This window comes from Ptychodera flava, unplaced genomic scaffold (assembly GCF_041260155.1).
Source record: "Ptychodera flava strain L36383 unplaced genomic scaffold, AS_Pfla_20210202 Scaffold_90__1_contigs__length_430918_pilon, whole genome shotgun sequence".
Classification (NCBI taxonomy): Eukaryota; Metazoa; Hemichordata; class Enteropneusta; family Ptychoderidae; genus Ptychodera; species Ptychodera flava.
This window is the reverse complement of record NW_027248412.1, coordinates 100,714-172,802: the sequence shown is the minus strand read 5'-3', so window position 1 is coordinate 172,802 and position 72,089 is coordinate 100,714. Positions and strand designations below refer to the sequence as shown.

The 72,089-nt window shown below is 38.4% G+C and overlaps 1 protein-coding gene across 1 annotated transcript; it reads right to left on the bottom strand.

Moving 5' to 3' along the window:
• Nucleotides 1-48,149: 48,149 nt before the first annotated feature.
• Nucleotides 48,150-51,520, bottom strand: LOC139129089 (uncharacterized). Its single transcript, XM_070694755.1, has 2 exons — nucleotides 51,419-51,520; nucleotides 48,150-49,140 (listed from the first exon to the last, which is right to left on the bottom strand). Exon 2 carries the CDS (start codon nucleotides 49,108-49,110, stop codon nucleotides 48,199-48,201), a length of 912 nt encoding a protein of 303 aa, XP_070550856.1. The 5' UTR covers nucleotides 49,111-49,140; nucleotides 51,419-51,520; the 3' UTR covers nucleotides 48,150-48,198.
• Between the last annotated feature and the right edge of the window lie 20,569 nt (nucleotides 51,521-72,089).

Below are 72,089 nucleotides of genomic sequence, written 5' to 3'. Positions count from 1 at the left end.
TTTATTCATATGTAAATAAGTAATCACCACACTTTATGAAAGAAAATCATTGTCATATCAATAAAAGTGTAGTGATTACTTATTTAAATATGAAAAAAGAGTATGACTGATTACTAATTTGCATGAGAACATAGGTCAAGTCGAGATGTCTAAAGCATTCACACACATTCAAACACAAAATGAAGACAATTTGTTCAACTGATATGTTATAGCATCACATTTTATAATTCAATTTTAACTTTCTTTAGACCATACTCAATGTAAGCAACATGATTTGTTGATGAAGACTGTCCATCTTTAGATTCGGCGTCTTCTTGGGTTGGACCAATCTTGTCTGTTTTGTTACATTGTTTTGTCGTAACTTGAGAAACTGGTTTACTTACAGATTCCTCTGATTTAACACTAGTTGGAGGTGGTAGTAATATATTCGACATATGCTTTTGTTGTGCAGTAGACATACATTTAAGGCGCGTAAACCGTCATCTGATCTGTGACCTGTTTGTTCTTTGATAAGCTGCTCATCAAATCCCTGATGGTACAGACATGTTGCCGCATTCACCTGAAATTATCAAACACAAGACATGTGACATATATCATGGAAATAAGTACAGCCTTTTTGTAACGTTTGTGGAATAGTCGAAAGAAATTCAGTGATACTGCCGCACACACAACAAATTGTTTTGGTCAATGAATTAAATTTTATAACTTTACATAATTCGTTTGTGTATAAATATTTTAGTAAAAGAATAAATTACCTTGCCCGAATATCCAGTGTGCTGGCAGTCTGGCCAAGCCATCTTGCACATTTGCTTTGTGTAAAGACGTATATTTTCTGGCAGGAGAACTTGATTGTCCCTTGGCAAGGGTCATCGATAGTACAATCCCGTCCGGTGTAATCATCGCCAAGTCCTATTTTATAAGTTGAAGTACACATCGTGCATTGTAAAAATAGCGGACGCCAGACGCGTCTTTACGCGTTCAAAATGTAAATGTCGGTGTTCAATTTTGAACGGCTAGTGTTCATATTGTTAACACTAGTGTTCATATTATTAACAATGATGTTCTAAACCTGAACACGTAGTGTTAACAACCATCTCCTTCAAGTGTTCAAAAACTCAGCATTACAGAAATTTTGCAATACTGTAAAACAATTAACAATCTTTAGTGTTTTTTACTTTACTATGGCTATATTAAATTTACTACTGCATCGCTGTTAGGCAAACGTACACGGATTTTGATGTAACGAATTTCCCACTAAGTAAAAAATATCTCCGGTCTAAAATTACTGAAAGCATGTTTTTTCTAAAAAAGAAAGTATACAAAATAATTTTACATGTTTGTTACGGGTTGAAATTTGGAAATTTGGAAAAGAAAATCAGATAACCACCATGAACGTTTTAATTTTAACATCGGCGTGCAAAAGGCGTTCTACTCCTTAACACTTGGTGTTCAAGTTTGGTGCCTCTTCTTATCCCGTCATGCATCAAAACGGAAGTTGCGACATTTTTCTTGTAAACGCACGCTGAAGTCGTGATCGTGCGGAAGCAAGACAATAAAGGGTAAGTTTTCTCTCCAAAATAGTAAAAGGTGTTGAATTTTGAAGCATCTGTATTATTATCCTTTGAAATTATTTGTGTAGTACTCTAGAATACCTAAAATACGTGAAGAAACCTTTTTTCTTTCAGTGGCTTGTATACCATACACTAGCTGTCAATACGCAGTAGTGTTTTGGGCCATGGCGTATCGATCGCACACGGGTCAAGGGTCATCACCGCAAAACTGTGACGATGACCCTTGACCCGAGCGCGATCGATATGCCACACACCGCTGCGTAATCACAGCTAACACATGTCTTTTATTAATCACAATCGCATATAAAACATTAGTTAAACATCGCAGAGTGTACACTCTATTGTTTCAGCATATGAGAGTTGGCCTTTCTTTTACTTTTCATCAGTTGATGACAAGAGGAAGCAAATATTTTGTAACAGTATCGAAAAGAGGCACTGTATACCAAAGTCACTCCTTTTCCTTAACCTAACAAGGCCACCTTGTCTTTCATTAAAAGTCTCATGTCGCCATATTACCTATCATTGCATTGTCTTCAGAATGTGAAAAGTTGGATCTACCTGGTAATCGAAGAGTTATTACAGAAGCTGAAGATACAGAAATATTGAAGAAGATGAGTGTAGAGTTTGCTGTCTGGAAACAAGCTTGAAAACCTCAGTTCATCTCTAATGTAGATTTAAACTTCCGAGGGTCAGTAACTGAATTTTGATAAGTTTCTGTATTTTTGTTCTGAATTTATCTAAGCTTTAATAGAACGCTATGATCAACTAAATATTACTGGAAAATAAGTTTTCAAATACGTGTAGTCTCCCTTATCAGATGCAATGGTGGAATGGAGAATTAAAGCAAAAAGCGACAGAAAATTCAGAGTGAAAAATGTACACTCTGAATTTCTGAATTTTCTGAATTTTTCACTCTGAATTTTCTGTCGCTTTCTGCTTCAATTCTTCATTGCACCCTTACATCTGATGAAGGAGACGTCACGTCTTTGAAGGCTTATGCTCCAGTAACATTTAGTTGATCATAGCCTGCTACTAAATCTTAGATTATTTTGTATTGTAGATCAACACGTCTTTTGTTCTCGATTTGTTACTGTTTTTCAGCTTTGCTTTTAGCGACGCAGAGCTTATCTAATAGGTGAATGTGAGGCATCGTCCTCGAATTTTTACATCCACAGCTTTTTTCTTCAAAACGGCCAGTACGATTCCTTTAATATTTGGAGTACAGGTTCCCAGAGATTACCCTAATCATATATGTTCAAGTTATGGTGAAATACGCAAATTTGTATTTTTGAGGCGAATTTGCTATTTTTTGGCAAATATCTTCTTCTCTCTTACTGGTGGTTCGACGTCTTCAATATTTGGTAAACATGTCTCTAAGAATGACCTTCGTAAAAATTGTGCTAGTTGTGATGAAATATTCAATTTTTTATTTTTCATGGCAATATTTTTCGATTTTGGTCAAAAAATCTTTAAAAATCTTCTTCAAAACTACTTGATGGACAGCTTTGATATTTTTAGTCCCCACGGACGAAGTCCGGGGGACTTATAGATTGGGTCATGTCCGTCCGTCCGTCCGTCCGTCCGTTCATGCAGATATCTCAGACATGCGCCGGTCAATTTCTTTCAAACTTTGAACAAGGATAGTACCCTACCCCATACAGAGCACGTCGATTTGTTTCACAATGCGATCAAATTTGGCCGTGTTAGAGGACTTTTAGTTTCCACCTCAATAGACTCTCATGTATAAGGCAGCTGTCCATAGACTCCCATGTATAATTCAGTCCATAGACTCCCATGTATAAGGCAGTCCATAGACTCCCATGTATAAGGCAGTCCATAGACTCCCATGTAAAGTAAGTCCATAGACTCCCATGTATAAGGCAGTCCATAGACTCCCATGTAAAAGTCAGTCCATAGACTCCCATGTATAAGGCAGTCCATAGACTCCCATGTATAAGGCAGTCCATAGACTCCCATGTATAAGGCAGTCCATAGACTCCCATGTATAAGGCAGTCCATAGACTCCCATGTATAAGGCAGTCCATAGACTCCCATGTATAAGGCAGTCCATAGACTCCTATGTAAAAGTCAGTCCATAGAATCCCATGTATAAGGCCAAGTAAAATAAAAATTTAGTTTATCATCATATTCATGTAGCTAAAAGGATGCGGTGACACAGTTTTTAGCCCCATGGATGAAGTCCAGGGGGCTTATAGATTGGGTCATGTCCGTCCGTCCGTCTGTCCGTCCGTTCACGCAGATATCTCAGACATGCCCCGGTCAATTTCTTTAAAACTTTGCACAAGGATAGTACCCTACCCCATACAGATGCACGTCGATTTGTTTCACAATGCAATCAAATGGCCGTGTTAGAGGACTTTTTAGTTTCCACCTCCATAGACTCTCATGTATAAGGCATCTGTCCATAGACTCCCATGTATAAGGCAGTCCATAGACTCCCATGTATAAGGCAGTCCATAGACTCCCATGTATAAGGCAGTCCATAGACTCCCATGTATAAGGCAGTCATAGACTCCCATGTATAAGGCAGTCCATAGACTCCCATGTAAAAGTCAGTCCATAGACTCCCATGTATAAGGCAGTCCATAGACTCCCATGTAAAAGTCAGTCCATAGACTCCCATGTATAAGGCAGTCCATAGACTCCCATGTATAAGTCAGCTCTGCATAAAATCCCATGTATAAGGCCAAGTAAAATAAAAATTTAGTTTATCATCATATTCATGTAGCAAAAAGGATGCGGTGACACAGTTTTTAGCCCCACGGATGAAGTCCAGGGGCCTATAGATTGGGTCATGTCCCTCCATTCACGATGATATCTCAGATATTTTGACAAGATGTCACGTGACCTCGGTGACCTTTGACCTCAAATATACATATTTGTCCATAACTGAGTAACCACAAGTGCTACACCCTCCACCTTATGACGCCACATATTGTACCTCATTAATTATGCGCATATCTAATTTTGAGCAAGCCAATAGAGCTAGAGGTATGATTTTTGGTATATAGGGATAACTTAGCAATACAATTTTTTTTGACAAATTGTCATGTGACCTCAGTGACCTTTGACCTCAAATATACATATTTGTTCATAACTCAGTAACCACAAGTGCTACACCCTTCATGTATAGTATGATGGGAAACCTTATGACGCTACTATTGTACCTCATTAATTATATGCATATCTAATTTTGAGCAAGCCAGTAGAGCTAGAGGTCTGATTTTTGGTATATAGGATAACTTAGCAATACAATTTTTTTGAAAGATGTCACGTGACCTCAATGACCTTTGACCTGAGATATACATATTAGTCCATAACTCAGTAACCACAAGTGGTACACCCTTCATATTTGGTATGATGGAAGACCTTATGATGCCACATACTGTACCTCATTAATTATGATCTATTTTCCCGATTTAGACCATAACTTAGACATGCCTCATGTGTTTAAATTGGGAAAAACAACATAGACCTATGTGCCCCTAGATCTTAACATATACACTCCAGTGATACTTCTTAAAGACCACATTTACCTGCCCCATCAAGACTAATACTCCCCTATTTCAAGGGACCATGTCATTGTCAATGACTTGTTGACATAAGTCTCTGCGGATAGCTTTTCAGATTGTTCGAATGATGCAGAAAGATGCAATTTGTATTTTTGAGACATAAAAGACATTTCAGACAGGGAATTATCAGAATGTCATAAATTCAAGTTATGATGAAATCTGTAAGTTTTTTTGGGGGGGGTCAATTTTTACCATTTTTTGGTCAAAAAATTTGTATCTTAAAAATTACCCGTCTGATAGCTTTGATATTTGCTACACATGTTTTTTGGGATGATCTCAATTTGATATGTCCAAATCATGGTGAAATCTTCAATTGTGTATTTTTTGCAGCTATTTTCCCATTTTTGGTGAAGCCATCCCGAAGTGAGCTGTCAGAGATCCTTACATAACACTGCGAGGTCTTCCGACGTTTAGGTTGTTGCCATTGGTTTTAGACTGCAGTTTCCTTTTACAAGTGAATTTTAGTAAGGACTGAAATTTCCAGGTTCAACAGCAAATGCTTATTGACACACAGAACAAAACTTATGAAACGAAGTCAAAATTAGTTGATGTGTTTTTAATTTCTGAGAAGTAGAGTTCTGAAATGTCACTGATTTATTTCAGGGTTTATTTAAAGATATTACAAACAAACATACCTTTTCGATAATGAAGGACTTTGTTGGACAAGGAAATGGCTTTCACACCTCCAATGACCCCTTTACCCACTTCCTGCATGTTGTGTCTTACTATGACACTTTGTGACAACTTGACATGTTGTGTTTACTTTAGTGTGGACAACTATGTACCATGTGCATCAGAGAAGCCTTGACTAACCTTTTTCCAAGTTTGCAATTGTCTATACAAGAGGAAATGTCTTAAACTATCTTACAAAAACGAAGTAAACATTTCATACGGATACGTGTTTTCAACACAATAAGTAAGCCAAATTTTGAGCTTTTTCAAAACAGATATTTTTGTACGTTTTTACAAGTATGAACATATAACGTAATCCACAATATTGAACTTAAACCTGTTTTGTCATTACTTTGTTCATATATTTTGAAAACGATCGACAGTGTTTAAACAGATTTTCTTTTGTTTATGTTTTGACAGGACGGTGTATACACCGTTGGTGTTTTCCTCTGACAAACTTTACAAAGTGGCATGTTTATTTTCCTATTTACACTAAATAATTGTATTTTACTCAACTAATTTTTGTGTATTTTTAGAATAAATAATTTTACTGAATACCAGTGTCCGTTATGTTATTTCCAGGCTTGAACACCCCCTGAACGCCAAAAGTTAATGTGTTCAACAAGTGCATATCATGTGTTCAATCATTTAACACCCTTATCGTTGAACGGCGTCCATGCGTTCAAAAAGTGTTACAGCCCTTTAAACGCGTAAATGCGTTCAATTTTTAAACACATTTCATGTGCAACGTGTGTTCAGATATGAAACACCATGTGTTCAATATAATGTCTGATGAACACATAGTGTTCAAAATCTGCACACGTGTGTTCAAAGATAGAACGTTGGTTGAACATGAAGTGTTAAATTCTGAACGTCTAGACGCGTTCAAAAAGTGTTACAAAAAGGCCTTCGGGTCGTGATGTTTACAAGTTCCTGACCATAAGTGTGGTGATTACAACTGTAACAGCACACCTACTCGTGCAATTAACTATACATAAACAACCCATAATACCTTTCCAACATATTTGAAACGGGGATTACTGTAATCTTTCCCGTGATGAACATTTTGTGAACGTCTTGCTATGTGTTCCCTCGATGAGTGTGAACTGATTTTTTGTTAGTAATAATCGTCAGAAATGGTCCAGTGACCGTGATGAAATAGACACACAGATGCAAAATCATTGCGAGGAAGATGGTAAATAATTCACATTGCAATATTTTGCTGTCGTATTTCTCAGCAGGAATAACCCATTTTTACACATTGTGTATAGAAGAGCAAGCAGGCGTTTTCAATGTAAATTTAGAATATCCCGGTTTGTGAGGTAAAGTTGTCCAGACTGAAAGGTTGAGTTGACGCTGAAAGGGTAGACGTCGGGCCCTGACACGGTCAACTGAGATCCGGTCGGTTTGGCTTAAGTCCAAAAACCTGCGAAGTTCTGTATGATTACCGTTCGGCATTTGGGTGTTTGAACTCAATTTTTCTTGGACAAAGTAATTCAGTAACAATGTACGCCAGATTCCTTTTGTTGTTTTTGTCACCGTTATACGTGTATACGGACGGTTTTCGATTAAAAAACGGAAAAAAATTCAGTGCCCGTAAATGTGTGCAAATTTTATTTAGTGACTGTTTACCCAGCAGTCATCAATACGACTAGGATTTGCCACCACGTAACGACCGTAACCACGCACCAATAGTCCATACGAAAATATTGTGCTAAATTGAAGGAGGTAAAAATTAAGGTAGGAAAGGTCAGTCCATTGTCCGTCAAAGTTGTTGATCTGAAAAATCTTCACTGTGCACCAACTACACGAGTGGCCGTTATGGGTCTACACGTCCCGTGTGCTTTCCATTGTTCCTTGTTACGAGCTATGTTCAAAGTGCGTCAAGTTACGAATATTTTCATGTACGGACTTACAGACATTATTGGTGAAGTACTGGGTACTTTTGTGTTCAAACCACTGTTTCTTTGCTCTTCGTGTTCTTGTGTCCCTAACGTCGACTGGCTCTATGTGAGTACTCACATAGCTGTCTGGATGAAGATTTCCTTGATAAATTGATATAACTCATAGTTTATTCCGCCTCTGACGCAAAGATACACACTGTTTTTACACATGCCACTCCCAGGCCATGGGATCGATTACCATAACTTTAAATAATGGAGTGGCAAAATATTATTGTTTGTAAGTACCCTGATATACGGGACGAGACCGTGTTGCACTAGCACTTCATAAGCTTTGATCAAAGTGTGTGGGCCGCCTTTTGATTTGAATGTCGGAACTCGAACTCCACCATAGTTACATATGTAACCTCCCTTAAAGCCTTGTGATATTCTATATTTGGAGTATTTCCACGATGGGTAGGTAGCTATAGGTGGGCAGGAATTTTTTTCCAAAATATTTTTATTTTAAATATGCATTTCTCACAGGTTAGTAGCTCTAAAATGTTCAGGGTCGACATGTAAAAATAGAGTAGGGTTATATCGGGTTATCAGAAAAGCACTATATTATTCTTCGACCAATGGTGTCGACTAGTCACCGGCCGGCGCGCACGAGGTTTATAATAATTGTAAGCTGACTTAACTTGTTCATTTTTCGACCTCAATATGAGAAAGAAAATTCATCGAAAGTTTATTTCATCGACCATTTCTCTAGAATCCATGAGTATAACTGTATATAACTGTGTGTCGCGCTTGATTCGGAACTGCATTCGATAGTACGTTACTCAATAACCAGTCTTCCAGAATTCGTTCATTTTTTAAAAAATATATTACGAACACACTGAATAGGTTTCTAGTATTATGGGTTAATAAATAGTGGTTTCTCCCACATGTAATGAAAATACGATCAAATGGAGTAGAAGTGTTGGTATGATGGTGGGAGGACCATAGATATAACCGGTTCACACAGCCATGGTAGCTATGGAAACACGGGGTTCATTCTCAGAAAGTATGCAATGTACTGCGTACTGCTGATACTCCCTTGGTTAGCGGACTGTTGCCGTCCGTTTCGCCCATACACACCGTCAATTGTCCAACAAGGACGTGCACGAGGAGACACCATCATTGTTGCAGAATTGTTTTGACTAGTTTCAAGGAGAATATGGGCGATCTGCATACGGTCACACACCGAACCGACAAGTGTACGCTTAGATAAAAATAAGGTGTCCGAAAAGTTTAGTTTTATTTGACTAACTGAGTCATCGCCTTTGTTATCGCCTAAACATCCCCCTTTTTTCGCAGAGACAACAACATGAATAAGCTCATCTCCCCAATGCGTGAAGTACGACCGTTCATCCAATATATTTATTCACAGTTATGCAAAACATATCATCACATAAGATTATGTGCTTTTGCGAACGGGCCAAGTTTTTGTACATACGTTTGTCAGAAACTAATGTCAATATTGGTTAGTATATTACATCTCTCAAATTAGGACAGAGTATTGAAGATGGAAATACTTTCATCGATCGACAAAGAAGAGAAAGAATGAGTCAGTGAATATCGAATCATAGACGGGAGAATCGAGACAGTGCACTGTCTATAGTTTCAATAATTGTGAACAAAAGTATTTCGATTAATTGACTAACACAACCAGAAAGGCAATTTATTCAACTTTGAAAACAGTTACCGCCTTTCCTTCATATCGAATTCCCTAGCAATTTAGCAACACACGATGTCGGTTAGGTCCTCAATTTTTTTCTAAAACGGCATGACGATAATGATAATATTTTTATCGACAGCAGGCACCTAAAAAACTTGAGTCTGAACTTTAAATGACCGTTCTGTGAAAGAAACGATCGGGAAAAAGCGGCGTGTCTTGATACAAGTCTACGCAGAACGCGCTATGGCTCAACTGACATGCTACAGGCGGGCAAAGGCGCTCGAGTCGGGTAGATATGCCCGCCACCGCAACCTAAATGAGTATTTAGGTTGTAGTGGGGGAATATCGACCACGATATTGATAGATCGAGCCGAAAATAGATCCATTTAGCAGACTATCCAGCTAAAGACCGCTTGTGCTTGTGGGTCTGCCCTTCCAACATCACTTCTTGGACGTACGAGCGCCGCAGTCACTAGTCTTGCAAACTTAGGAGTTTACCCTGTACTATGCGATGGTCTGTCAACCGTATTTTCTTGAATTTTGCGATCGTCTTCTGATGAACACGATTCGCTGTTAAAATTTATTTCTTCATCTGTTTTAACATTTGATGAAGTCAGCCCACAAACTTTTGGGTAACTCTAGTACACTTAATTAAAATCATCAAAGATACGTCAGGATCACAGGTTTTAAGTTAAATAAGTCTGCATTGTTTTACTGTCAGCATGATTGATGGACAATAGTAATGATGTCAAAAGTCGTCATCCGGTAGACTTCACACACCCTACATGTGTTGTCAATTTATTGTGTATCTGGCTATTGGTGTGCCAGATATAGTAATCATTGGATTGCTCGCCTCACGCTCGCCTTATCTTCTCTGCCGATATCCGTATATACGGGTAGTTTTTTAATTATTTTTACTTCAAAATTAAGTCTTGAAAGGATAATTCAGTGAACTGAATTAAAATTACATTGTCCCTGTCTATCCTATTTTTAACAACCGCTTTCCTTTCAAACATGATATTGTATTTTTCTAAAGTAGTGCCACAGATTTGTACAGTGAGCAGTCCACCCGGCCCAAGAGATATCCCCTACCGCCACACAAGTAATATGCACTCACAGAATGGGCAAAATTCTGAAATGCCCTTGTAATCATTTATGTCAAATCGCTTAGCAGAAGAAGCTAATCTGTTTGTTTGTTTGTTTTTCATATCGTGCATCATTTTACTGAATGTACAATTGGGCTTTATTCTCTAAGCTTGATCAGAGCCACATGAACAATGCATCTAGTTTAGCGTTACGGAGACAAAATAACGTCAGGATTACTCCGCCTAAAACAGTAGATCGTTACCTTAATGCTGGTATCCGGAGCCACATGTACATGTCCCCACGTGACCAAGTCTGACCTTCTATAGCCAACATGTTAAACTAATATGTTACATTGCTAAATGAATGAAAACCATGACCTAGACTCTATTTTATCACCATTTCATTGACTTTTTATGTTATTTCGTGAAAGACTTTATTTAGTTATCTGCACTTTCATCGCTCTATAAGACTCCGATAATTTGTAAAATCGAATTTAATCTGTGCTTTACTGATTTTATCGTATTCTGAAGCCCTTGAACTTAATGTTTTTTTTTCTGAAATTGTTTTCACAAAAATTCATCTAGTTAAAAGCCTTCAAAATTTGCGAACATAAAAGGGGGAGAGTCACATAATTTCTCTCTCAACTCGCTTACTAGCACTGCATTTTCTGAGATAATTTTCATACTGACACATTGCACAATTATTATTACTGAATGTTGTTTGAACATTTAGCAATAATTGCGTAATATGCCGGAGGGGGAACTCTAGTTTCGTAAATATGAGAGATCTGATTTGTTAAATTAGCGTAAACATGTTACTATTACCATGTTGTGTGATATGCTAATTCTCATAAGATATTATCGTTGTTTTTTTTTTAATTTCTGTATTCCAATATCGTTCAATATCGCATGACTGAAACATTTGACAGCATATTGAATCGGTGAGTCTTTATTGCTTACTAGTCTGGCTGTGAATGACACTCTGTTTAACAATGTATTCCAATTCATTCTATACCATAGAAATAACGGGCGACGTACTGACCATTAACGTTTTATTTATGGGCATGGGCGAGAGGAAAGCCAAATTAACGGGCTCGGCAAGCCTCGCCAGTAGTATAGAACGGCACCGTAACCACCCAATTTGGGTCCGTGGCGCGGTGGCGCGGGTGGCGTGGCCCCCTAGCTTACCCCAAAAAGTGTTGAGCGCACAATTTTGGTCCGTGGCGCGGTGGCGCGGGAGGCACATGACCCCCTAGCTGACCCCCAAAAAAGTCTGGTGAGCCAATTTGGGTCCGTGGCGCGGTGGCGCGGGAGGCACCTGACCCCCTAACTTACCCAAAAAGTGTGGCGTGCCCAATATAGGTCCATGGTGTGTGGCAAAGCCCTAGCTTATCTATTTTTTTTTAATGTGGCGCCCCCCCAAAAAAATGGACAATGGGGCGGTGGCACCAGTCCCCCCCCCCCAGCTTACCCAAAACATGTTAAGGTGGTATGCACCTCGAAAGTGAAAGACTTAAACTTTTGCTCTAACTTTTCTTAATGAATCTTTCAATCATTCTCTTTAAAAATCAAGAATAAAAATTTTGGTACTAGGGAAACAAATTACCCAAGATTTACCGATATTAGAAATTCAAAATGGCCGCCATCCCTGTGTTAACTCTATGAAGAAAAATAAAAATTTTCGAATTTCGAAAAACTAAGCCGGTGAAAAGTTTTCTTTCACCAAGAGCTTTAAAATGAACCCCCACATGTTGTATATCAGAAGAGAATTGTAAAAGTTTGAGAGTCCGAATGTCTGTCCCCGAGGTGCTTCTACCTTAAAATGTGTCAACATAAGATCTTTTCACCATGGCAATCCATCCATCGTTCTTCTTATTGGCTGATATGTATTATGACCCTAAAGCTTGCAATTGTGGCGCACCCTCCCCTCCCCCAAATTTTTGACCATGACACGGTTGCGCATGTGATACTGGGCCCCCTGGTTTACCCAAAATGTTTCAAAATGTGGTGTTCCCCTACATTTTGGACTAACATTATCCAATTTTCAGGAATACTTTATAACCAGACGGCGGATCAGATAGGAGACGTTTGAAATGACATCAAACAGCGACTGTTTCGATTGCCCCCGCCAGGCCGACCGCCATAATAAACAATAGACTCTGACACAGCATACAACGCGGACTTCATGCACACTGAGTGACAGTCGATCAAAAATTTGTTGAAAAGTCTCTCTCCCTTGCTAGACATTATCATGACCTAGTGGCGTGCATGTGACCCGTTGCGTCTGTTTAGTTTACAATACAAAGTATGTGCTTCTAATTCTAGCCCTATGCACAGCTTCCAGATTCTTTCTTACATCAGATTAGAAAATTGCTGGACATGTCCTCTACTCAACAGTAAGATAAGAAAAGGGCAGGTTTTTTTTCTTTTGCTTGTTTTAAGTGGTTTCCCCCTTTCTTTTGGCCTAAGATCAGCAAGTTCACTGCTGTGCCACATATTTAGTAGTATAGAACGGCACCGTAACCACCCGATTTGGGTCCGTGGCGCGGTGGCGCGGGTGGCGCGGCCCCCTAGCTTACCCAAAAAAGTGTGGCGCGCACAATTTTGGTCCGTGGCGCGGTGGCGCGGGAGGCACATGACCCCCTAGCTGACCCCCAAAAAAGTCTGGTGAGCCCATTTTGGGTCCGTGGCGCGGTGGCGCGGGAGGCACCTGACCCCCTAACTTACCCAAAAAGTGTGGCGTGCCCAATATAGGTCCATGGTGTGTGGCAAAGCCCTAGCTTATCTATTTTTTTTTAATGTGGCGCCCCCCCCCAAAAAAATGGACAATGGGGCGGTGGCACCAGTCCCCCCCCCAGCTTACCCAAAACATGTTAAGGTGGTATGCACCTCGAAAGTGAAAGACTTAAATTTTTGCTCTAACTTTCTTCAAGGAATCTTTCAATCATTCTCTTTCAAAATCAAGAATAAAAACAGTGGGTTACCGTGCGAATTTTGGTACTAGAGAAACAAATTACCCAAGATTTACCGATATTAGAAATTCAAAATGGCCGCCATCCCTGTGTTAACTCTATGAAGAAAATAAAATTTTCGAATTTCGAAAAACTAAGCCGGTGAAAAGTTTTCTTTCACCAAGAGATTTAAAATGACCTCACATGTGGTATATCAGAGGAGACTTGTAAAAGTTTGAGAGTCCGAATGTCTGTCCCCGAGGTGCTTCTACCTTAAAACGTGCCAACATAAGATCTTTTCACCATGGCAACCCATCCATTGTTCTTCTGATTGGCTGATATATATTATGACCCTAGAGCTTGCAATTGTGACGCACCCTCCCCTCCCCCAAATTTTTGACCATGGCGCGGTTGTGCAGGTGATATTGGGCCCCCTGGTTTACCCAAAATGTTTCAAAATGTGGTGTTCCCCTACATTTTGGACTAACATTATCCAATTTTCAGGAATACTTTATAACCAGACGGCGGATCAGATAGGAGACGTTAAAAATGACATCAAAACAGCGACCTGTTTCGATTGCCCCCGCCCGGCCGACCGCCATAATAAACAATAGACTCTGATACAGCATACAACGCGGACTTCATGCACACTGAGTGACAGTCGATCAAAAATTTGTTGAAAAGTCTCTCTCCCTTGCTAGACATTATCATGACCTAGTGGCGTGCATGTGACCCGTTGCGTCTGTTTAGTTTACAATACAAAGTATGTGCTTCTAATTCTAGCCCTATGCACAGCTTCCAGATATTTTCTTACATCAGATTAGAAAATTGCTGGACATATCCTCTACTCAACAGTAAGATAAGAAAAGGGCAGATTTATTTTTCTTTGGCTTGTTTTAAGCGGTTTCCCCCTTTCTTTTGGCCTAAGATCAGCAAGTTCACTGCCGTGCCGCATATTTATCAAAAGAAAGTGTAAAGTTTCAACATCGCTGCGATAACTTAACATCACGAATCGATTCAGGACCCAATTTTCAAAATAGGTCAGACCTTCTCATATATGCACCATCAAAGGTATAGAAAACAGAACATTGACTTCGACCTAGGCCGCATATCGATTAGCTCCGGACCTGTAGCGTAGCCCATCGGTGCAGCGTGCTATGTAGTACATATCACGGAGTGGTTATACGCCAATGGTTTAACCACCTAAATAAACATTTTAGGTGACACCTGTGCTTCTTCTGTGATATTTCATTATAGTAAATGCAGTTTTATAAGCCTAAGGGAAGTTATGAGGCATTGATGGACAAGTGTAACCACACGGTCCCTCTATATTATATTATAGAGGGACCGTCGTGTAACCCAAGACGGTGTGGTGTTGAATACAAACTATCACTGTTTCACGGGATGAACAGATACTGCAGATTGTGAGTGTGTTCTAACTTTCAATCCGACTGAAATGGTTTTACAATTACAGAATTGCAGAAGTGGAAAGATAGCCCGACGGAGGCCTTCTAGTTAGTTGTAAACAAACTCGGCATAAGTCCCATTGCAGAACGATCGCGATGTCAGCTGGGTTGATTTCGAATGGAACAATTGAAACATTGTAACAATTTCACAGGGCCCCTGGATGATTGACAGGTTACCTTTTGTTCTATGCTGGATTATTTTGGCAGCGGTCGACTGCATTGCATGCACTGCAGATCGACAAATTCCACCATTTTCTTTCCATGAAAATCAGCGGTTAAAACACTATTCCATACGACAATTTTCACTCTAAATCATCGCCGATGAAAGGGATTCACTGCTATTCTTTTTAGAAGGCAAGGAGTGGATAAAAATTATTATCACATGCACAAGCCAAGTTTGTCGTCTCCGAACAAAAAATGCGGGATTTATTCTCTGGTCGTTCTACGTCACGACAACCCGCGTCTATGTCATCAATTTTGGTGCGTCGGACCTTTTTTTGGTCGATCTTCGGTGTGCTCGTAAATATGTAAACAAACAACATGGCGGCCGATGTTTCTCCCACGATCAAAAGTCATGGAATGAAATCGATATTTTCAAAGACTACGACATTGCTAATCCGAACAATGTAAACACAAGAGTGTACCGCCTGTATATTCCGAAGGAATTACGTGAATAATTTGCGTATACAACGAACTCGAAGCTGGTCGCGTATACCGTGGGTTCTGTACGCATTGCAAACAGGGTCAGGCGAGACGTTCACAGTGTTCGCGCCGTCGAGATTCAGTCGATATTTGTTCCCCAAAAATAGCGTATCTTCGTCTGTGATAAATTTCTAGGACTATGCTATCTTTGAAATAGAGTATAACTTTGCGGAAGCTAGCCTACGTGCACTGTAGACCGAGAGCTGTCATTTGCTCCGCACACGAACGAACGTGTGCGCCATTGAAACTCACACAACGGACTACTGGAAATGATTGACAACTTGTGCACGGCGTACTGATATTTATTCCTAAAGTAGTTCAAAAGTTTGAACGCGGAATCGTCATGGAAAACTTATTTTATTTTGCAAAAAAAACGAATTTTTGGCTTGTGCATGTGATAAGTATATTATTCCCTAATATTTTTCTTCGTTCAGCTCGAAAAATACTCGTGACGTAATGACCGTGTCACCACTCGTCTTCGACTTGTGGTGACACGGTCATTACGTCACTCATATTTTCCTTCGCTGAACGAAGAAAAATATTAGGGAATAATATCTAAGTACCGTACTTATGAAATCATCACATTTTTCACTCCATGATTTACGCGAGTACCGGACAATCGACCGCAAGCAGTATCATTATCTTGCACGTCAAGTACACACGGACGGTATCACTCGCACTACTTCTATTGCTTGCAAAACGATGTTATTTTATCGACTACCATAATGGATATATCAGTTCTCTCTTAAAATTGATAGATTTAATCAAATTGATATGAAAAATTATAAAATTTAACATTGTTTTCAACCTCTTCCTTCAAACTCCTATTCGTCGCTAAGTGTAACGTGTTGAGAGACAACATGCACTGCCTGGCCAGTGGCGCACGTAGCGCATTGCTTAACGGGCGGTACAGTACGGCATCTTTCTTTTAGTTCACATTTTAAAGGCAAAATTTCATATTTCTCATAATACCTACTCCTTTGTCGAATATTGTAGAATGATAATATATTAAAACAACTGTTGAAATCGTGAAACTATACATGCGGCCTCCCAGCTTGTTTGATAGACGAAGCCAGGTCGGGCCAATGCTGCATATCAACATAGAAAAAAAATACATATATTTGGTCGAAGAAAATGAAAGTTAATTAAATGTTTAGCAAATAAACTTACCACATTATCCCTTGACTCTTATCGTCCATGCTGACTGCAAAGAATGTCAATTGTTCCCTGTTATTTGCAGCAAAGTCGGGGAGACTCGCTCGTATATCCAATGTGACTGCCGTACCATACGTGTACATCACTCCCCTGCTAAGAATACGCTCCAAAAGCAGCCATAGGATTTATCATCATCAAGTCAGGGGTTCAACTTCTTAAGAAAAGATCTTATGTGCCACATTTCTACATCTCTTGGCAGTGGTATAAAAAAGGGGATGGCAGACACATTCAAGCGCGCGTTGGATGCCAGAGTGCCAGAGTCCAAAATGTAGGGGAACACCACATTTTGAAACATTTTGGGTAAACCAGGGGGCCCAATATCACCTGCACAACCGCGCCATGGTCAAAAATTTGGGGGAGGGGAGGGTGCGTCACAATTGCAAGCTCTAGGGTCATAATACAACTCAGCCAATCAGAAGAACGATGGATGGGTTGCCATGGAGAAAAGATCTTATGTTGACACGTTTTAACATGTTTTGTGTAAGCTAGGGGGTCTTTTGCCACCGCGCCATGGTCCATTTTTTGCTCACGTGTTCACACACGTGAGCATATGGTTTAGCCATGTCTGTCTGTGTGTGTGTGTGTCTGTGTGTGTGTGTCTGTGTGTCCGTGTGTCTGTATCCCCATTATCTCAAAAACGGCTGAACGTATTTCAGTCAAATTTGGTAGACATCTTCAGAATTCAAATGGCTAGAACTGATAAGAGTTATCACAGTTTTAATTTTTGTGATACATGGTAGTCTACGGGAAGCATGATGACCATGGTTTCTGGACATCTCGACCCCTAACCAACTCGACCCTAGACAACTCGACCCGCTACCAACCCAACCCTGGTTAGACCTTATAGCCTTGCTCCTTCATGCCAAATATCAAAGTCACAGGTCTTGCCAATTTGAGAAGAAGATTTTTAAAGTATTTTTTTCTGATTTTTCTATGACCTTTGACCTCCCCTATACCTATGCAGCTAAGCTATGGCAATGGCTTATTCTGGCTTATTATGGCTTATTATGTTAAAGTCCAAGACAGCCAGCGTCTATTGGACAATGGCCAGTAGGGCACCAAATTGCTCTCCACAATTTTGGGGATTCCACTTGACCTTTGACCTTGGCATCTTCCCGCAACTCATTTATCATATGCATTTCTAATTCTGAGCTAGCCAATAGAGCTAGAAGTCTGATTTTGGTATATAGGGATAACTTAGCAATACAAATTTTTTGACAAAATGTCATGTGATCTCGATGACCTTGACCTCAAATGTACATATATGGCCATAACTAAGTAACCACAAGAGCTACACCCTTCATATTTGGTATGATGGGAGACCTTATGACATCACATCCTGTACCTCATTAATTATGCACATATCTAATTCTGAGCCAGCCAATAGAGCTAGAGGTCTGATTTTTGGTATATAGGGATAACTTAGCAATACCATTTTTTTGATTATATGTCATGTGACCCCGATGACCTTTGACCTCAAATATACATATATGGCCATAACTAAGTAACCACAAGTGCTACACCCTTCATATTTGGTATGATGGGAGACCTTATGACATCACATCCTGTACCTTATTAATTATGTGCATATCTAATTCTGAGCCAGCCAATAGAGCTAGAGGTCTGATTTTTGGTATATAGGTATAACTTAGCAATACAATTTTTTTGACAAAATGTCATGTGACCCCAATGACCTTTGACCTCAAATATACATATATGGCCATAACTAAGTAATCCCAAGTGCTACACCCTTCATATTTGGTATGATGGGAGACCTTATGACACCACATCCTGTACCTCATTAATTATGTGCATATCTAATTCTGAGCCAGCCAATAGAGCTAGAGGTCTGATTTTTGGTATATAGGGATAACTTAGCAATACAAATTTTTTTACAAAATGTCATGTGACCTTGATGACCTTTGACCTCAAATATACATATGTGGCCATAACTAAGTAACCACAAGTGCTACACCCTTCATATTTGGTATGATGGGAGACCTTATGACATCACATCCTGTACCTCATTAATTATGTGCATATCTAATTCTGAGCCAGCCAATAGAGCTAGAGGTCTGATTTTTGGTATATAGGGATAACTTAGCAATACAATTTTTTGACAAAATGTCATGTGACCCTGATGACCTTTGACTTCAAATATACATATATGGCCATAACTAAGTAACCACAAGTGCTACACCCTTCATATTTGCTATGATGGGAGACCTTATACATCACATCCTGTACCTCATTAATTATGCACATATCTAATTTGAGCCAGCCAATAGAGCTAGAGGTCTGATTTTTGGTATATAGGGATAACTTAGCAATACAATTTTTTGACAAAATGTCATGTGACCCCAATGACCTTTGACCTCAAATATACATATATGGCCATAACTAAGTAACCCCAAGTGCTACACCCTTCATATTTGGTATGATGGGAGACCTTATGACATCACATCCTGTACCTCATTAATTATGCGCATATCTAATTCTGAGCCAGCCAATAGAGCTACAGGTCTGATTTTTGGTATATAGGGATAACTTAGCAATACAATTTTTTTGACAAAATGTCATGTGACCCCGATGACCTTTGACTTCAAATATACATATATGGCCATAACTAAGTAACCACAAGTGCTACACCCTTCATATTTGGTATGATGGGAGACCTTATGACACCACATCCTGTACCTCATTAATTATGCACATATCGAATTTTGAGCCAGCCAATAGAGCTAGAGGTCTGATTTTTGGTATATAGGGATAACTTAGCAATACAATTTTTTGACAAAATGTCATGTGACCCCGATGACCTTTGACCTCAAATATACTATATGGCCATAACTAAGTAACCCCAAGTGCTACACCCTTCATATTTGGTATGATGGGAGACCTTATGACATCACATCCTGTACCTCATTAATTATGCGCATATCTAATTCTGAGCCAGCCAATAGAGCTACAGGTCTGATTTTTGGTATATAGAGATAACGTAGCAACACAATTTAACTTGATTTTAGTCATTGAAACTTGCTATATACATCAAAGATACTGTGATATAACATTATTGAAAGTCAAAAGACGTTTTTACTTCAGCCAATTCCTAATTTGCATATTAAATAAATTTTCATACTTAGGGATATTCATCTGAATTGACTTGATCAAATTGATGTAACTTGCTATGTACATTAAGACACTGTAATACAACATAATTGAAAGTCATTAAGCATTTTCTCTTCAGCCAATTCCTAATTTGCACGTTTAATGATCTTTCCTAATTAGAGATATATATCTGAATTGACATGACCAAATGTTGACAAAACTTGCTACATATATTGCAGATACCATGATACAACATTATTGACAATCATTAAGCATTTTACTTGAGCCAATTCCTAATTTACATATTTAATGAACTTTGCTTATTAGGGATATAACTTGATCGAAGTTGGCAAAACATGTTATGTACATTGATGATTATACCAGGTACTAAGTTAAAACAATATCGAAAGTAATTTCACATTTTCATGTCAGCTAATGAGCTTTCACAGCTCGGCATATATGGCTTGAAGGACTTGGCCAACGGTAATTACACTTGCTATATAAAATGGTGATACAATGACAGCAGTCAAAGAACTTTAATATTTTTATTTCAGCTAATTACATATTTGTATACTTCATGACCTTTGAGAATTAATCGGCGGTGATTATTGTTCATTATGTTGATCATAATACTTTCAATGAAGTTGCAAACATGTGGCAAAGGTTCAAATTTACACATAACTGTATGAAACACGTGAGCATTTTCAGTTCATATCTGGTTTTTGTGGGGCGCAACATAAAAAAAAATATTTAGATAAGCTAGGGCTCTGCCACACACCATGGACCCAGATTCGGCACGCCATACTTTTTTGGGTGAGCTAGGGGGTCAGTTGCCTCCCGCGCCACCGCACCACGGACCCAAATTATACGCGCCACACTTTTTGGGTGAGCAAGGGGGTCAGGTGCCTCCCGCGCCACCGCGCCACGGACCCAAATTATACGCGCCATATTTTTTTGGGTAAGCTAGGGAGGCCGTGCCACCCGCGCCACCGCACCACGGACCCAATCGGGTGGTTACGGTGCCGTTCTATACAACTCTCGCCCGTAAATTTTTGCTTCCCACTCGCCCTTGCCCATAAATAAACGTTAATGGTCAGCGCGGAGTCTGTTTTTTCCATTAAATTATCAACGAACCCCGAATAACCGTCAAAATTTACGAAAATTCCAGTGCGAACGACAACGGGGCCCCAGAACCTGTTAGTGAGTAGTGCGCGCAGCAAAAATTTTGCAAATCCAGATATTATTTGAAAAAAAGCGTCTAAACTTGGCCCACAAATGCTCCATTTTATTTTGTGGTTTATTATGATCTTTGTACAAATCACAATTTTCACTTTAAGTTAATATGTTTACGATATTATTCATATTCACGGGCATGAAAACAAACCAATACTCTGTATTTGTGTACAGTCACGTGGGTCAGCTCGACCAATAAAAATGCGACGGACAAGGCATGGTAGTATAATTCCAATTCATTTTTTTCCTCCTATTTTGCACAAGAGAGATTTCACAAATTCATTTAGATCTCTAACCTGAAGTTCTGCATCAAAACATTAACCCACCTTTTGACGATAAAAACAGTTTACAATAGAATGATTCACGTAAGCTTACAGTGGTTACAATCATTCGAAACGTTTGACCGATCGTTGACTTTCACAACTGGTATGACATGATAATCACCGCGTCCCCGTGTGATAAAGTTCCGAGCATGTTAGTTATCTTTGACGTCGTTTCATTTCCTCCAAAGCAATCACTGTGCCGGGAAATCATTTTATCATTGGCTTATGTCAACTAGCATTGATTCAAAATTGACATCATTTATTGCAAAGGTAATAAGAATATCCATTAGCACATGGTTCAAACTATTTCGGGTTTGGTCAGTTTTTTTTCAATTCTTAAATAGTTTCAGTACAAATCGATAGAAAGAATATTTGCAGTGATATCGGCCCTATATCTGAGGCTTTGTTTTCAATGAAGATTCAAATTTTACCTAAATTTTATAGGAACATTTTATGGGCTTAAAATTATTTAGTAATTGTTTCTAATGTAACTTCTTATCGTAATTGTAGCCAGATCTGTGTTATGTTATAGTATGATAGATACTGCCATTGACAGTATGTCCACATACGAACAATTATTTTAAAAGTAGTGATGATTGAATGATCACTTATTTTTTGTCATTTGTAAGTTTTAACTGTTTATAATTTTCACAAGTTCGTACTTCGGAGAAGCTTCTTCGAAATTGTAAAAATGCAATCAGTATTTAAGTAAAACGGAAATCTGGGCCACTGTCAACGATGAAAATGCAAATTATCCAATATTGTGACTTCATCATATTCATCGCTTGAATATGATACGATAATATGAATTCGATGATATTTCTGACATTTTGACAGTCGATGTTGGTTTTTAGAAATATATTTTGAATAACTTAAAATAGTTGTTCGTATGTGGACATTTGGAAACTTACAAGATGGCAGAAATTCCACGGTTGGAAAAAATATTTTCAATAGTGATGGCATTTCTTGGTTTAGTTTGACCGATTCTTTGTTACAGCCGTATTTCCTCGCTTATCTCATGTTTGTTGTCGTGTCGAATGTACGTTCTTATTTGTTTCCAGTTATTCCGATGGCTTTGTGAAGCGGCATGTGACTTAAGGGTGATCGAGTCACTTGCTACGTCATCATAGCTGCAAACAATAGAACGCGCACTCAACGACGCGCGCGTCCACTGTATGGGGCTGTGCTCATTGTAAAAATTACACCGTGGTTTTTATGGGAACCTGTCTCCATACAACTTTATGTCAGAGCTTTTAGCATGAAAGCGGACGTTGTTAGTGATGATTGAATGGTCACTACATTATGTTCGAGTTTAAGTTTTAAGTGTTTGAGTTTTGATATATTGACAAAGTATTTAAAAAAACCAACAAAATAATTTAAAAAGGACATATTTCTCATCAAATTATGATTTTCCCCATTTCAAATATAGCGAAGGGGTCACGGTGATGTTAAGCGATGTAGCATTGTAAATAAGCTTGTGACCCTAAATTTTTATTTGATGCATATAATTTGCAGTATGTGAACAACAATTTATGTGAAAATAAACAAAATTGTTGGATTGGAAATCTAAATAATTCTACAAAGTATGGATAAGGCGTGATCATTACATTTAAATTTGCAACAGCTTTAACTGTTGTTTTGGAAGGCCTGAGAAGTGATAAGTTAAATTGTTATGTACATTTTCAGCGTAAAACTAGCTAAAGAATTCCTTTATTATTCAATGCGGTTCACATGTAAATAAAACAAGTCAGCATTTCCAGAAAGGAACTGCAAGTAAATATATCGGGTTGGGCAACGCTTACGGGAGATTCATAATTTCTGTCATTTGAATGGGATAAAGTGGGTGTACTTCAAAGTCTTCTAGCTGCCAAATTAATCTGTTGACATATTGATTTTTTGTCGTAATATCATCCTCACATATAAGTCATCTATAGTCAGATGTCTATTCGCTCGTTGGCCAAATACGAGTTTTGTTACTAATCGCCCCGCCAGAGGGATAATAGTATGTTGAGTTACTTAATCACAGAGTACAAGTTTTGCCCTGCCAGCACACACCCTAAATATGTTGTCGTCACATTTCTTGCAAACGCAGATACCTTGTGGATATGGCACACCAGAGTAACGGCATGACAAATGCCGTGCCCATTAAGTGTACTCCGATGTCGGGCAACAGTTTCCTTGGGGCATGACGTCCCCCGTGAATGTACAGAACCTCTACTAATACGATTAACATACACTCAAAGGTTGGACAGACAGTTATTTCTAAAGGAGTTCCTACGCGAATATTCCCAAACATAACGTATGAATGCACGGAATGTACTACATTCACCATTTTACCTTACATACTGGCTGTTTTACCTCAACTGATTTCAAAGTAACCTACCCCACTCTAACCTTATTCGTAGACAAGCTATTTACGGATGGTGTTCTGCAGATGTGCCTGTTATTGTTGTTGTTGTTGTTGTTGTTGTTGTTGTTGTGTTTTTGGGGGAGGTTGTTTTTTGGTGGGGTTTTTTATGGCTGCGATGTTTTTAGTTGCCTGCCTTGGTAGTTTGTTTTTTATGGCTGCGATGTTTTTAGTTGCCTGCCTTAGTTGTGAAAGAGAAGGTTGTTGTCCTGGCCGTTAAATATTGTAGAAATTGATTTGCATTGGGCCACACCTGTTACCGGGGCAAAAAGAAAGACATGTTTTGCATAACTACCATTACTTTTCATCACTCTGTGCACGTTATTTTCAGCTGAAATTAATACTGCATTGGGTTCTAAAGATTTACTTAAAAACCGTAACAGGCATAAAATGGATAAGTAAGGATTTTGAACACAGCAAAATGGATTGGTAAGCCTGTAAGAAAGTGGTTACTCGTTTGAAATTGAACTATTCAGGAAAAAATAGTACATGCATGTCAGGCGTGTACTGTCAGGGGAGGTGAACTACCCGCATGGTTTATGTAATCAATCAACATCGGGCCTCGCCTTGCATGCTGGAACTCGGAGTCCACAACGATTTGAAGTGGGATTCAATTGAACGTAAACCGTTAAAATGCCGGCAAACGGTATTCTTCCGTCGCTTCATTGATTGACTCTCCTTAGATACATGTCAATGTTGTCATGCATGTCCTGTCTATAAAATATTTAACTTCAGCCAGCCGGAATTACAGTCATAGCCGCCATGCTGCATCATGCAAATTCAGATTTCAGCGGACATTGCAATTTTCGGGAATTCTGACCGCTTGCACAGCAACTGGCATTGAGAAAGTAGTACATTGGCCGTATTTGTGTCCGCTATCAGTATTATAGGAAGCAAACATATCGATCGCTTGCTGTAGTACAGCAGATCAAGTTCCTTTCCGCAGCTAAGCTCTTGATTGTACCGTTGACGGCAATGACCTTGATCAGGGGAGCGAACAGATTACATACAAAAAATATGTATATATATATATATATATATATATATATATATATATATATATATATATATAATATATATATATATATATATATATATATATATATATATATATATATATATATATATATACCAAAACTTGTTTGTATCTTCTCAGAGGGTAAAGTGCTCGATGCAGGGATGCAGAGCAATATTACAATAAATATGAGATCACATCAAGTATGTTTGGTACCTATTACTCGAGTTTCACGCATACACGCGATCGTCAGATAGGTAGATTTTATTGTGTGAAATTTGCTTCAGGTGCTTACATATAAGTGTCAGGTTGGGTCAAACCATTTGGTGTTGTGGGTTGGATTGAAATTTGATAAGTAAAATTTGTTTTCGTGTCGGCACTTTGAGACCAACTCGGAACGCTTGTTTAAAAGGCTAGATTTATCTGCAATAATTATGAATAGCTTCTCTGTAAGGCAAAGGTTGCATTTCTTTGACACATTTGAGTAACTACTTGCTTTTGATAGGATTGACCATGATATATTAAATGGTTTGTCCGAGAGATTTCAAGTGACAGACATATTTTGACAATTCTGTGCTGTTGGCGTATGCCTTACTTCGAAAAGATTGGACATGATTTGCATAGCGTGTTTTAAATGTGTTGTCAGTTAGACCGATGTAATGTTTCGCCTCATTGGCATCGCTTGTAACAGTAGCTTTATAGGATTTAGACTGGCAAGCCCCCTGGAGTGGGCAATTGGTCTTGATGCGGCACTTACATACGTTCCTGTAATTATAATAATTAATTTATTATAACTATGATTGATAAAATCATATTTTACACTTTGTAATCTACGTACGTACACAACCCTCTGGAAACCCGTGTTTACTTAATAATCTATACAAAATGTGCAAGTGACACCATTACGCATGTTCAGTCTACGACGAAAGTTAGTACACACTGTAGATCATTATTATATACTTTGCGCTCAGCAGTCCAAACTGATACGGTGCAGTGTGCTGTTCTCAACATGGCTCGCTTCGTTGATGTAGGTGAAACAGAACTCAGTACGCTTGCAAACTCCTAGATGATGCTGGGTTTAACACAATGCATATTATGTACGTCACAAAAGTGACCATGTTAACGAGACAAGAGTGATAAGCTACTCAATCGAAGACACACAATCATGACGGCCGTAGGCTCTCCGTTGATTTTGTATCTCGGCTACCTGCTTCTGATGCATAGATGAAAACCGGCGACAACTTTCATGATCGTACTGTTTCGACTAGTTCCCGACAAAACCTCTCCAGTATATTTGCCAACTACCTTTCAAGCACCCGTATATGTAGTTTTCCCGGTCGTCAAAATACAACAGCTATTCTCAAGAAGCCATCGGAAATTAAATTAATAGCCGTAATGAAATTTGAACATTTAAATGACATCGATGAACTATGCTGATATTGTTTGTAATTGGATGTTGTACAATTAGCGTCACATACTGGTCGAATCGATCAGCTAATACCATGCATTCGCTGCCACAGGCGTTGATGTTGATGCATGGGCATTTCTTTTTCTTTTTGCTCAGCATATCACATATTTAAGCTTTTTGAATGGCATGATATTGAAAAATAATGATTTGAGTTCGATATGGAAGGCAGGGATTTAATTACTTTGCATTTCCTTCAAAAACACATCCCTTTTTATTTGTAAATAATGAACTTCTCATTTTTTGTATTAGACGTGCGTGTACAGGGCAGTGTGGAATGTTTGTAAATGTATATAGTATACAGATTCAGGGACGATCATGCCGGATGATGTTCGAGGGCTTCAAATTCAGTTAAAATATTGTTTTATATCCCTTTTCTTCATCTACAAATTCATTATCATTGCCAACCTATAAATAATATCAATGATGTATCCCCTCCCGGCCCATGGACCCTAGCAAACTTTGCACTTCATACTGTACTCGCCTTCGCCTCAAACATTATATTGTGCAATATTTGCTTTCGTCCATGAAGGCCCGGGAGGGGATACATCATTGCTTAAGTATATCCTGTTTGGTTTTGTGGACGGGTTTACAGTAACCTACTACAGGGATGAAATACGAATCATCAACAATATATGCAGGAGGATTTACATCGTCTGATGATTGTGCGGAAACAAGCTGACAGAACACTGAGGGAGATGTCATTACACCGTAGAAAGCGTAACCAGAATGTATTAGAGATTCTACTTTTGAAAGAAACTCGCAAAACTGCAAGCACATGCGTTGATCATAGAGCGCCCCCACACAGGGGAATCTCAATCTTTGACATTATTTCTCCCTTATCTCACGTTCGTTGTCGTGTTGAAGGTGCGTTCTCATTTATGTCCATCTAATCCGTTGGCTTTGTGAAGCGGCACTACCGGCCGATATAAGGGAGCCTCAGTAATTACAGGAGGTGGGCCGGGGGAATTTGGGGAGGGTCACTTTTTAGAAAATTTTAAACGGGGAGGGTCACTTTTTATAAACCTACCTTGGAAGAGGGTCACTTTTGACAGAAGCTGATTTTATGGCCAAAGCTTTGATTGTCCTTGTGATATTTCCTGAATAGGAAATCACCAACGAAATACGCCGATTCGTTTAAATACGTACACATTAACCACAAGTTTCACAAGCAAAGAAGACGCAGTGGTATGCTACATTAAACACCTTGAACAGTTAAAACTGATGAAAGACAAGAGACCAAAAAACATATGCAACAGGTGGAAAAGTGTATATCAATTACCAAATGTACATAAATTCAAAGATATTGTTCTGGAATTTCGAAGCTGAAAAGACACCCCGATCAGACTCATCAGACAAAGAAATAACCAGGTTCGTCCGCTTTGTCGATTGCAACCGGTTTCAAGCCAAGTCGACCCAGCCTACCATCACTCACGGCCACCTTGCGCGGGATCCCCGGGCGGGATCTCCGTCGATAGAACTCAATCGTCCGAGCGAATTTCACCAGGGATCACAAGAACTGCAAGCCACGGCCACGCCGCTTCCAGCCGTTCTTATACGCCAAGACACCGACAAGAACTCCCGTTGGGGCATGCGCACTGCATCTGTCGTCATAGAAACGTCGCCTCGTTCTACGACAATATTGTTAGTTTCATGTTGGGAAAAATTGGGCATATTTCTCTCATAGACTACCATGTAGGTCTACAGTGAATCAAAGTAAAATTCCAAATCAAACCTTGGCAAAAGGGGGACTTACAACCACTCTAGTCTTATCAAGACCATTAATATCCATAATCAAGCATACCAAATGCAAAGATTTAGCTATTTTTGTATCGAAAAAAAATTATTCATAGTTTCATCATAGTCTGCCATGTATAAGAAATCTGTGTTTCAGTGAAATTCAAAATCAAATTTATTGCACAACCATGGAATTGTAACCATTCAAGTGTAATCAAGAACATTAATAAATATAAAAAATCAAGCATACAAAAATTCAAAGATTTAGGCCTACCTAGTTTTGTATTGAAAAATAGTTACATCATAGACCACCCAGTATAGTTAATCAACATTTCGATGAAATTCCAAAATTAAATTTCTTGAACAACCATGGTTTGTAACCACTCTTGTTTTTTTTCAAAAACATTAATATCAATAATCAAGTGTACGAAAATGCACAGATTTACCTATATTGTATTGGGAAAAAATATTGATTGTTTCATCACAGACTGCGATGATTGATATTTTTGGATGAAGCACTATATTAGCCACATCTTACCTTGTTATTGTTGCACAAACTATGGTGACCCTTCCTCAAATGTATGAAATACCATGTCACTTCAAACATTCTTGCGTGATAAACTGCGGCTGTCCCTCCAAAAACAACAGCCTTTCCCTCTCTAATTTGTGCCTAGCTTACATAACAATTGAACCAATTGTTATTTAAATTAGCTGATTATATTTCAGTATGCCTGGGGAGAATACTGCAGTGGTTTTGAGTGGGGTCACGTTTTACAATGTCGAACAAGGGGGAGGGTCACATTTTAGACAGGATGATAGGGGGTCACATTTTACTGTACAGGTATGCGCGGAATTCCCCCGACCCACCCCCTATAATTACTGAAGACTCCCTAAAATAGTTGTTGAACGTACGCGTGTACACATGATGTCCGTAAATAATGGTTAGGTTTTCTACTCGGCCTTCAAAGCTGTATTTTACATCGATTTGGCGAGTTGACTTTTTGGCGATCATACAACAAAACAGCGTTGGACTTCGCACGATGGATGTAGCACTTGTCGGAAATGGTAATTATATGTCACACGCTGACCGTGGTCGGTGTTTTGTAGTGTTGCGATGTAAATCAAGCTGTTTTCTGGAAGGATCCTATCAGTGGCATACATACTTACGAAAACACTCTGGTGTCAAGTCCAGTACCATCGCTGGTTTTAGTCAGTCGCTCGTGGAATTCCAGTCCTTTTGCGACTGAACAATAGAGCCGTTTACAAGTGCTCCGTGTCCCCCTGTGAACTGGGCACTCCATTGCGCTAAATGTTATAGATGCCGCTGTGATTGTAGAATAATCGCAATCATACCAATCCATAATCTAATGACAGTAGGTCGGAATTCGCAAGACAATAGTTGTAAACATAGACACAAAACAGCACAGAACAGACAGTAAATAGACGGTACACAAACAAAAAATATTCATGAAAGAAAGATATATGGACCTCTGGCCAGAAGACCAAGAAGTGATGTCAGGTGTTTCGAAAATAGTAAGCGCATCCTGCCCCAATGTGGCACCCGCAATATATCAATCTATAAGTCAGATAGGTAGTGGTCACTAACTAAGGCCCAATGTCACCGATGCCATCAGTGATCATTTGTCGAAGAGAGATATTGTATTTATCTACCAGCTTGCGATACCTAAGATCCACCCATTAAAAGAAGTTAGATGTTAACACATATACCAACCTCTTCAGGATAGACTATTGGGGCATGTCCTGTACTTCGCCCTCATATTATCAGGGCAGAGGACGGAAAATGTAATTGCCCTATGCCGCCCAGCCCCGTTTTAAAAAGGGTTTAGAGGGAAGAAAGCATTTTTGCACCAAGAGAGTCAACAAACAAAATACAACAACAAAATACAAACTGATTTAATTTATTTGGCTATGACATGTTTCTCACTACTAAGGTGTATATTTTTTACCCCGCAACACTGCCGAAATCAATAAAATTAAGTTATGTGTTTGTTCTGAACAATTTGAAATAGAAACAACCATTCTGAAAAAGTGTTTATGACGTCTTTCTACTTCATTTTGATGTTTGTGAAGAAAATCCCGGCGATTAAAAAGTCCATTTGACAGAACCCCGTTTCTGACAGTCATAATATTGTTTATTCTGTAATATATAGGCTTAGGGCCTTGCCAATGAATACAATACATGTGTTTAACAATACTTGAGCTGAACACGACATCCAACCCCTCGCATTTAGTCGTAGTTCAAGCTTGGAGCTGACGCAGCACCCGCACATGGTGAGTCTTTGTCAAAGTTTTATGTTATTGCCAGCGGTGTCTCTACCGGTCACAATATTTGAAAAAAAATCGAATTGTGATTTTCACCTCGTTCGCGTTGACTCAAATGTTTACCGGACAGGTAAAACGTTGTGAAATTTAACACGGCATCGCCCCCTTTACCATACATCTCCTCTAACCTCTTTCACAAAAGCAAATGCGTCAGATTTATTTTCCTGTTGTCCACTACATTGTCTTTTAGATCGACATGGTTTGCACGAGATCCGCAAGACCGTAACATACGGAGACGAAAAAGGCAAAAAGTTATTGAAAAGACGGACCACTGAGGAGCTGCCACCTTTCACAATTAGAAATTGTTATTTGTCAAACATTTTTCTTTTCGAATGCTAAAAGAAAGATTCAATGAGATTAGTTTGAGAAATTGAAGTACATAACGTTAGAGATAATTTTACATGGCAGAAATGCGAGTGTTAAAATCCTGTAGCCATTTCAAATAAGATTATTAGAACTGATCTTTTGACCTCATTCAAACCCCGCGGCCTCACAAAAAATTACCAGTTTAGAATTACCGCCCGTCAACTAATTATCTTCAGCTTGTTCCAGATTTTTCCCCTCAAATGTTGGTTAGTCAAGTGTACTCAACCCCTTTCTCGGGAGCTTGTACCTGGTTGGTCTAAAGGGCTCTTCCAAAATTGTGTATGGCCGCATGTGCCGGTGAGGTGTAAAACTTCATTTTGCCAGTAATAAAGTCCAAGCTACATAAAACTGACATGTATTACAACTGCATAGCATCGTTTGAGACGTCATGGAAGGTTCGTTGTTGCTTGTAAAGTATAGGCTCTTGGCGATGGCAACTGGTGGGTCAAAGGCATTGTCAAAGAAGTCATTGAAAACGAAGGTTCATACATGTTTCTATTTGGTTTGATGGTTGGTCAGCAAAATGGGACCGTGCTGTTAATTGAAAAGAAACATAAAAATCAGGGATAGTGGCAACACACCTCAACTACTTGATTGTGTTTAGTTTTTCGTGTGTTTTGTTCGTTGCTGAGTGTTTGTCATTTTTTATGTTGTTTGTTTGCGTGTTTGTGTTCTATTGCATATAGTGTTTTTGCAATTAATGTAAGAATTGTGCCATGGCGAGACGAAGCCGGATCGGTTATGTCTGAGACAACGTGCTCCTTTGAGGCTTTCGTTTCGGAACCTGAAATGTTCCTTTATCATGCAGTCGCTTGAGTAATAGAGCTAATCATGCTTGAGTTTATGTTTTTATGGTTAATGTAATTGCTATACATTTCTAACCGTATTGTTAGAATGTCTTTGTTTCAAATTGCTGTTGCTTGTGTCGAGGACGATGTGATTGCGTCCTTGGTGTTCGCTTGTTTGTTTGACAAGTCTTGCCTTCACTAATGTATCTTTTATGTTGTTGTTTAACATTGATAGACATAATAATGTGTGTTTTTTGATCAAGATATGTTTCCCTTCAGCCGCGTGACTTTATGTGGTCCTAGGCTCATGTCATACTGCAGTGCTCTTCTAACGTTATTGTAAGAATGTTTAAATTACTTGAAAAACGCTGTCACTGGGTCATTGATGTCGTCTGTCGTTCAACCGTGTGTGGATGACTTAAAACTTCAATTGTGTTCGATTGTTTGCCAAGTCTTGCCTTCACCAATGTGTTTTGTTTCTTTGTTTCTTGGCGCTCTTGGTAAATTCTAGTCGGGTGGATACCGTTTAATTGGAACAGCCGATCGTTTTCTAAGACGTCCAAAAAGTGCAAAGCCCATCTTCCATTAAAGTAGTAAAGTAAACTATCCATAACTAATAGACGGGGTAGAGAACGTCGTTTCAGGCCAGATCGACGGTTTGCAACCCGTCAAGTTCTGTGTGGGCGCAGGGCTGTCATGTATCTCTTCCAACTATATATGTATCGTTTTGCTGCGAAATGTCACGGATTCTATTGATTCTGTAATCAATAGAATACGTGTTTTCGAGGCGTGCACGTCACATCACAGTATCAATGCAATTAGAGTCTCAACCATTCATCATGCCAGGCAAATCACAAGGATATAGTCTTAATCATCAAATATATTTGATTAAGCTACCTATTATTGCCTTTACTGCAGAATGGTGTTACACTATTGCACGAGGCATCAAGGAATTGCTGTGAGAAGACAATTATATATTTTCAGATTGAAATTGCAATATTATGTAAAAGCTTTCATAATAATCTTCATTTGCATACAGTGAAACACTTTGTTAAAGCTTGTAAATGAACTGTGTATAATGAATGTTTGTAAATGAAATATCATATCCTGAATGCTTTAAAGACTCAAAATGAATGTTTGGGGTCACAAATGCACATAATACTTGTTTTATTGAGTTAGGTTCATAAAATATGTTCAATTAGACGAAACTTGCGGAAAGTCAGACACAAAAGCGCTTGCTTACTGGTGACAGTAAGTCACAGTCTGCTATGATGACACAGGCATTCGAGAAAATCGTGAGAATGCGTCGTTTGATTGAACTGTACGTGACAACGATGATTATAGTTGGATGGCATTTGTACTGCCTTTCTAAAAACACTCCCTTTCTTATTGCTTATTTAACTTGAAAGTTATTTTAGCTGTTTGAATAGACATACTTGCCATCCAGCTGTGCACTTTTTAGCTCATGTGTGAAAACACGTGGGCTAATGTCATAGCGATGTCTGTCTGTCTATCCTTGTGTGTGGTGTGTGTGTGTGTGTGTGTGTGTGTGTGTGTGTGTGTGTGTGTGTGTGTGTGTGTCTGTCTGTCTGTCTGTTTACACGATAACTCAAAAACGCCTAAACGGATTCAAGTCAGATTTGGTACACAGGTACCATATGCTACTTGCAAGAACTGATTAGATTTTAGTTAGTGTGGCTTGCATATTAATGAAGTTATGCAATATCGTTTTTTTTTCGTACAATGGTTTCCTATGGAGACGGTAATGACAGTGTAGACATATATCAAGAAATACTGCACAAAATTTCATGAAACTTTTCACAGATGACAATCTCAGAACATTATGATGATACTGTGAGTGTCATGTCAATTATCTTCTCATTTGCATATTTAATGAACTTTTGTTATTAGTGAGATAACTCTGAAATTCCTGCACCAAACTTGATGATACTTGCAACAAATATTGATCTGATATATATCTCATTATACTTAGAAGCATTAGGCAGTGTCAAGGTAATAAATAGCTCATTTGCATATTTTATGAAGTTTTGTAATTAGTCATATAACTCCGATATAACTTCTCCAAATGTAAAGAAACCAGATACTGATCCGACTGTATATCTAACTGGGGTGTAAAGCATTTAGAAGTGTGAAGTTAATTAAGGGTTCATTTGCATATTTAATGAACTTTGTAATTAGGTATATAACTCTGAAATTACGGCACCCAAGTCAGTGAAATTGGGTACAGATATTGTTTTGATAAATATCTAATTGTACTGAGAAGCATTTGGCAGTGTCGAGTTAACAAATAGGTCATTTACATATTTTAAGTTTTGTAATTAGCAATATAACTCCAAAATAACTGCACCAAATGTGATGAAATCTGCTGCAGATACTGATCCGACAGATATCTAATTGTGGTGTAGAGCATGTAGTTGTGTGAAGTTAATTAAGGGTTCATTTGCATATTTAATGAACTTTGTAATTAGTGATATTACTCCAAAATTACAGCGTTAAATTTGATGAAACCGTGAGGTGCTAACTCTTTTTCTTTTATCACAGTAGGAAAAATTAATCATACCAGAAATCAATCATTCCGCATCTGTAAATAAACATTATGGACATTTTTTTTTCGCAATGCAACAGTTGCAAGAACTTTAAGAGGGTTTTTGATTTTATTGAGAAACGATATTTTCCTCGAGCATGGTGATCATATTTATCGATCGAATACCTGTACACATCAAGAAAATGTTTTATTTAGTAGACGCCTAACAGTGACAATATATAGTGTTGAGGCTGATGTACATAAACTGTCTTCCTTTGTGTCATGTCACATTCGACTTTCAAACGTTCTTCTAATATCCTTGAATCGCAAAATTACCCCATGCATTTTACACAGTGAATAATAATACGAAAACAACGTTGTCTTAATGCAATGTCGCTGAACAATTAATGGGTGTTGCCGAGCATAAATTTAACATTGGTCTGTCTGTTGCACAATATCCTTCCATTTACGATCTTTCGAAAATCAATTTCAAAATATTTTATTTCAGTACGGACGTACGCCTTTGGATTATGCGATGGATTATTACAGAGACGCTGTTAAGGATGGGGTGAGTTAGGCATATCTGTCGTCTTATTGCCTTGGCCATAGCAATGACATTTGAAGTAACTTCGAAATCTTGTAGCATTTTAGTTTGTCAACTCTTACTTAAATCACCGCTCATATCCATATTAATTACGACTGCGAATTAGACGAATGCTTAATTTTCAGTATCGTTGCCTTAGGACTTTGCATATAATAACACTCTATGTTAGTAGTTGTCAGTCAGTCGAATTAACAAAGGAGTAAGTTCCTCTTGGTCTCTATGCAAACTAAGGTAAATATTATCACTGCTCTTTCAGAAACAGACCGACTATATGCATACCATAACACAGCTGCTTACTCGTACACGTGCTGACATCTCGATAAAGGTAACCATCCTTTCAATTGTTATCTTCGAATTAATATGTTCTATAATTATTGTCATTAAATCCGTATGATGTAGCTGATTGAGTAATCAAGGTTTAAACCTTGGAATTTTTTAAACATACGCACTATATTGTGAAACTTGCCACTTGATTTTTTAATCTCTCTGCACGAAAATAAACCAAAACATGTCAGCCCACGAATTCTCAAATCCACTGTATGCAAGATTAATTATCCCGTGTACCCGTTACAAAAAATATAATTGCCGAGTTATTGTAAAACATCGTAAACCCAATTGTCTTTTGAGATCAGTCCTTACGTCATACTTCAACAACTTATACTTCCTAAACAGCACTAGTGTTTTCAATGTTTGCCAGACTTTGCCTGGAAATATGGAATCATAATATTTAGCCGTTTAAACGAATATCTAATGACTGAAAAAAAACTGAGGGTCGAAAAATAGTTTTGTGACACTTACTTTGCAAACTCTCGAGGGTGCCATTGCCTTAGTTCCGTCAGCGAGAAATAAACAATAATGTACCGAACATTAGGGGCCTGCAATAAATTGGCTCGTTAAAAAGAAAAAAAAAATTAAAATGTACTGAAACATTTGATAATGATTTCAAAATGTTATCGAAATACATTTGCATTGAGTGATGGTCATCCAATGTGTTTGAGAATTGTGAGAATCAAAAATATCTGAAGTATACTTTCAACGCCTTGCGGAGTATTCAGAAAAAAATATTTCATACGAACGTGTTAATATTGCGTAAATTTGTGAATTATTTCTATTTTACATTTCAAATTCCTCAGAATCAATAAACTTTCCTTATGTATTTTTTCGGCAACTTGGTCTATGTTGTAATGATTATGTTTGGATTTGTGTGTTTAACGTTTTGTGGTATGGTCTGATTGTGTAATTGTTTATTGACGATTTAAGTGTAGTATATTCATGCTGTGCACGGTGTTTTGTGTCGGCTTTTCGGTGTTAGAAATTAGGAATGGCAAAACGAAGCCCGGTCCGTCATGTTTGAGACACTGTGATTTTTTGACGCATTTCAGAACCCTTTATAGTTCCTTTACCAGTCGCTTGTGTTTTTTCGGTTTTGTTGGTGCTTGTTTGATTGCTTTGCTCGATTAACAGTGTTGTTAAAATGTATATTTGTTGAAGACGCTATTACCACGTCGTACCTGTTCGTTTGTTTGTTTAATCTTTCCTTCACTAATGTGTCTTTTACGTTTTTGTTTCGATTGTATGCGATTATTATTTGTTTCGGAAAGATTAGTGTTAGTATTTCATAGGATATCTTGGGTCGGGTATCTTTGTATGAGCTCCTCACCCTCGTTCCTTTATATAGTGAGTGAGTGAGAATATATTTCCTTAAAGGAGATTCTTAAAAGAGATACTCCAGAAAAAAAAAAAAGTTTACATAAGAAAGTTCAGATTTGGCTACCATTGGTCCTTTCAAGTAACTTTGAGCTACCGTCAACGTACCTAATGCACCATGGCTACACTGCCGCGTGGAAATATGTGTACATGTTCTGTTCACCAAGTTACCCTCCGCAACAACAGTACACAGACTTAGGTAGCTGCAAATTTGTCTAGACCAAAGACTGCATGTAAAGCGTCTGCACACACGCCAGGCCACTCTGTGCGGTAGGGCTATAATACGGCTACGGCGTATTCATAGCCCAGCACTCCTGACTCATACTGGTTGTAGGGCTAATAGCTTACCATCGTGCATCGGTTGATATCGTGACAGAAATTGACCCAGATTTGGTGTTTTGACAATTTCGTTTCGCAATATTGATGCATATAATACCACCTATTTAATCGACAGACCCTGGATAAATCCAAGGGCCTATTATCGGCACAGAAGGCAATTGCAGTGCGCCGCAAACGGCCACATCTTGGTCAGATTGGTATTCGTGTATTTGATGGGACCTTTGATCAATACAAAGGTGTTTGGAATTTACTGACACAGAAAGGACCAAGCCAGTGTGATGGTCACCGCCACTCCACTCAAAATGAGGGCATTTTACAAATATTATTAATTTTATAAAAAAAACAACGACACAATTGAAATAGTGAATCTAATCATAGGGTATGTAGTGGCTGTCAACAACATCATAAACTTTCTAATTGGTTGGTCATAAGTGGATGGCTATAACAATAGCCACAATAATTTCCGCTGCAGTATCCGTGCTGTCTCTGCCACTGATACAAAGTCATCGATATTTACGTTTTGGTATTCTACAGTTTGCAAAGCCAATGTCTCCACACATAGATGCTTTCACACTTTAATCATATGACGGCAATTCAGACGACGTGTAAGGAAAGTATATATCTGGCAACACTTGCTTATCAACAACACCCGACACCCGCAATTTTTTGCTGTATACTCGTTCAGAGAAATAATCCCCCCCCAATCATAAAAGCATCGAGAAAACGCGTACGAAAACTATTATATTGAAATGAAGCACGTACTATTGATATTTTCACAAATTTTACATAACAGCCGTCAAAATAAGTGTGTGTCCTGTACAGACACTGATTGCCATCTAAGGGTCGGAGATGAGAGAAGCTTCCGCTTCGTCCCGACTTCTGGCGAAATCGCTGTCTAAATGGGGTCATATGAGTTACATCGTTTGCTATGCTACAACGTTTTTGCAGTCAATGGAGAACTTTGTTCGACTTGCTGTGATCATTCCCGTGGCTATGTTAATGGTGGAGTCACCGCTTTAATATATTCTGTACACTGATCTACAAGTGGACCAGTCTTAGTAAATGAGAAGTGGCAAATGTACACGTGAAGCCAGATTCAAATGATAGACAGTGTGTTTATTACAATGTAATAGATAAGTGAAATTTATCATGTAACCGTGTACATGTCGCGCCACCTTGAATCGGTGACGTCGACTATAAAACTTGGCCGAGATATTCTACAGTACAGGCCATCAGCTTTTTAGTGTTTACAACTTGTGCAACCTATTAGTAAACAACGTTAACAAAGGAAAGGCTGTCGCTCTTCGAGTCGTCAACGCTACGATGTTGTTGACGTAAGCTAAGTTATGGAATTCTTGTCCTTATTTAAACAAGCTGTAAAAAAACATTCCACCGTTTGCACAGCACTGAACAGTTAACCTCCGAACAAATAGTACGCACTTGGTGAGGCAGTACTGTCAAGCGTACGACATCTGTTGACATGGTAACTCGCCACATGATTAACCCTCTGCAAGCGCCGTAACCACTGACCAAGGCCCCACATCACCGATTGTGATGTAGTGCCATGGCAAGCTGCAAACACTGATGAAAATAAGGCATACCCAATTCATATTTTGGGAGCATTATCAACGTTAAGTGCGTTCAAAGAGTTTGTATATTTAAGAAGCGTTGACATTATGGTATCGACAGAACTATATAAAGCCATTGTCATATCATTTTGAAAACTTACAGTTAGCGTCATTGTTCTGCAATCGTTCTCTACAAACGTTACATGTACAATATTGATAGAGACAAACGCCCAAGCTGCTATACAAAATACTGCGAATAGATAGGGAGAATTAACGCGGTCTTGCACTTTGGAGAAGAGTGTGAGATTTTTAATTTTCCCTCACTAAAGCTGCGAGAATAAACTTTCTTGCAATCATTTCACGAGAATGAATTTTACTACCATACGCATTCGGAAAATCAGACTCAGTCTCTCTGAATTAATCGACATGAATAATTTTATTTCTTGCCGACAATCGACGAAAATGAAGTTTTCTGCGGACAATTGATAAGAAAACGTCGTTTCCTCTGACTATATCTTGCAGACTTTGATTTTCTTGAAATGAATCTGCAATATTGTTTTTACAATTTTTAAAAGATTTGCTGAGACTGAGAATAGCCACCTATGCAGGGAAATGACAATTTACTTTGATTTACCAGGCCTTCATGGAGTTAATGAGTCAAACTAATTATCACACGCTTCTCCTTAAGTTTGAGTGAGTATGTTTTCTCACTTTTTTCTCGTCATATTTCTTACTAGTCTCAGAAGAGAGTTTTTTTCTATATGGATTTGGTAATGAATTGTTTTCTTTATTTTTCCTCCGAATAGATTTCTTTTAAGAAGAGCGGAAAACTTGCAAAGTTCTTTGTTGACTCATCTGACGTGGTTCCTTCATCCGTTGACATATGCGATGATAAAGCAGCAAGTACATTGGCATCATGGTACAAAACAGGTTACACAGTGTCTGTTCTGATTTTCAGTGACAGCAAGGCATTGTCGATGTTGGATAAATTACTGAAGAAGTATGTGATAAATCAATGCTTTTATTTGACGTAGATGTGAAAAATATGAAAAAGATACAGGTATCTAATGCCTTACTTTTGATCAGTGTCAAATCTTTTGATACTGAGAAAGTTATCTCATGGCTTTTACCATCATCCAGGGTATTGCAATGTATTGATATAAATATAAGTGTACCATGGTCTATCAAATTGCCTTGGGCACTCGAAATTCTTAATATCAGTCACTGCACCCTCCGGGTTCAAAAGCATACTCAAGCTTCTCAGGAAACTAAAACAAAATACATCCACATTGCATGTGACGGCGTAAAACAACTGTACCTCAATGACAATGGTTGACTGCGCTACAGGAAGATATTGGTTCAATTTCTGGCTTAGAAGTGTTAAACGTGAGTAACAATTCTATACGAAGAATGCCGCCATCATTGTGTAAACTGACCGATTGCAAAGATATAAAGTTACAACGTAATCCTGCTTTGAATGTACCCCCAGATATCATAGAGAGTGGTAAGAATGCCATAATTGGTTATCTGAAGGAATTTTTAGATTCAAAGACGATACCTAATGACAATGTAAAGGTATACTGGTAGGTCATGAAGGGGTTGGAAAAACAAGCCTTGTAAAAGCACTGACTGGAGACAAAAAACAAGATGTTCAGAAAACAGATGGCATCACAGTTTCTGAGTTATTCTTGGATAAGACTTCTTTAAAATTAACGATCTTTGACTTTGCCGGAGATGTCGATTTTTTGGAATCGCACTCGTTGTTCATTACAGATGACAGTGTTTTCGTTGTCGTTTATGATCTTAGTAAATTTTCCATTGGCACATCCGTATCAAACACTTCATCGTTGCACCAGGTTGGCAGAGTAAAACTGTGGTTGCAGACAATTTTTTCCTACGCACCAAATTCTGCTGTTTTGTTAGTTGGCACACATGCTGATGCACCTATGTTAAACAAGGGTGTGCTCGAAAGTATATGGCAGAGGTTTAGTGAGCAAATACGTGAGGTAAGACAATATCATCTTTGGCATTATGCAAAAAGTCTTAACGAGAATTGTCTCATATGTAAAAACCCAGAACAATTAAGGAGAGAAAGTAATTTTGGTGGATTAGCAGGCTATGTTGTTGTTCATGAAACTAAAGAAGGCCTTGAAGAAGTCAAAACGGATTCTGAGGAGAGGGTAATCGTATCATTCCCTCACATTCTCGGATATTTTGAGGTTTCTTGTACGGAACAATTACCAAAACGTATGTTTTCAAACGAAAACAAAAGCATACAGCAAGTCAAGAGAGAATTGACAAAAGTAAGCTTAGACACTATAAAGTCATCGAATCCAGATATTCCAGAAAGGTGGCATCTACTTCGAGAAAAACTTAAATCCGAAGGTTTAAAACGTACAAATCCACTGATATCGTACCGTGAGTATGAAACCATTGCCATCGATATTGGAATTGAGAACCAGAAAGCAATACAGAATGCAACAAGCTTTCTTTGCAGTCAAGGTGACATCGTTTTAGATAGATCAAAATCAGGGAATGGTTTCAAGGATAACGTTGTCGTTCTAGATGCTCAATGGTTAGCAAATATATTGAGGACGTTGATATCATATGACAGGGAGGACGGAAAGTACTGAGGAATACATAGACAGTAATGGAATATTAAACATGCAAACTTGAAGAAAGCTTGGAAAGATGTTGATATTAAGCATCACGATGCGCTTTTGGAAGTGTTTGTATCGATGCGTGTTTGTTTCCCTTATAGTGAGATAGAAAATCAAGATTCAGTCCCTCAATCGAAGCAGCAATATTTGTTTCCTTGTAAGCTACCTGTCGGCCAGCCTAGTCGTAATGATGTTTGGTTTCCTTATCCAAACCGTGAAGAGAAACAAGCTAGTCTGTTGTGTAGATTTAGCTTTCTTCCGCCTTTATTTTTCTGTGATCTTATAGTTGCAGTGAACAAGGGAATGAAATTTGCACATCGGATAAAACCAAAGTACACAAGAAACAACATCGTCTTCCATTGTCGTGACACAGTGCCTCTTTGTACTGAATGTTGCAAATTAAGCAGTGCTTGTGCTGATGCTGCACATCATGTTCGACATGAGATGCTTTACCATAGCAACAGCATCCTAATCAGTGCAAGGGGGCCACAGGCTTGTTGTATCTTAAATCAACTTAAGACGGTTGTTATTGATGTTAGCAAGGGCCATTTGTACACAATGTCAATATGAACATCTCCGAAACACTGGCCTGTCCCCATTGTGTTGTGCTGCGTAAAGACGACATTGGGGTAATTATGAAGGTTGACGAATATCACATTTGTTCCAAATTTTCGGGTCACAACTTTTCTAGTAGGAAAGATTTGTTACTGTGGAATGGTGTTGACAGACCAGAGTTCCACAGTGACATACTTGCTGCACTGGGTGATAAGGATTGTCCGAGTCGTTTCATAATTTTACCTGTAAACATCGATGCCATATCCCCGCTAGCCCGATTGGCACACAAGGTTTTGTCCCATCTCTATGATGGCTATGCGGTTCACTTACTTTGCGAATGTCCTGAATTATTGCACTTTGTCAATTCTCCTGGATATCGAATCCGCAAAGTGAACAGCTTTGTTAAAAAGTATGGAAAACATATCTGTAGAGTATTGAAAATCATGCAGAAGGCTGGCCGTTTGTTGGTTTCATTCCTGGCCAAACAGTTGCTGCAGCAACCATGTCTAATGTCGCAACAGTGACTAATACCCTGCTTACAGAATTCATCAAGGATTTCAAAAGTCAGTGTCCGGCATTGAACGAAATACTACTAGAATCTCATGACGAATCTGAGAAAATGTTAAATAGAAGTCAGGTCTTAGTCGACGGGAATTTCAAAGATTTCTCGGGAAAAACGATGAAGATGGTGTATTTGGCGACCTTATCCCTGTGGCATACGGGAAAAGAATTATATGGGTGTGTGAGGAACATCATAAGATACTTCAGACTCCAAGTTAATCTCCTACAGTATATATCTGAATTACACATAAATATACATAATACTTCATGAATATTCCCTTGTCAAAAATATTCAACTCCATGATGACCTTCACGTTACCTTCCTTCAATAAATTGAGAGCAGTGACCATAAACCGGTGACACATTGCATAGACTTTGGTAGACCATGGAACACGGGTATGTCTTTCCGAATGATAAAATGCATTATGTATATCATATAATAAAGGATTGCCCATTATACCGATCTATCCCTATGTGAGTCCTTGACAGGACACAATAAATACATGATTACCGATTCACAGCATAAATGTAAACTTTGTCTACATTAAGTCTTACATGTACAATGACTCCTTGTCCTTACAACGATGTTAGCATAACGTGAGAAAATGGTATAAATTATAGATCACTCATTATACTGCAAGGACATTTTAAAGTTGATTAATATGCAATTGTGTTTGGTTGTTGATATCAGCAGTTTTAGGATTGGAATGTAAGATTTTACTTATTGGATTCAGCATTGCATTTTTGAGGATGTAATTTTCTTGTTTGTTTCTTTTTGTGTTGATAGATTTTATTTGATTTACGCCCATACTTATATAGAATCAATTTAAATGACACATGTAATCGAACAGCCTTTCTAGAACATGATGATAGTACCAAATGCACACATGTAAATATTTTGGTGACTTACATCGTAACTGTTTCATGTAATTTTGTTATAATTCCGATTTAGGCGAATCCAGCGTGAATTTGATATGCATTTGCATGTAAGGTTGTACCATTTTTCAAATACAGAAAAGGTAATATGCAAGCAGTGGTATGTCAAACCTGATAGGCATTGAAATATGTGATTTATATTTAATTTTTTATGCAGTATGCGCTATAAATACAACTCTCAACTATGATTTGTCATATCTCCTGCGACTTTCATACGTGGTAAGCATAGCAGCGGAAGCCATTTTTTTGTATAAGTATAAATAATTGTAAATCTGTATGTTTCTATTCGAGACGATATTAGCACCCAAAGTGAAGTAATTAGTTATTTTTCGACTATGTAGAAGCTGTGAGGATAAGTCTAACTATAGTCAGTAGACACAGTGGAAAAAGAAGCCAGGCTTAAAGATGATAAAACTTGGGTTTGGTAAAACAACTCAAGTCCTCATACATAGTAAAAGGTAGCATTACAAAAGCGAACCTTTTACAACGCAAGAGGACTTGAGATGTTTTACAAAACCTATACTTTTTAAACTAAAATTCTGTTATTTAAAAGTTTAAAACAAAATGTAAGTAATCCTGACATATTCGTTCTTGAATTTTTCCGCTTATAAGTAACATGATTTCAATTAGTCGACGACATAAATCAATATTGTAGGGTCAATCACAAGGTAGAAAGAGAATCTGGCTCTACTATTCAGTGTTTAACATCAGCGTGACACTTAAAGCGAATGGTTAATAATCCTTTCAGATGCAAATGTAAGGCTTCAACATTCTTTGAGTGAAATAAGTATTAGCTTTATAAAAAAGAGGTGTAAGGCTTGATAATTAAGGTTTTAATTTTTATTATGCTTTCCTTGCTTTACTCTACTGTTTATTTTTCAAATACAGCATTAAACAGGATAATAGAACAATATGACCTTTTGCCTCGATGATTATCTCATTTATTTTCGATAATTATGTAATTTTCATCGGAATTTTCGGATAACATTTGGCAACTTCTTCAATAAAGTTTGTAAATCTTTCGGGCGAAATGTGTTCCTAAAAACATTTTGTGAACAATATGACTGATTCTTTGCACGTTGAAAACATTTAGGATTGCCTGTTTGTGTTTGTTATTCACACGCAAAGGGCTGATTCACGTCTTGTCGAAGAAGTTATGTGTACCTTTTTGAACAACACTTTGAGTTCCTAGCTAAAGTTAAGTTACTGTAACGAATTTTGTCAATGATGACCAGGAAGATGTGTTCACAAAGAATTTAAGGTGTTTTCTGTTTCAAATTTATCTTTGCATAACTTATTTCTATATTGTAGTGCTTTCGTTTGGTTTTGGTACATGGCGATAATTTTTGCGTGAATGATTACGTCGTATGTGGCATGAGTTTGTTGACTTACGGAGCGTAACTTTCAAACCCTGATACAATGAAGAAACGGTTTAAAAATTGGATTCTCACGAACGAACATTCGTCGATTTACACCCATACCATGATATCTTGCACGATCACCTTATAAACTATTTTCATTTGTTACTCATGAAAATTTTATTTAGTGGACGCCAGGTATGCTCACACTCACAACTGTGACACATAACCATTGCTCTGATTAGATCAAGACCAAAATAAGTGAATTTTTGGGCTCTTGCGGTTTGTGGAAAGGTTCTGAAAACTCTTACAAACTCTTTGACGGTAAGCTGTAACAGGCATAGATATTGTTATCCTGTGATCGTTGAATTACATATATGCAAATTTAGGAAATAGTAGTGCACAGGACATACCGACATGCAACGAGGAGGTCAAATTCGCCTTTGAATGTTGTGTTTAATGTACGTCATAATAATGAGTGAAGTCGATAGTGTTTGCATTCTAAGGCAATTTATGTGTGTACATACGAACGTTGTACAAGGCGTTCATTTAGCATCTCATCGACTCTTCACCATTCAAAACGAAATCTTTGACAAAATGTTCCTTTTGCGACTTTTTGAAACAGAACTGTATTTAATTGAACATCTAATGTAAACCCTATGTAATCTCCCAGTTATGTATTTTACAATACCTCATTTAGCAAGCAACGATCAAGCTCTCTTAGGTTTCATTACGGACCAGTTCATTTGTTAGATTTTTGACCCACATTTCAAGTTGTCTCATACCTTCTATTCCATCTATGAAATTAAATCTGCAAACACTTTTTATGCGAATTTATTGGTATGATCGTGTAAGTCTTGAATTCGCGTATTCTGGTTCTGAGCGTGACACTGTTAGGGAAGGTGATATCTCTAATCAGAGCAATGGTTAGTATCATTATTGTGACTGTCAGCAAACCTTGCGTCCACTAAATAAAATAACAAATGAAATTTGATTTATGTCAGCGAATTCATTCAACTTATCGTATACTTATTCTGTTTTGATGTCATTCGAACGTTAAAACTGTTGACAACATTTTTTGTAAAATTTACACAAAATCTGTTTGATCATATACAGCCTCTCACAAAATCAACAGGAACTAACTTTCCTTCAACTTGCATATATTAAACAAACTCAGTGAATGGTACTTATATTACATTAAATGTAATTTACTCAAAACTTGAAACTACTGCCTTTCATCCTAGCTGACAATATCGACTGTTCTAGTGCACCGTGAGTTGAATCCATTGTCTTGCGGGACATTCTATATTAACACGAGTTTAGGCTACTAATAAAGTCACTATCATTCAGAGTATATTTTATATGTCCGTTCTTTGCGAACGAATTCGAAGTAACTGGTGGACATTTTGCATTGAGCATGGATGTCTTATATGTTACTTTCGTCATGGCACGCCGAAGTTCTACGTGTAGCTCATTGAAAACTCCTTCATCAGTATTATCAATGTGCTCCGAGTCGCTGACAGGTTTGACAGTATTCGTTTCTGTCTGTCGTGAGGCAATGAAAAGCGTTAAGTTCTGTGCACCAAAGACAAAGGCCGACGCCATATTCTATTTTGGTACACAGACCAGGGGAGTTGGCAATTTGGTCGGTCTATGGGGGTTCAGGTCAAGAGCTGGTCAGCCTAAGTGCAGTTTTTTGGAAACATAAAGTGAACAGTGTAAAATTTTGTTTGATGCCATTTTGCTCACGGTTTGGCACTGTGCAATTTGAAAGAAGCTGTTCATGTCATCGTTGATCAGGTTTTGTAGAATCAACAAACACGTGTATATTGTCCATTGTGTACATTTCAGCTTATCTGCCATGCTGACCCTCCTTAATACCGCTCAGTTTTAGAAGGTGATATAATAAATTCAACGGAGACATGAATATGAGATATCGCTATCATAAAACAATCATCCTCAGAGATCTAGTTATGATAACTTTTTTTCACAATATTTCCTTAAGTTTTGTATCGACACTAAAATACTTCCAGGCTTACTTGGCCTGAAGGCAGCGTTTACCAGTGTTTAACAATGTACAAACTTCATTCTAAGCACTGGAAAAAATTAATCAAAATGAATCAGATACAGACCAGCGTAATGCCGGTCTTTCTTGGAACGCAGCTTTATTGCACCATGGTAGCTGCCACCTTATATACTCTGGAATGTGTTTATTGACTATAATGTGATATCACCTCGCCTGGTCTAAAATATGTTGACGTCATGTTGTTTTTACTGCTTGATTTTTGCATCAGTGAGTCTTATTCATGAAAATGAAATGACGTTGCAACTGAGAGAGAGAGAGAGAGAGAGAGAGAGAGAGAGAGAGAGAGAGAGGAGAGAGAGGAGAGAGAGAGAGAGAGAGAGAGAGAGAGAGAGAGAGAGAGAGAGAGAGACTTTTTTATATGCGTAATCCCTCTTTTCCATATTTAAGGAGTATTTAGAAGCATAATCTGAGTTACCATTCCTCTGCCAAGAAAACAAACAGTTACAGTTGGAGCTAACTGAAGTAGTTAGCGCCGCCTTCGATGTTACCCCTACATAAACCGGAATGCCATCACAACCAATGTTTTTAGCCGTCGCGGCGCATGAGGTATGGAATATGCATTGACTGATATGAAACAGCAGTTCACTGACGGTCCGTAAATCTCAATTTCACCAGATCTACAGCTTTATTTCTCAAATGATATCACAATATATATATATATTATATATATATATATATATATATATATATATATATATATATATATATATATATATATATATAATATATATATATATAATATATATATATACATATATATATATAGTGAGTGACTGGTCAAGGGACTATGTAAACTCGGGGCAGGAGACCATTCGCACTGCTTACGTCGGCAAATGGTCACTTACTCTATACTAGGGCACATAGTCCCATGTATGTGCTATAATATATATATATATATATATATATATATTTTTTTTTTTTTTTTTTTTTTGCGACAAACAATTGGAGGAGAAAAGTAATTCATAAAAATTATAAAACTGCAGTGTAATTTACTGCGACATTTGCCTATGACGTCTTTGCCATGTTATTTGAAAATAAACAGTGTTTTTCATTGTAAAACAATCCTTGGGTCGTCGAAATGCGAACTTCTGTCATCAAAAATGCTATACTCGTGTTAATTACGTAAGTAAATTGACATCTAGGCCCCTTTACTGAGAAATTTTATAACTAGAGGCTATACTTTTCCAATTCTTTGTGCATTCCTAAAAAAGAAATAAATGTTTAAAAGAAAGGGTCATCGGAACTGCGCATGTGCGACTTTTTTGTTTATAAACAATGTATTCCATGCATGATATCGAGATGCATCATGTCAACATAACTGCAACGTTTATATTTTACGATATTCATTGTTAACAAACATGTTTCAACTTTCATCAATCGCCAACCTACCCTACATACAGTATTAACATCGGTCGTAGGGGTCCCTGGCAACCTTTGAGCAGAGTTCCGACGACCGCCTCCCTTTAACCTACAGAATAATTGTAGAATTCTATTTTGGTGAGCTGTTGGTAGATTCTGTGAAAAGGCTATGTTGTAGACTTCTCTCGAGTCAGACATTGTAATTTTGCCCAACAAGACTACAGCTCCTCACCACGCTGTTTCCCTATATAGAGTAACGCAACAAATATTGCGGCTATTACTACACTGCAATGGCCAGCCAAATGAAAGCAAATTGATGCTTCTCCCTTTTCATTGGTCGTTTATCTTCCCTATCGAGATAAATGACGTCACGAGTTTCAAGAGTTATATTCATGTCGTCTGCGTACTCCAAACTGACCTCGGATCCCAGGGTGAACTCTTGTCTTATTGCAACTTCCTCGACATGATCAGCATTCAGACGATGCTCGATATTCTGACGATCGAAGCTGCGGTATTCAGCTGTTGCTTGAATTTTCTGATGACGTACATCAGCTATTTTTCCATCGTCGAATTTCAGCGTCGACGCCGTCATGCAATTATCTTTTATTAAATGTATCAACGCGTCCGCAAAGTGTTGACAGTTGTGAGTGAAAATATTGTACTTTTTCCTTTCCCACTGTTGAAAGAAGTTGGAAAAATTTTCCATTTTGCATCGACTGGTCCCCACTTTGGTAAATTTCGTCACTTTTTTGGTTTTATATTTGTAATATGGGTCACCGGTATCCAATATGCTTATTCCTTGTTGGCCGTACTCGTACGTGAAACCGCGGTAGGTGACGAATTCGTGCTTGAGACGGTGGTGAGAGCGAGACACAGATTCCGCCGTACTGAGTAGATGCGTCCAACCGTCATAGATCTCAAAAACTCCAGTTTCCGGGTTTCCGCGACAGCCTTCCTCTTGGTGAGTTCGTGGATTCAAGCAGCTCTGTTCGGTTCTCTCTGATTCGAGCAGACATCGTGCGCTTCTCGGCCTACAGTGGTGTGTACTATCGTACGGACAGTAGAAATCTGCGCTGTCACAGTAGGTTTTGTGTTCCTTGCGACCGCTGCTCTCGATGTTTTGAGCGTCTGTTGTAATAGCGAGCATCACAGTCAGGACAGCTAGCAAAGCCGTGTTCGCCTTCCTTCTCATCGTCACCCTTGTAACCAGTAATCTGCAAGTCTGAACGCAATAGAGTGAATTCCTTTCTCCTGTTTGGCTAGTACTGTTAGGACACGATATCAGAGGATCGGAGGCAGTCACTTAATACGGGCCAGGTTATGCCTATGTTTACAATAGGAAGATATAACAGAGACTCTGCTTTGCGAGCATTCGGGAAGTAACCTTCGTGTTGGCGTATAGCTTATAGTCATATGACTTCACGTTTCAATATTCTAGTGCGGTCACAATTGTGGTTTGTGTCCAGGAAAACTACTTGTCGAGTTGAACTGACCATGTGATAAGAAAGAGAGTAAGCAGCAGCTTCGGGTGCACCTATTAAACGTGATTCAAGATAACTTCTTACTTCACTTTTACCCTCAATTTCGAGACCAAATGTAGGCTCTACTTTTGCTATGTATTTTACCACGTAGCGCTCTAGACCTGTGTTGGTTACTGCCTGTACATTGATATGACCTTGCCATGCATACAGTAAATATGGGTTATAAGGAACAACATATTGATCTTCTGGATGCGTTCATTCATACTCAAGACGTGCCATATTTCCGTTGAAGCCTGTATCATCCCTAAGTGGAAATGGAAAACCATATTTACATTTAGTTGTAGCTACCCCTTTCCAAGTTCTAAAGCACCTGTTGGGTCTGCACCTGTGTATTTGTAATTTCTGGACGAGTGACCTGAGTTCGGAAGAAAATTCATCAGTACCTCGTGGCATGCAAGCTGTTATTGCATGTTTTGGTAAAATGCCATCTTCTAACCATAATACCATATGAACATGCAAAGCCCCCCGATTTTGTGCCTCTATCCTATACCAGTGATCTGTTACTTTCCCAAACACTGAAACATTTCCATACAGTAGTCTTTTTATGGCATCAAAGCGCTCAAAGAAATACACAGTAGAATCTATAGGATGAAGTATAGAAGCAGAGCGTTGATATTGTTTGAGAACAGTTTGAAGACCAGGCCAAGAGTCATTTGCAGTTAGTGTAATAAACAGATGTGGAGTGCCGAGGTGACCAACCATAGCAACTAAATCTAACCATTTCTTTTTCCAGAATTGCTTGCTAGCGCGAATAGTTGGAGGTATAATGGAACCATACCTATAATAATTGTCTATGCTATCCATTAATGTGCCAACCTTCAAATTACTAGCCCGATTTCTGTTTGTTGCAGAAACAATCTTGTTGTACATTATAATACGTGTTTTTATGTTTCTGTCATATGCAAAGAACAAATAAAATTTATCATTTGCCCACCTTCTATCTGCATGCAATAGTCTAAATTTGTGGTATTGCCCTTGAGTAAGCCCATTTGGATCTTTATACCATGACCCCCGACCCCATGGGAAAAGATGTGGGAACAACTTAGCCTCTAAAGCTTTATCTGCAAAACTTATATTGGCTGCATGTGGTAAACTCTCTGATGTATTTTGCGGTTTCTTTACCTGTTCGCCTACAGAAACTGAACCTAACTCCACTGGCCTGTTCAGAGTTTGAAATTGCTCAGCTGGAAATATTAAACATTCCTGTTGTTTTAACTCAGATAATGGTATTTGTTGACAGGATGACATATGCAGATCTGGGGTGAATCTTGGTAGACCAGGATGAGCAGAATTAACAGTAAGGGGAGGGAAATAACCTCGCAAAGTTTCACAGTTGGCAAGAAATTCTTTGTACAAAGTGTTGGTATGTTGCAACCACTTTAGACATGTTTTAACACCTGACATGGTCACTTTTGGCTCTCCAGACTGTTCACCTTCATATAGTAAACCTAACATCCCTTTTACTTTGTCTGTTGATGATGATGAAAAAGATACATTTCCAGAACAATGTAAGTATGTGTAACCTGGAGGTTTGAATGTAGAACAATATAGACTTCCTATTGATAGCTGCCTGTACTCATGGTATGTATATAGATTTCAAAAACATGTAGGAATGGGCCCAAACCTGTCAAAAAAGTTGTAATCTGCTGTTTTTCCAGACTCATATTTCTGTTTGAATTCCTTGCATATTGAAGCAAATGTCTGCTTTGTTAATTTTACCTTTAAATCTGCCCCAGTTTGACATTCCCAAGATTCTCTTGTTTTGACTTGAACTGGACTATCCGAAGGAATTAAGTTTTTAGCTCTCCAGCTTTCAGGGGGGCAACAACACCAATGAACACTTGCTAATAAAGTATTTTTGCACATACACAACATACTGCCTCTGGATATGTGCTGTCACAGATGGTTTTGAATTTTTGAGCCCTTTGTATAAATAATTGATTCATAGGAAAAGCTTACCTTAAAAATCAATGAAACAGAAAACTGGTACCTGTAGTGAAAAAATATTATAATTAGTAAGCATGGCCATTTCACTTACAAATTACCAAACACTTTTCTCTCTCACTGCAAGTTGCACTATAAATAAGATGCAAAATAATATGAGATTGAATTGAATAAGATTTAATTGCGACAAATCCATTCACCTCACTAAGTTGAATAATAAAGGTATTGTTTTGCAAAGAAATGTCTTTCATATTGTATCATCTCAATTATATCAGAATCGCTGAGTATTTTAAACACTGAAAAGTTTTTCAATATTCCTTTTGAAATGTTCTCACAAATTCAATTTGCATAAATTGACCATTACAGTTGAATCATGCCATGGCTCCACGGCCATCCGTAGTAAAACCCATGCGCTTCAAATTTGTATCATTTTGCGGCGTTAGCGTTACTCTTCTGCGATCAAATACCAGCGTTATTAGCAAACCGCAAACCACAAAAATCGACACGCGACGCGCATGCTCCTCAAATGATCACATGATATACGTTTTCTCGCTTAAATGGCTGTTCTACGGTGCAACACTTTCTCTAATTACCGTATCATTTCGCGCCAATGATCACGTGATGCAAACTTTCCCGCTTGACGGATGTGCTACGTACGTACATTGAGCACTTTCACTAATTACAGGATCAAATTTCGCGCTGTTACAAATGCCAGCGTTATCAGCAAACCACAAACCACAAAGTTATCACGGGGACGCGCACGCTCCCACTTCTAATTATGAGAGAAAGTTGTAATAGTTTGAGTCTCAGATTGGCAATCAGTCATTGATGCTGCAGATTGAAAAATGTAATAAAACTTTTAGGCATCGAATATTGCATTTTTTTCTGCACTTTGTCATCACAGATAATTGGTTAGTGTAAAATGTATGATAAAATCAAAATATCACTTGTACTTACCTCCTGTCTACAATAAAAAACTTCGCTGTAGGCTAATGTGATTAGTTGATTAAAATTAGTTCAGTGTAGAAAAGAAGGTACAATAGATTCGGATTGGTGAGTAAAAAAACGATTCAGTACTTTCGATAGGATTCGATATGCGGTGTTTTACGTTCGTTATCTGCTCGCAAAGTGATTCTTTTTCATCCTGGAGTGCGGCGACAAAACGTTGTGGGACGCTGTAGTGTTTCAACACTATCTCACATCTGTCCACTTCCATCAAGTAAACATCCTTGAGTCAATATACTGACTTGACAATCACATATATTCCAGAGATTAAGCATCCATGACGTGATATTTTACAATCTTTTCTTTTACACAATAAAGTAATTAGTTCTAGTTCAGACGTCAAGCCTACAACAGTGTCTGTCCCTGTGTCCACACACACACTACACACACAGACACATCACATTGGCGACGAGGATTAGCGGATGCGAGAAAATTCACGTACAAGCTACAGTGGATTGAGACGATCCGTACAATCAAAGATATCATGGCAACCGGAGCTGTTCCTCACTACGAACCATTTTCAGTCCATGCCGAAGCTGGATCCAATGCGACCAGATGGGAAGAATGGTTGAAAGGTTTCAAGCACCTCATGGGAGGCTTTGACATAACGGAAAACAAGAGAAAACGTGCTCTACTTTTCCACTACGCAGGTAAGACGTGCAGTATCATATCGAGTCAATGACAGAAGCAGAAATAGGTGGTGATGAAGATTACCAGAAGTTAGTCGAAGCGCTAACAATCCGTTACTCGCCAAAGTTAGAAAAAGCATACTACAGACATCTATTTCGTCAAGCCAAACAGAAACCAGGCGAATCAATTGACAGATACCACGCAAGACTACGGGTACTGATCAAAAAGTGTCAATACCAGGACAACGATGACGAAATCCTTACTCAAATCATTGAACACTGTTCATCACAGAGAGTACGAAGACGAGCTCTACGTGAAGACATGACTTTGAAGGATTTACTACAGTACACCCGATCACTCGAAATCTCAGAATCGCAAGCAACGGAAATGGAAGCCAACACTGGTTCAACAGTCAACGCGGTTCGAAGGAAACAAAGCAAGCCTGATAAATACAAACGTGGCAAGTCAACTAGAAGTGAAGACAAGAAATCGAAATGTCACTTCTGTGGAGGAAACTACCCTCACCAAGACACGTGCCCAGCAAAAGGCAAGAAATGCAAGTCCTGTGGAAAACTAAACCACTTTGCAAAAGTTTGCCGATCGAAAGGAAAGGAATCCAAAACACGTGGTCATCGTTCTGTGAAACGACTAGACGCAGATACGGATACAGACACGGACTCGATCGCAACAAACTCTGACTCCGACTCTCATTACGTATACAACATACGAGATGAAGCAATTCGCACAACTACTGTCAAGAATCCGACAGCGGACATCGAAATAAAAGGTAAGAAGATACATTTTATGATCGATACTGGTGCAGCAATCAATGTCATTGAAGAGCGTGACTACAAAAAGATAAAAGACAAAATCAAGTTGAAGGACAGCAACGTCAGAATATTTCCCTACAAAAGCTCTAAGCCGTTGAAAACTTTAGGTACGTTCAACGCAGAAATTGAATACAAATTCCAGTCGACCAAAAGAAAGAAGGCATTATCTAAAGTCGAATTTCACGTCGTAAAGCAAGATGGTGAAATTGGCGGCTCTCTTTTAAGTTTTAAGACTGCTGAAGACTTAGGATTGATACAGATTGTCAAGCAAGTCGAAGGGCAAACAAAACTTAACGGTCTTCAAAGGAAAACGGATAAGCTGATAGAAGAATATCAGGACTTATTCAAAGGCATGGGGAAGCTAAAAGATAATCAAGTCAAACTACACATCGACAAAACTGTTCAACCGATAACACAGCCACATAGGCGTATACCATTTCACATTCGCAAGAAAGTCGAAAAGAAACTTGCTGAAATGGAAGAAAATGATATAATCGAAAAGGTCGAAGGTCCAACACCATGGGTCTCACCGATCGTAGCGGTTCCGAAACCGAAAGATCCGAACGATATCCGAATATGCGTGGATATGAGACAACCAAATAAAGCGATAAAACGTGAACGACACATCACGCCAACGATTGATGATGTTATGCATGATCTGAACAATGCGACGGTATTTTCCAAACTCGATCTGAATCAAGGTTATCATCAACTTGAACTCGCTCCAGAATCAAGATACATTACTACGTTCAGTACACATGTAGGTTTACGTCGATACAAACGACTCAACTTTGGAGTTACATCGGCATCGGAGATATTCCAAAATACAATACGGGAGGCACTAGAAGGTTTACCCGCCCTAAACATCAGTGATGATATACTGGTATACGGCAACAGAGATACACATCTCGATAATCTCCGCCGAGTATTTCAACGATTACGCGAGCGCAACTTAACACTGAACAGGAAGAAATGCGAATTCAATAAGACAACACTTCTATTCTACGGAACGAAATTCTCAGACGAAGGAATATCACCGGATCCTGAGAAGGTAACTGCAATCAAAGACGCAGCACCGCCAACAAACCCAAGTGAGGTAAGAAGTTTACTTGGTATGGTTAATTACTTCAGTCGATTCATCCCCGACTTAGCGACGATTACACAACCGCTAAGACAGCTAACAGAATGGAAGGAAAACAAAATGACGCACTGAAAACTATCAAAGAAAGACTGACAAGTGATACAATTATGGCATATTTCGATCCAAAGAAAGAGACCGAAATAGTGGTAGATGCAAGCCCAGTTGGTTTAGCAGCCATGTTGACACAAAAGAGCAAAAGAGATGACGCTCCACGAGTACTTTGCTATGCAAGCAGATCACTTACGCCAGTCGAACAACGATACTCGCAGACCGAACGAGAAGCACTCGCAGTAGTATGGTCCTGCGAACGATTTCACTTGTATGTGTACGGCCAGAAATTCAACATTATTACTGATCACAAGCCGTTAATCCACATATACAACAATCCAAATTCGAAACCACCTGCTCGAATTGAACGATGGGCATTGAAGTTACAAGACTATGACTTCACTGTAATATACAAGCCAGGAAAAGACAACCCAGCTGATTACATGTCAAGACACCCTGACTATAAATCAAAGCCGAGCAGCAGACAAGAGAAAGTAGCTGAAGAATACATTAACTTTGTTGCTACGCACGCCACACCCAAAGCTTTAACGCTAGAGGAAATCAAGGCCGAAACGATAGCTGATCCAACGCTACAGGCAGCGGCAACAGCAATTAAGACGGGACAATGGTACAAGGTCATCGACCCAAGCGATAAAGAAAACATTGACCGGAAAGCAATACAAGCGCTACACAAAGTCCGAGACCAGCTGACTTTAACAACGACAGAAGACTTACTTCTGCGTGGGACACAAATCGTGATTCCAGCATCACTACAAAATAGAGCCATCGAACTCGCTCACGAAGGACACCAAGGAGTTGTCAAGACAAAGAAATTACTACGAGAGAAAATATGGTTTCCAAAAACTGTCTACCATGTCAAGCAGCGATGCACAGTAAAAGTCGTGAACCATTACGGATGACGGAAACACCGGATAATCCCTGGGAAGAATTAAGCATCGACTTCTGTGGACCATTTCCATCAGGTGACTATTTACTCGTTATTATAGACCAATACTCCAGATATCCAGTGGTAGAAATTATAAAATCAACATCAGCAAGAGCAGTAATACCAAAGCTCGACAAGATATTTTCCGAATACGGCATACCGAAAAGGCTAACATCCGACAACGGACCTCCATTCAACAGTCAAGAATTCAAGCAATTTGCAAACTATCTAGGATTCAAACACCGTAAGATCACACCATATTGGCCAGAAGCAAATGGAGAAGCTGAACGCTTCATGCGCACAGTTGAGAAGGCAATACGTACAGCACAAGCAGAAAATAAACCATGGAAACAAGAATTGTACACATTTCTAAGAAATTACAGATCAACACCACACAGTACAACAGGTTTACCACCAGCGACAGAAATATTCCAGCGACCACTCAACATCAAAATTCCAACCTTCATCAGACGAAAACCTCAACAGAAATTACAACAACAAGATAAGAAAGCCAAGGACAAAATGAAGAAATACGCTGATAAACGCCGAAACACCAAACCATGTGACATCAAACAAGGCGACACAGTTCTCATTAAAAACACCGAGAAAGGAAAACTTGAAACTCCGTACAAAATACACCCGTACGAAGTCATTCAGAAGAAAGGAAGTATGGTTACAGCTAAAAGAGGCTCACACACCATCACTCGCAACTCATCACAAGTAAAGAAAATCCCCAAGAGAAACATCAAACAAGAAAATGCCGACAATGAAGAGGAAGAGGAAAGAGAAATAAATACGACACCGCTGAACAAGGACGAGCAAACAGAAGAAACACATGTGCCAACATCAGAACTGACACCGACCCAGGACAAAGGAAATAGATATCCGGAACGAGAGAGACGTGCACCAAAATACCTCGAGGATTACGTGACTAAGTGAGAAAAGATTTAGTCAGCCAGAAATACACTAGTCCTGTTGGGGAGCAGAATAATCTCCTGACTAGATGTATACAGAGACCGGATAGTCCACCCCGATCTCTTAGCTAAATTAGAAATAGAATTAGAACGCATGCAATAGAATAGCAAAAATATTTACTTTGATTTTATTATTCAGAATTTCAAGTAGAAACTTTTGACTCATTTATCAACGGACAATATGAACTCTATTTTGAACTCTATCAAACAGTCAATACATCAACATCCGATCATTCAACATTTGGAACTATCACAAATAATCCAATTTTAATTAAAGGAGGGATGTAGTGTTTCAACACTATCTCACATCTGTTCACTTCCATCAAGTAAACATCCTTGAGTCAATATACTGACTTGACAATCACATTCCAGAGATTAAGCATCCATGACGTGATATGTTACAGTCTTTACTCTTAGACAATAAAGTAATTAGTTCTAGTTTAGACGTCAAGCCTACAACAGTGTCTGTCCCTGTGTCCACACACACACTACACACACAGACACATCACAAACGCCACACTGTTTGATTGACAATCTTGTGAGACGAAAGTTACAATTTGTGAACCACTCACAGACCTTGTTGTTGATCAACTTTCCCCCACGTGGTATAAAATTGAGACAATATTCGGAAAGGGCCAATCATGGCGCAAGTTTTAGAGAAGACAATCAACCCGAGGGATATGGGAGGGCTTTAGTTTTAAAATATCATCCAATGATAGTTTGGATTTATTTCATAGACATCCTGAAGGAAAGTCATTCATTGATGCCAAGTCGCAACTTTGAACAAAGCGAGAGCCCGCCCGGGGATGTTTGAGTACGACCACCCGGCCTCAACAATATTTACTCAGAGACCGGCGTTGGCGTTGATAGATCAAAGTTTTCTTACTATTATCTCGCATTACTTTTTTTGCGGATAATTTGTAAATCACATATTTCCAATCGCGTAAATAATAAGCTTAGGCTCCATGCACTGAGAAACCAAGGGACGGACTACGTCGCGTCAGAACATTTTCACGTCCTTTCGTGTGATGATCGACCTGTACCTCCGCCACTCCATCCCGGTGTCAGCCCCGGCCGGACTGGATGTGTTTAATCACGGAAATTTGACAGCAATACTTGATAAGAAATACACTACATCCCTACTCATTGTAAAACTTTATCTTTCTGACATTAATTTCCAAACATCCTTTCACAAACTCCTCACTTTGCGCGATATGCACATGTTTTCCCAGGCCAGGAGAAACGAAATCGAAACATCTTTTAAAAATTGGAAGTTTTGAATAGTTCATGTTGTTTGAAGGTTATAATTTTGAAAAGCTCATGGCTCCTATCATATTCCTATCTATTGATCTAAATCTACGCCTCTTTTACGAGCGTATACCGTTTCTGTCACAGGTTCAAGTTTGTTTGCACAGGCAAAATATGGTCGGGGGTGCGACTCCACGGCTTGTCCGGAGTGTTCGTTTGACGTCGCTAATTCACATTAAATCAAACCCATTCACAATTTTAAAGACGGGACGAGTAAACAAAGGTATGGCTGGAGTAAATTAACATGTTTCGGGACATTATACGCGTAAAGATACTTGAAATTAGCGGTTTTCGTTTGTGATGAATTTGTTCCGTTAGAACATAGGGTAAGCGACGGGGGTCACGTATAGCGGTCGGACGCACTTACAAACAAAAAGTCGGTCACGAGCCCCCCACCGGAGACGGCATATAATAATTATTAATCGCAAACACGGAGATAATTTAAGCAAACAAATTAAACCAGGTGAATGTCAAAATAATCCGCAAGAAACTTATCAAAATGTACCTCATTAAATGCGATTGTGTTTGTTTATATTTGCCTTTATTATAATTTCTCGCGCGGGGGCACCGTCAATTGTTAGGGTAAGCGAGAGTACACGGGATTTTGCGAGAGATTTTGAAAAATCGCATTTTTTATCAAAATTATGAATTTTTATCAACATATTTCTGTACCATCGTGTTCCTGAAGGAGAAGAGAATGTGTGGCCACAAAACAGGTTCTCTTTACGATCTGTACTTGGAGAACGGGGTGAAAAAAAGATCCGGGCGTAAATGGGTCAACCTGAATTCTTTTTACTATATAGTAGTAATTATTAGACTTTATTCAAAGAGGGTAATCTGAGTTACAAAACAAATTGTAATTCACATCAGAGCCCTCTGTGAGCTCGAAAAAAAGTACATGCGTATAAATAGCAAATACAATGTACATGTAAATACAGCAAGTGTTCAAAATAAGGATGAGTAACATCTTCATTGCAGCAAAAAGAAATAAATTAATCTAAATCTGAACCCTCATTTGTAAACTTTGTCATAAGATAATCTCGCAACTTTACTTTGAAAGTCGCTAAAGTTGTGGTATTTCTAATCGCAGGGGGAATTGTATTCCAAGTACTTGCAGCACGAAAAGAGAAAGAATTTTGACCTGTGGTAGTCTTAAATTTTGGAACATACAAATTTCCATGACTGGCATTACGGGTGTCTGATGAAATTCGATGAAAAACGTCACTCAAATAAGAGGGTGCGAGGCCATTCAATGATTTGAATGTCAATAATGCGGTGAAACAGATAATACGAAGGTCAATCGGCAACCAGCGCAAAGTTAGAAAGATAGTTCGTGAGGGAACACTAATAACAACCCCTAAAATTACTCTTCCAGCCCTCTTCTGGAGTTTGTAAATACGGTGAAGATTGACTTTTTTTAACCCTTTTGCATCAGAAGATTGATCGTTGAAAATTGTTGATATTCAATGAAAAGGAATTCGCAAGAATCGTGTGCTTTTAGTGGATGAACTTCAAAGATGATGAATAGGGAGAACGACATTAAACAGTTGGGATTGCTGACTGTCTATTTTGGTATAATAGAAACAAATTACCCAAGATTTACCAATATTTGAAGTTCAAAATGACCGCCACTTTTGTGTTCACTCAATGAAGAAAAATAAAATTTTGAATTTTCTAAAATCTGGGACCTTGGAAAGTTTTCATGTGCCAAGAGCTTTAAAATGAATCCCCACAAGTGGTAGATGAGAAAAGAATAGTAAAAGTTTGAGAGTTCGAATATCTGTCCTCGAGGCGTGTTCTATCTTAACGTAAGCTTATACCCCTTTGTTGTCATTGTATATATTACGATAAATCAGGAAGTGAATCTCATGCTCGATGACACTGATTGCAAAGATGGAAAAATAAATTCCGTTATCAGCTCTTCTCTTGATCTTCAACTTTCGATTCGTAGGTACCAGCCTACACAGAGCAAAATGAGTCCGCTAACTACGAATAAATCACATCGAAATATATTGCATAATATGATAAACATGTTTGAGAAATCGATGAGATGGCAGGTTTGGTTTCTGTTTTGCGTCATTTCTGTCTTGTATTTGTGTTCAAATTTGCTCTGTGCCCGTACTAGGGTGACTTTCTGCAGCATTTAAATCAACATGAAAAGGGGTTATCTGTATCTAAATTCCATTCATCAAAGATTTTGAGTACATCAGAAACATTTATTATACTGAACATTTATTCCTGACGATATTGAATTTTGCTGTCTTAGAGGGAATCTAGACATTTTGTTCCAAATCTTCTCCAATAAAGTGACGTGGCACAGACTTTGCAAAGACAAAGACAGCTTTCACACAAAAGTAAGGCTGGACCGCTGGGTCTTCACCAGCGACTTGTTTACTAAAGTTAAAAAGTGAAATTTTAGCTCGTGTTATTTCAGATTATCAACCAGTTGAAGTTGATATGAGATCTTTAGAAGGGCCTGGTGTAAAACGTGGCAAAGGGACATGGAAATTCAATAACAGTCACTTGTCATGTATTTATTCAAAAAAAACCAAACAAACATATAGAGAACCTTTGGACATTTTTGCAAAGTCAAAAACGTCGTTATGAGGAAATTTCAGGTTGGTTGGACAAAAGTTTACAGAGAAACATAATTAACAAGAAATATCGAGATCTGCTAGAAAAGACACTGCACAATATGATGACATCCGATCAATCCGCAAGTAATATTGAAGAGGTTAAAAAAACAGTTAAAATCATATGAATAAGCTTAAATACAAGAGCAGCAAATTCGTTCAAGGGCACTATGGATTGGACAAGGAGAGAAGTCTTCAAAATGTTTCCTGATTCTAGAAAAACAGAGAGCCTTTGAGGACAGAAACACTCAGAGAGGTTAGAGACAAGAATGGCAAAATTGCCTATGACATAGATTCTATATTAGACATATAAGCAGAATTTCATTAGGATCTTTACAAACAAGAACATGTTGGCACCATACTAAGGAATTAATAGATAAAACTAATATTGCTTTAATTACTAAAGATTAACAGAGTTGTGGAGGTAAAAATTATACAGCTAGAAGCACTCAACGCTTTAAAGACAATGGCAAACAATAAGTCACCAGGTTCTGATGGCCTTTCTGTCGAATTCAAAAAATGCTTCTGGCATATTTTAGAATCTGATCTTATTGAAACATTAAACGCTTGGTTTTATTCAGGGGAATTGACAAACAGCCAGAAACTTAGTTTAGCTTCTTTGCTCTATCAAAAGAGAGATAAGACAAGCTTAAACATTTGAAAACTAATGTACACTATAAGATTCTTGCAAAAGTAATTGCTAATGGCGTGCGGAAGGTAGTTAGCAAACTATACAGTCCAGCTAAGTGTGGATACATCCCCGGGCGGGAGATAGTTAGGGGTTATAACACGAAGTTTGGGCGATACCGCGTAGTATTCGAGTGATGTGTCCGCATTTTGACTCGTTGCTGCGCAACAAATCAAAATGCGGACACATCACTCGAATACGACGCGGTATTGCCCAAACATCGTGTAATAACCCCTTTATCATACATGCATGCTTTTGTAATGACTATTTTTCTACGGACGTTCCGAAATTAGCGACGAAATCAACTGAAATCGACCTTGCTTGCTCCTAGCTGTACTTATAAAAAGTTGGTTGCAAAGAAGTTATGACAACCGTATCACTTCTTGATATTATTCCGCTGTTGGGCCATTCCACTAAAAAGGAGGGTTTATGGAGCACTTTTAAAGCAAACTATTTAAATATTACGATGTCGACACAAGTTTTCGTATTTGAAGAAGATTTATTTTTAGTTTAAAATGACGGTGGATGTAAAACATAGGCTGGAGTGTGTATTAGAGCCAGCAGCTCTGCAACATCAATGAATGAACAAAGGATATGATGCCCGTACCGGTCAGTTTATATCGAAGAATTACACGTGTCCCCAGATGTAAAATATGCAGAATTTACCATCTTAGAGAGGAATTTGTGAGCGGATTAGAGAAAATATGAAGTGAGTACACTGTAAGCTGTCGTGTCGTAACTCGTTCGTGATTTTGTTGCTGTACAAATAAAACATTTCAAAGGTGTTTACATCGTCTGCTCGTATATTTTCTTTCCTTGCTTGCCTAAATAGAACTAAACTTCCTTTAAAGCGAAAGTTTGACTTTCCATTGACCTTACATTGTATCTGAAACCCGCATCGGTGACACAAGACACGATCATGACCCATGAATCTCACTGACAGGTACAAATCGGAAATATTATGTGCACCTTAAACCTTGTCTGTCGCGAGTATTTTCAGTGCAGTTGGATTTTTGTAGCTCATTTGTGGCTGTAAACGATGTAATTCACCACCTAGATACTTAAGTTCATCAATAGGAAACTTGTCGTAAAGCGGTTCTATCATGATGCACTGTCAACTGGTATCTTAATCTTCAGCAGCGTGGACGACAGGAAAACATACACAGTATGGGACCGGCCGTGAACATGACAGGTGTCGGCAAAAGATACAAATTTTCAATGCGTTCGTTTGTATGTTCTTGGTACAACTGTACTTGTGCCTTAGTGCAGTGTCCATGAACTGACTGCAAACAACATAAATTTGACCATAACCAAAATAACTTTCCGGATTGTCATTTGTCTTAAAGTTCTGCTATTTTATATGTACATATACAAACGTAGGCCATGTATACCAGCGAAGGTCACGCGTACGCGTAGCTGTAAGTAGTTCGGTTACAGTGAAAATATAATACGGTTTCATACCAGCACCGTCTAAACAATAGGAGAATGGCAATACAGGTATAGCATGTATGATAAGTGATAATATTGTCTTCACCAGAGATATTATTGACAGGCTAAACAGAGATTGCCTTTTTCAAGCCCTCGACAAATTCAACTTTGGCCCTGACTTCATCAAGTGGATAAAAATTCTTCATGACAACACTACATGCAAAAATTAAGTGCAATGGCTTTCTTTCTCGCAATATTCAACTTCATATGGGTGTGAGACAACCGTGCCCCTTTTCACCGTTACTGTGTATTATGGCAGCAGAAGTGCTAGCCGAAAATATTCGTAGAGATGACTGCATAGCAGGTTTCGTACTGACAGACAAACAAGAAGAAAAAATTAGAGCCATGCAGATGATACGACTCTATACTTGATAAATGTAGAAAACATTACACAGTCGTTGAAAATGTTTACCAAATATGAAAAAGCAACAGGTGCGATGCAGAACAAGACGAAATCCTAAGTTTTTTTTTGGCCGGGAGTTTTAAAAATCGCACCGATTCAGTGGAAGGGATCAGTGGAAGGGATTAATTTTTCAAACAAGGTTTTACAGATCTTAGGGGGTTGGGTATTGAAACGGTAACACATCGAGAGAAAACTGGAAAACAGTGATGGAAATATTTACGAACTACCTTAAGGTGGTTGGAAAGGCTAGAGCATCAGCTATAAATTTCAACAAAACTATTAAAATATAAAAGTAGTCAACATTCTCTGTGGAATAAAAAAACTAGACATTTGGGCACAAAGGCATTGCAGAGTTATAGCCTGTTAAAACTTCTGAAAAAACTGACCAAATAAGAAGAAGTTGGGGAGTCCTTAGTGTATTAACTATGGTAGAGGTCCCCTAGCGTTTAATAAAATGTTTGAAAAGGGAAAGTCATTATTTGCTGTTTTTCAGGAAAGTTGACACGGCAGTGCTGGCATTCAGAGTGAGTGACTGCTATTGTAAATGCATTTCTAGATTCTTTGAGTGTCAAAGAGATGTCAAAAGTGAGATTAACCAAAAAACTGCTCTATGACTTCAAAAGAGGGGTGCAAAATGGCTTGTTTTCAACATTTTTGACAGAATAAACAGTTTTCCTACATAATTGTATACCAATTTAATCCAACTTTGAAATGAGATATGGACATGGAATTTTTACAGCCTATTAACAAGATTACAGATAAGATTTGTATGGCACAATTTTCCTGTATTTGAAGTACTTTTTGAAAAATCACATTTTGAAATTTGAAAGAATTTTTTATAATTTTTTGATATACAAACCCATGTAAAATCATAAAAACAAATTTTATTTACAAATCCTGCCGTACAAATCTTACAATAAATAGTGTCAACATATTTATAACTAATTTGGTAATATCAATACTATCCAATTATTATTAAATTCAAATATGTAAAAAAAAATATGAAAAAATAAATTTTAATATTTACTCGTGTCATATTTCAAAATCATGGCTGCAAATATACAATTTTTTATTCTTTGGAGACAATATTAACTGAGGGAGTTATCCTGAAAATTTGAACTAAATATCTTGATTCTAACACTTGAAACTTGACATTAACTCTGAGAAAAGAATTGGTGCAAAAATTTACGAACTACCTTAAGATGTGGAATACCAGAAATCTGTACTTTAAAGGCAGGGCAATAATAGCTAATATACTACTGCATCAAAATTATGGTACCTGGTATCATTTTATCATGTACCTATAGAATGGCTGATTTTTATAGAAAAGCTGCATTGTAATTTTGACATCTTCACAGTTATGCAGATTTGTTTTGTTTGCCGCTTTTGTGGAACAAATTTATCTTGTTCAATAAAAATAAAAGCTACCCAAGGATATGTTTATGGATCAGTCGGCAACAGTACACACAAGCGTAGTGCATATTCTGCTCAAAAATGTGTTTCGAGTATTCACTTTGTATTCGGATTTGGATTCCAAAGTAGAGTTTGTAACGTTGGAGTATCTTGGCCAAGGAATATTTCTCGTTGGAATGCCACCTGAAACAAAATGTAACTGTTTTCACGTCGTTTTGACCCTATGCAATTTTTCTTGTAAATTTTAACTTACATGAAGAAATGGGAGAACCACTTCACGTTTCGGTTAAATACACATGGCGATATCCGAAAGTGTCTTTCAAACGTTTGATTTTTCAATTTCATTTCAGCATATTTAATCACAACCTACTTCTGACTCAGCTCAGCGTCTTATAAAATGTTTCGTTGTGGATCTTTGTCTGTCAAATCGACTTTTTTATCCAGTTGCACCTTTTAATTCTCTCCAAATCGCTGTATGCTGCTGTATCCACAAACCTCGAGAATGTAATGCCATGAGCCAGATTTGCGCCACCAACTTTAGAAATACGAACTGCGAACTGACCTCTGTTTGTCCTTTCTTTATACAGGGTACTGAAAAAGATTCCATTCGTCGTCTTACAGATATACTGAATGTCATCTAACTGCTTCGAAAATGCACATTGTATAAATTTATGTTATACAATCATGTATATATCACATGAACTGGCCCGTATCGCCACCTGTGTGACGTACGCCAGCACAGATAAGAAATCCATATTACCCCTGTTGTACGTCATCAACCGGAAATTTTTCCTGCTTGGTACCGTTCATACATGAACGCCGATCGCGACACAGACCGATTTGTCATGATCGATGCCGTGCTCTCATGACATTTTACAAACAGGTGACCGTATAAATCCAGACATGGAAACATAGAAGGCATGTCAAACAAAATTTCGAGTCGCTAAAACTATAACTAATCTCGAGAATCGAATGGGGATACCGTCAATCGTTTTTTTTAATGGCTCTGTAACGTCGCGGCTCCAGTCGAGTCGTTTATAGGCTCAATCTAGGCGTAGTACCTGGCGATCCCGGTTGGCGATAAAACCAAAACCTACACCTTAGCGTAAATTAAGGTAAAGGGCGACGAATTCGGACGCGCACACGCTTTAGAACATTTCTGCGCAGATATAAATCCAGCCTGCCGCAAATGGGTTATTTTGTAGTGCATGTATTTAACATTACCTGTCATTGTTGAAATTGCGCTTTTACCCAATTTTTTGACCCAGTCTCTTAGAAATACATGTGACCTTTAACCTTGTCATATTTTGACCCCATAGGAAGCTGGTTTGTATTCAACATGAGCGCAAAATTAACATTTCTCTCCCATTTACATGGCGCATATTACCCATTCACCTGGAGATATTGTAAAAAGTAGCGTGGTGACACCGTTTTATTAAAAGTGTAAACTAAATGGTACTATGTCAGGATTTTATTCGCCAAGTTTAGTCAAAATAACACCATTTAAAGCGACAGGAAGAAATTTCGAAAATTATGTAGTGATATAATATCGTCATTTTGTAATCGATACTTATGTTAAAATTTCTTTACAAACATCATGAAAACTATACATTCGATAGATATGGATCTTAATTCTTGGTATTTATTAAAATTAACTCATTTGCTAAGCGTTTTATAATTGCTTTCTTTAGTTTAAGTGAATTATAGCATTTTTATTTATTTCTAATGACGCCATTTTAACGTCCGTTTCCATGGAAACGAGCGTGGTGACCCCCATTTTATATTTCATTTTTGCACTTGCACAACTTCCAAGAATATTTGTGCTAAGTTTCAAGAAAATGACACCACAACCTAATTTTGACATAATTCGTAGTACTTCACCTTAAACTTAATAATTGAGTACAGTATAATGTTCGGGAAAGCGACATAGGAGGCGCAAGCATTAAGTCATTCGACGAACAACGAAAATTTCCATTATCACACAAAAAGTTCCGTAAATTCTCGCTCGGAATCAAACCTGCAGCGTAAGGCTGTAGCAAAGACGTAGGCTGTCGAGCTGCAGTCTTATGCAGCAGCGCTGTGGAATCCGATGTATATTTTCGAAAGTTGACTCAGACATCACTCACATCAGAACAGAACGTCAGAACAGAACAGAACGTACAGAACGTCAAGTAACAAAATTACGATGTATCTACAGGCGATGTATGTGTCACTGCCAACATCAAAGTCCGTAAGACGAAAACATTGATGACTGAGATCGGGATGACGTGTTGACAACGGCGGAGACCGTTGATGGCAGCTTTGTGGATACAAAAACGCAATGAGGTATACTGTTTGTGTCATAGAACGGAATCTTTCGCGCTCGTCAAGGTCGTTAACTTGTGTTATATTTTCAAAAGCCACGGTATCTCTAAGAATGAGAATTACTGTTTTGATCGTGTCACTGCATTTTATCATAGACTTCCGTTTTTAAAGTCTATGATTTGCTTCATAAATCTATTTGTAAATATTCTAAATAACTCTAAATACTATACTATGGCTATACGTCGCTATCGCAGTGAAAGCTACGATATGTCCGCCGATGACCGACTTACCCATTCCGGACACCTGGTACCACCACTATTTCGTGGTTCAAGATGGCCCCATTGCCTTTGTCATCATCTATATGTTCCTTGGACCTATTAAATTTCACAGTTTACCTTGAATGATAACGATTATTGGACCTGATTTGATGTCTTTTGCCTTGGCATCGGTACAGCGCGAGAAAATTATTGATACGTTAACGTGACCGAATCCGTATGTCTGATTAGTGGAGATGCCATTCGATGTATCAAAATTTCAGCTTGATAGGATTTATGAATGAAAGTATCTCCTAGGTGACGGGCCGCTTCACTCATTAAATGAAAGTAATCCGCGTAAATAAAGACAAATCGCGACGAAATTCATGCAATTTGTTACAATAATTTTAATCCAGCTACGTCAAAAGAAAAATAAGAAGACTTCATGTGATAAATATATAATCCAATGGATTTTCGTGTTTTTCGCGGAGCCTCACAACTTCTCGCCTTCTGCTCGAAGTTGTACGGCTCTGCGAAAAAACACTCGTATACGATGACGTCAAACAGAGAAAAATACCATGGGATTATTTATAAAGATTTAATAGTCGCGCCAGCGGCTTACTGACTACGCATGCGCTTATTCATAATATACTATGCGAGAAACCGGAAGTGTACCCTTCTTTCATGGGCGCCGCCATGTTTTTTTTTTGAGTTCTCGTAAATAAACAAATACGAAACAGATTACTATGATATAACATGCCTTTTATAAAATATATCTCTTTTATTAGCCAGTAAATGTTATTATGCACCTTGTCGCTGATACAAAGTATCGTTGATATAGATAAACGGAGAAAACTGTCGTGCATATGAACGGAGGAAATACGCAAAGAATGCTGGGATTGAATTATAGAAGAGCGCCCCCTGTGTCAATAATTAGATTCAAAAATTGCAAGTTTTTAGTTGGAACGCTATAGTTTTCAGCTTGCAAGTGGAAGGTGGGCAGAGCGGTTACCATTGCAATGATAATTATTGCATAATACGTCCCTTGTTTAACGCAATAGGCTGTTATCATTGTAAAAATTGCCAATTTTTGTCCAAATTCTTTACACCCTACAGAAAATCTATACCTGCCCTGCTGCAGGGTTTGACGTCGTGTAAGTACGTGAACTGCTTTCATCAGAGGGAAACTGGGCATAGTTGTCATATAAACGTTTATGAAGTAACAATTACAGTTTGTCATGAATCAATACAAATAACATTGCCAATCTTAACCCCTGGCGCGACACCAAGGGCTGAGCCCTATATAATATTATATTATCAGTCGGCAAATTTGAAGTTCCATTAGCTGTATCTTCTGGCGATATTTCCGTTAGTTTTGATTGAAATCATCACTGGCTCATATTGAATAGCCTGTCAAATAACAGAGAATCGCATATTAATCTTTACGGCCTGATACGGCTTTTGCGGCCCGAGGTCATACGGCGGAAGGGCCCGAGCGTGCGAGGGCCCGTACGCCGTACGACCAAGGGCCGCAAAAGCCGTATCAGGGCCATAAAGGTTTTATCATATACCTTATGGAATGATAAGCATGTAGTTTACAAAATATTCAGCATCGTTTTGGAGATAAAAATGCGTGCGATATCAAAAATTCATCGCCATTTGACTCAATATTTTAGAAAAGCGATGGCCGCTTCCCGTCGCGGATTGACATACATAGTGACGTCATTTGTTTACCTGTAGAATTCTAGAACGCGCAGAGCAACGTTCGTAGACCTCCTAGTACATGACCAACAGGCACAATATAACTTACAATACATTGACATCACGCTTATCTTACACCTCGATTTCAGCCTGGATCACAGGCACGCATATTGTATACACAGGGTTTTACTAGAATTTAGAAATATAAGCCGATGTCACCGGCGCGGATTCACTGTCGCCACGCGCCACTACGATCTGAGTGAGTAGACGTTTTCCTAAGCTCGCGCTGGCTTTGTTTACGAATGGAACGTTTGCGGATAGCAACGCACGTAGTAACCAGAATTGAGTTAGTTCAGAAATGCACGCGATTGCCCATACTTGGGCACCGGGCCGGGGCGTGATATGTAAAAAAAATGCACGGATCTGAGGGCGCTTCCCCCTATAGGTTTACACAGGCACGTGAATGTAGGTGTATGATAATATTCGGAAACATTACGTGCCCTACAACTAAATAACATGTGATTTTACAAAGAAAATTTCAATTTTTGTCCGGACAGAAATACAAACTCTGTTGACACACGGATTGCAACGTAGGCATTCTCCTGCACCTGCGCGAGCCATTTACAGCAATTTCAAAGTAAATATTCATTACTTATGCCCGGTACTTACGTCGTAGTCCATTGTCCGAGCACGTTGCGTAGCCAGATGTCTGGCAATCCACGACGTAATGTTGTTTTGATCCCGCAATAAACGTGAATTTGTACATCTCGCGTGATCGCGGCATCACCATATCTGCGTTCTCCCCAGCACGCTGAGCATGCCAGACGTCAACAAACGAGCTCGTAAGGACAACACACAGTACAATAAATTACCCACAATCCTGTTCGATTTGTACAAACAACGTTAGTTTTCTTATAACTTTTTCAGTTCTACATAAAAGCAATAATGTGCAGTCTCAAGTTAATTGATAAATTATATTTATTAAAAGTACGTAGAAATATTGAAGTATAAATTTCAAAGAAACCGTTAGATAACGATAAAAGTCACATTCTGCAGGTACTGCAAATGTCACAGTTTTGGGAAGCAAGTTATGTCCAACTGAAGGGGTCATTCTCTGAAAAAAGTAAGCATGTAAATTTCTTTTGTCTTTTCTCTTTGGAAAAAATCAATACCTTTTGTTTCATAAAACAGGTGCAACTAGTCTCCCTACTTTCAGTAACTTTAGGCTGCGTTCACAAAAAACGATTAGGGGGGGCTGGAGGAATTCAGGGGGGGATTCGAAAATTTTTGGGTAGTAGAGGGGGGACTTGAAAATTTTGCTCTACCTGTAGGGGGGGGACTTGAAAATTTTTGGTTCCCTTTTGTGTTTTACATTTTCCTATTCCAAGTTTTTGTAGATAATTCAATGAAAAATGAATACCATTTTTAATGTCATCATAGGAATAATTTAACAAAATTTAGAACCATTTTGTCACATTTCATGACTTGTATCTCGAAAAAATCTAAATGTGTGGTTTGTCGTAAAAAACAAACTTTAGCCTCCTAACCTGGGCAGAAGCTGCAACTGTTAATGATTTCTGCAATATTTCTATGCAATGGAACTAATATAGTTTCCTGCTATCTCCCTACAGCATGCGCAAACACACAATATTTAGTTTGTCAACAAAGCCTGTATATATAAATATAAATACGTATTTGGTGATAATTTAATTGGAGTCCAGGCTGACAGTCAGTTGTCAGTGTTTTAATGCATGGTACACATATATAGGCTGTGATAGCATTAGCTGAATACTAGACAATTCAACATGCTGTAGGGAGTAGAACAAGAATGCAGTTGTAAAACTGAACAAAAATATTGCCAAAATTATCAAAGTTAATACAGCTACTGCCTACGGGTAGTGTCACTATCATTAATGCTCTCCTCCTGCAGTGTCACTGTCACTGCATACCTGATCAGTGCAAGAGATAGCTCTGACTCTGATGTACATGCAGAAGAGTTTGGGTCAAATGATGCTCATGACAGTGAAACATACTTGTACACAAGATCAGGCCAGAGAGCAACACATGGAAGAACACATAGAAATATTTGAATTCTGGCATATGAGAATAATCAAATACGGGTATTAAAGAAAAAGATGCGGTCACCATGCTTGATTTTCTAAATTTTCACATTCTTGTTATAAAATGTTACAGAATCTGATGTAAAACTTTGAACAGTAAAGACTAAAAGAAAAATATGTGACCAAATGGAATTATTTATTTTTTAAAACAAATTTAAAATTATTACACCCAAAATTTCAGAGATTAAAACATTTATTTGATGAAACATTTTACCTTCCAGTGTTGTCAATTTGAGTAGCATCTAATCCATATATGTCTTGTAGTTTTGAAACAAATTTTTGGTAGGTCACTGTGCAATATGGCAATTAGCCAAAATTCACAATTTTCCTACTCTCTCATGATTGTCATTTTGTGTGCTCTTCAGCAGGAGCAATTGACCTGGCCAGAGTTGGATTAACTCATGTTGGCTTTTAGACCAATAAATCTAAAAAATTCACTGATGCATTTAAAGAACTTTCCTTGGGAATATGACTACAGAAAGTGCTAAAACAGGTTGTGTTGAACACCTGTGAGCGGAACGGCGCTATACATGTTTATTTTTTCTGCGCTCACATCCTTTACAAATATGCGGGCCTGTGATAGTTAGGGGGGGGGACTTGAAAAATTTGACCATATAGAGGGGGGGCATTTGAAAATTGTTTGGGGTACTTAGGGGGGGATCTGAAAAAAAATAAGATTTCAATCGAAATTCCTCCAGCCCCCCCCCCCTAATCGTTATTTGTGAACGCAGCCTTATTCTGTATGGCTAAGGACACAATCAGTGGAAAATTTACAAAAATGCTATCTCCTCTCTCAATCA

What these genes read in the sequence shown, in the direction of transcription:
- LOC139129089 (XM_070694755.1), bottom strand. Translation starts at nt 49,110, where the DNA reads ATGAGAAGGAAGGCGAACACGGCTTTGCTAGCTGTCCTGACTGTGATG.